We start from the raw sequence: 72,089 nt of genomic DNA, 5'->3' as shown, positions 1-72,089 counted from the left end.
ATCACAGTCCTTCTCTTTCCAACTGTTCTTTTACTCAGATGCTAAATTTTAAGCTAAAAAATAAGAGGACTTATTTGAAACTGTATCCAGGAATGCGGTATGTGTGACCTGAGGCTCTGAAGTCCTCTTCTGCCAGTTAATCTCTCTGGGGGCAGGTTGCTTTCTCAGCTTCAGTAGGGGGAGATGTATCTCAGATCTCCATGGAGACATGAATTACTGCCCCTCCTCCCCACTTCTTGTTTTCAGCTGTGTCTTGTTTTGCTGATTGGAGCTGGAGAGATGACTGTATCTCTGTGACCTGGAAGTACTTTTGTATTTTGCTTTGTGGAAGGATCAGCCCCTCCCCCAGTTATGGCCGCCTCCAGCACTGAATGAGTCAGCTTTTCATGTCATCACTTATATTCCTCTCCTTCTCACCATCCGTCTCTCTCTCTCTCCTTTCTTTTTGGAAGACAAGCGGGCCCTTTCAACACACCTCGTTCCCTGGTCGCCAGGCAAGTGGCTGTGAGCAGTATTTACTGCTCTTTTCCTTGGAGTGAGCGCCCAGCCTCACCTCTCCCCTCTGTTCCTGTAAGCAGGGGAGATTCAGGCGCTCCCTACCAGGTTTGTTGTGGCTTCTTCTTTGCTCCCTTGGTTTTTGAAAGCTGTTCTTGTAGTCCAGATTTGGTTTTTCACACTGATTGTTCATAAATCAGTTTATAATCCAGTTCGGTGGTGTGAGCTGGGAGTCTGTGCGTCTGCCTACTCCGCTGTCATCTTCAGGTCTCTGAGAATGTTTTATATTTTTAACTTTATTATTTTTATTTATTTATTTTTTTATTAAAGATTTGTCTGCGAGCCAGATGCAGCCATCAAAAGAGCCACATCTGGCTCACGAGCTACAGGTTCCCAACCCCTGCTCTTAGAGTGTGTGGGGAATAAACCGGCAGGTGAGCCTAATTCCCCCACAATAACGGAGTAAGGTGCCCAGGTGTAGGCCAGAATCTGCTGTTTTTGTCTCTGTCACTAACTCCCTTGCTGGGACAACTTGCCAGAATGGCCTCCCACTTTCTTTAGAAATAGACATGGGGATATGGCACCGGTGTGTGGACATTCTTTTCCTTCCCATACCTCCTCCTCTCTCTTTTCTTTGCTGGCATGGTGAAGTAAGGCCCCTTCTTCATGAGCTCTGTCAAATACTGGTTCAGTGATCTGACACTGGTCCCTTACATTTTTTTGTGCCTCTACTTGTTCATCTGTGAAATGGGATTTGCTAAGGATTAAATGGTATCCATGCAGCAGAAGAGTGCTTAGCACATTATAGGGGCTCAATAGAAATGAGCTATTATTGTAGCTGCCATGATTATTTTAAAGCTTAACCAGAGTGTGGGCTGGAAGGTTGATAAATGCGTGGCTTCAGTCCACAATTTGAACCAGAAGAATGTAGCCTGATTCTGAACGATTAGAATGCTGTTCAGCACACGATGCAACAGCGCGTTCGCAGGGAAATGCGATGAGGGGAGCGGATAAAGTGGCTTTTGATACAGACAAGAGGACAGGCGGTGGTCACGTCTTCGTGTGCGCCTAATAGCCCACGCTCGCAAGCGGGAGCCACACCGAATGTCTTCATAGAGCAGCTGGTTCCTGAGATTTGCCTATCCACTTTTAACCTCTTCTTTTCCAGCTAGATGTGTATTGAAGATTTTCTCTTCTAGGTTTTCTTGCCTGGTTTTAATGCCTGAACTAATAATGCATGTCAGCACTGTCCCCTTTTTATAATGGCTTTTATAATCAGCCGGAATAAATAATCTTTTCAACAGGAGATAAATAACATATACAAGCCCTTAAAAACTTAGGTCTCTCATATGTGTAAAAATGGCTCTGTAACACTCAACAGTAATACAGGTTGAGCCAATTCCCATCTTTGGGGGTTTTCTTTCATGTTAACCAGTAATTTCACTTGGAATTTGGTTTTCATTTAGTTACAAGATTTAAGAGCAAAGTTTTGTTTTATTTTTGTTTTTGTTTTTGTTTTTTGGTAGCTATGTGATGTCAGATTATAAATTATATCACATTTCTTTCTAGAAAATGTGTCTTTCCTAAATTAAGTCTTCAAACTTGTGGATGATACACCATCTCAAGTTCTTAATGTCTCTCCATCTTTGTCTTGGGGGCAAGCATCTTCGGGGGAGAGAGTGACAGACTTTGACAGCACGTGGACATGTTTAATATCAGTGTGATTCTGACTTTAGTATGAAATTTCTCTAATAAAAAACCCCCAAACCAAAACCCTTTCTTACTCAGTAGCTCATCAACTACTGCAGAAACTTCATTTCTTTGCTCCTTAACATATAGTTGCAAAATTATATATTTGAAAACCAAAAGCCAGCTATAACTGATATCGAAGGAAAGATGGTATATTGAAATAAATGCAAAACTCACCTTGGATGTTTTAAAGTAAAAAGGACTTAAAAAGCTTGTTGTTTAATACAGACAATGTTAAAAAGCTGTATTTTATTTATGTATTTATTTATTTTTGACTTAAAATCTTACTTCATTTTATTTTTCGATTGCAGTTGACATTCAGTGTCATTTTATCTTAGTGTCAGGTGTGTGGCATAGTGACCAGACAGGCCTATATTGATACTTTACAACATGTTCCCCTGAGTATCTCCAGTGCCCACCTGCTACCCTCCACAGATAGTACTACAGGATTAACTACATTCCTTAAGTAAAAAGCTGTATTTTAAATATAAATATATATATATATATTTAAAAAATTATACTCTACACACGAAGCATTCTCTAAATGATGTCAATTGTCCTTTAAGTGAAAAATGCATACATCTGGAGACAACATGGGAAAAAATCTGCATGGAGTATTTCCTTTGTTATTGCTGTTGCTGAGTGTTTGTTTAAAAATATCTATATGAAGAGAAACAAATGATTCCTGGTCCCAGGGTATTCCAGCTGCAGGGCTCTAATCATAGACTCAATATAAAAACACAGTTATAATGGTTTAAAAAGTACTTTACAAAATACACTGTGTGCTAAAAAAAAAAAAAAAAGAAATATTCTATCATGGGAATAAACTTGACTAAGCTTTTCTTTTCTATTTTTTTTTGTCTTTAAAAAATTTAATAGTTGCCAAAGTGTCCAGCTGTTTATTCTACAGTGATTACTAATCTGTTCCTCGGAGTTCAGTCTCCCTTCAGGGTTATGCATATACCACCAAACTGTCTGGGTTTTTGTTTCTTTTTCATGAGAATCAGTGAAAACATAGCCTCAGTCATGCAAAAACAACTCTAGAAGTTGTCTATTTCTTTGTGTCCAATGTCACAGAAATTTTAACTGCAATTTAAGTGTCCAAGGAAGGAAAAGAACACCCTATGCCTGAGGAAGTATTTAGGATACTTGAAGGTTTAGTGACCTGAGGGGGACATTTCTAGGGAAGTCGGTGCTGATAATTGCTGGGAGAGCCAGTGGAATGTCAGCAAGTGAAAGATGAAAAGGTGTTGATCTTTTATCCACCATACTCTTCCGCTACAGCTTTTAATGCTATAAAAAAATGTCTAAAACTAGTTAATGAAAAATAGATTATTTTAAATAGGTATAAGCCCTTTCTCTTGATCTGTCTACATAGTTAGTTGTTCTAGGTGAAAATGACAAATAGTATAATTTGCATATGACTGCATAACAGAGAAATATAAATAATTGTAGCAAAATATAATTTTTAACCATTAATCTCAGCTGAATGAGACTAATGAAGTTTAACAAAGGCTATTCTATTCCTACACAGAGAATGACAATTACCTCGACTCTGAAGAACAAAATCTGCAGACACGTTGACTTCAGCGAAATGAGTTGATTAAGCCTAGGGTAGAAACAAAAGACAATCCCCAAAGTGAATAAGTAGAAATACTCGGGGACATAATGTTCAGGGAACAATGAGTGACTCATATATTTAAGAAAAGGAAACAACTGACATTTCAGAAGGAAATTTCAGGATTAAATGTGGTTCTAAAGAGTAAAAATATAATGTATACAGACACACACACATAGAGAGTTGATGCTGCTGTATACTTTATGCAGCCCAGACACAAACAACTATCAATATTGAGTGAATCCTAGCTTCAAGACTAAGTTGTTTTTTTGTTTTGTTTTGTTTTGCTTTTTGAGAGAGAGAGAAATAGAGGGGCAGACAGGGACAGACAGAGAGGAAGGGAGAGAGATGAGAAGTATCAACTCGTAGTTGCAGCATCTTAGTTGTTCATTGATTGTTTTCTCAAGCCAATGACCTTCAGGCTCAAGCCAGCAACCATAGGGTCATGTCTATGATCTCATAGTCAAGCCAGCGACCCTGTACTCAAGCTGGTGAACCCGCACTCCAGACGGATGAGCCCGTGCTCAAGCTGGTGACCTCGGGGTTTTGAACCTGGGTCTTCAGAGTCCCAGGCCAATGCTCTATCCACTCTATCACTGCCTGTGCGGGCAAGACTAAGTCTTGTCATAAATAATTATTTTTTCTCTTACAGTGTTTTCAAAATTTACTACTTTTGTATTCTCATTTGGAGATTTCCATTGTATTCGTGTATCACTTGTACTAATATTTGCTTAATGTTTTACTTAAAATAATAACATTTTTTAAAAACATAAGTTTATCTAAAGAGAAATACAACTATTATTAGCATACAATCTGCTTCATTTGTCATAAATAAACAACAGAACCAGAATAATGGAACAGGTTCCACCAAATATTCTGAGCAGAAAGACTGATCTCCCCATTAAAACCTTGGGTGTTGGCCCTGGCCGTTTGGCTCAGTGGTAGAGCGTTGGCCTGGCGTGCAGAAGTCCCGGGTTCGATTCCCGGCCAGGGCACACAGGAGAGGCGCCCATCTGCTTCTCCACCCCTCCCCCTCTCCTTCCTCTCTGTCTCTCTCTTCCCCTCTCATAGCCGAGGCTCCATTGGAGCAAGGATGGCCCGGGCGCTGGGGATGGCTCCTTGGCCTCTGCCTCAGGCGCTAGAGTGGCTCTGGTCGCAACATGGCAACGCCCAGGATGGGCAGAGCATCGCCCCCTGGTGGGCAGAGCATCGCCCCCTGGTGGGCGTGCCGGGTGGATCCCGGTCGGGCGCATGCGGGAGTCTGTCTGACTGTCTCTCCCCGTTTCCAGCTTCAGAAAAGCACAAAACAAACAAACAAACAAACAAAAACCTTGGGTGTTAAAGTGTAGTCTCAAGGTAGGGCGTCTTTCTTTTTTTTCTGATGGAGTTAAAGGATTGAAGGAAAGTACAAACGGAAATAACTTTCTTATTACAATTTTTCCTATCATTATTTCCCTGGGCAAAGGACCACCTGGTAGCAACAGCTTTGCATTCCAACCAGAGTCCTCTCAGATGCCAAGCGCACTGTGTCCTGCGTTTTGGGAGGCAATGCTGGTCTTCAGTAGCTATTGCTCTTTCAGTCCCTGCTTCTCCAGTTTCAGACAGGACGAGGCGAAAGAGCGAGGTGTCTCGGTAATAGGTACTTTTCTACTTTCTTCAGTGGGCAGGAAAAGCAAACACCGGGAAGAGCGAGCCGGGTGGCTCATTTGGCGGAGACGAGAAGAGTTCATTAAACAGCCCGCACCGGCGGTGGAAGATTGACAACTCCCTGTACGACATGTCACCAGTCAGAGAGCGTCTCTGTTCTTTATTGCCCAATAATGACCCAGAACTGAAAGACAAACATGAACTTGGGATTGGAGGCTAATAAATGGGACACATTTTCTGGGAGGCGGAGGGTAAGAGGGTTAATGAGTTACAGATGAAGTTGTTTACAGTGAGTGAGCACTGTTTGCTCTCCTTGCCATCGGTTTTTATCCTTTCCAGCCAGAGTAAGTTCACTGACAAGAGAAAGGGGGGACGGAAACAATCATAGCTCTAACACAATGTTTAATTTAAAAAAATTATGTACTCTTAAAATAATGTTTCATTGCCTCTTTCCAATGCTACCGTTGACTCTTAATGCTTATAAGCTTCACTGCCTGCTAGGAAATGTTTCTTTCTTTCTTTTTCTATTAGATCTTATTTGTTCATTTTTTAAATTATTTTTATTTATTTATTCATTTTAGGGGGGGGAGAGAGAGAGAGAGAGAGAGAGAAGGAGGGGAGGAGCAGGAAGCTTCAACTCCCATATGTGCCTTGACTGGGCAAGCCCAGGGTTTTGAACCGGCGACCTCAGTATTCCAGGTCGATGCTTTTATCCACTGCACCACCACAGGTCAGGCTTATTTGTTCATTTTTAGAGAGAGAGAGAGAGAAGTGGGGGGAGCAAGAAGCATCAACTCCCATATGTGCCTTGACCAGGCAAGCCCAGGGTCTCGAACCAGCAACCTCAGTGTTCCAGGTGGACCCTTTATCCACTGAGCCCCCATGGGTCAGGCAGGAAATGTTTCTGAAACAAGAGGTTCTATATAGTTCAGGGACAAAGCTGGTCTGGGCTCATGCGTGAGGCACGTGGTGTGCTGTGTTTTTCACTTGTTATAAATCTGAGAGAACTTTTAGAAGTTCTCGTGGGACGTGGATAAATGCTGGGCAGCTATACATCAGGAGGACAGGGCTCCGCCTCCTTCCGCCTCTTCCTGTTAGAATTGGTGTGAGCCAGTCGGGGCGGCCGGAGTGGATGGCCGGTCCTCTCGGAGCTGGCCCTGGAAAACAAGGGCGGAAGGAGACCTCCGGAATGGTTGAACTCATCTCGTATTCTAGAAGGAAAGGAGGCCTGAGCACGGACTCACGGACTCTGGTTAACGGACTGACGGACGGGTCATGAGTTTGAAATGAGCTCCTCTGGAAGGCTGGTGACCAGAGGGGTCTAGGGGGCAGGTACGTAGATGCATCTCTCCTAACGGGCACTGAGTGAAGATGTATTTGTGATCCACGTTGGTGTCTATTAGAGGGCTCCACCTGTGAAGAAGAGGCTGTACATTCAAATGGCATGCTGAGCCATCAAGTGTCGGACAAGTGGGCGGAGGTGGTTGGATAAGTGGAAGCATGAGAGTCACGTGAGCTGTTGGGAATCTCCGTCCAGGTGCAGCCCCTTGTCCCTCAGCCTCAGCTGGCTGTCCCGAGGTGGGGGACGCAGAGCCTGGTGCTTCCGGTCAGTCGTGTGGGTATGGAGTACAGCTGAACATCTGGAGTGTTGTGTGAATTGTCTTACTTTAAATGGCAGTTCATTTTACTGTATTTTCCCCATGTATAAGATGCACCTTTTTCTGAAAAATTTGGGGTCTATAAAAACTGGGTGCGTCTTATACAGTGGTTATAGATTTTTTTAAACTTGCATTTCCCGCTTTTTCGCACTTGTTTTCACACTCATTGTTGAAGGCAGTGATTTGTCCTCAGACACAGATGAGGACAAGCTCATGTTTGGGAGTTTTGACTGTGATGAGGAGGAGTTGTATGAATGTTATGATGAATAAAACTTGAGTTCAATAACTTGATGTAATACATTTTTTTTTTCTTTCAAATTTTGGGCCTCCAAATTAAGGTGCGTCTTGTGTATGGGAGCATCTTATACATGGGGACATACGGTAACTTGAAATACTGAAAGAGCTAGCAAAACCAACACGATCTGTGGGCTGCATGAGCAGGTATAAGCTGCCGTTGAAGAATCTTACGGAGCAAGCAGGGATCTGGAAGGAGGGAGTGGGAGACAGCACCCTCAGAGCCCAGGGAACAGGGTTGGGCAGTGGCTTGGGCAGGTACTGACAGGGAGGGCACCTGGGTTTACCGAGATGCGATACACCAGGGAGACTAAAAGCCTGAGGAGTGTCAGAACTTGGGAAGCAGGGTGGGATCGTAGAGACTGCAAGAAGGAAACATTAGGTGCAGGTGGTCGGCAACCAGGAGATAGCTAAAACAGTTCTCAGGGTTGTGGTTGGGTAAAGATGCCATTCGCCCAAGTCGGATGAGCGTGAGGGCTCGAGAGCTGGCAGGGGCGGCTGGAAATACGAACTTGGATGTGTGTCGGAAGTTAGGTCATCTGGGAGCAGTAATTGGGATTTGAAATCCTGAGGGTCGTCAAGGTAAGAAGCAGAGAAAGCTAAGTGTGATACCCAGAGGGCGATAGCCTTCGAGGTGAAATTGATCAAGATTTTCAGTTCACAGAAAATGTTTATAATGATCGTACATCAGCAGAAGGTGCACGGAAGTCCGTCAGTTATAATACGTGCTCAGGAGAATGTGGAAAGCAATATATGATTTTTTTTTTCTGGTAAGTGAATGGCTGTAATATATGAAAAAAAACTGTTCATACGCACGTGTTCACTTTGTAACAAAAATGATCATAATAGAAACTTAGAGAAATTATTTTACGACAAGCAAATGTGTCAACATTTTTATAAACATAATATTTGGGACTCTTTGTTTACATTATTATAACAACCCCCTACGTGTGTTTTATTTTGTTTTGTTGCTTGTTTGGGTCACGTAGTCAGTTTTGACCAGGGACCATGTTGCTGAGGTGGACACTCATATTGAGTGCCTCTTTAACACGGATTCCACGGCCCTGGCCGGGTATAGCTCAGTTGGTTAAAGCATCGTCCGGATGCTCCAAGGTTGTGGGTTTGACCCCCAGGTGGGGCACATACAAGAATCAACCAGTGAATGCATAAATCAGTGGAACAACAAATTAACGTTTCTCTATCATTCCTCTCTCTCTCTCTTTCTCTCTCTCTCTCCTTTCCTCCCTCTGTCTCTAAAAATTAATTTTAAGAAATTAAAGGAAAAAGGCTAGTTGCACATTAGGCATTTAATGGCAGGGCAATGTGATCACGCCGTGTTGTGCTGTGTTCTGTGTGGGAAAGGTAAGAGCGTGTGCGTTTTTGAAAATCCAGCTCCTACGTAATTAGGCTGACTCAGAGTTTGCTCATTGTTTTTTTGGGGAAGCTCACTTTCCCAGTTATGTGTCCGGATAAAACAAGAGTTGTGATCATTTATTTTTATTTTATAGTTGTTCAGACACATTTTGAAAATAAGAGTTTTATTTAAATATTTTTTTAGCCACAAATCAAGGAGGCCTGCGTCTTTGCAATATAAACATGAATACATAGAAAATATTGTATGGTAACTATGAGTTTTGCCTAGTTATAGATATTTAATATAGGATAGAGGTGAATAGCATTTATGTATTCAGCCCATATTGAGTGCACGTCTAATTTGTACAAATTCCCTTCTAGGTATTTGCTATCTAGCCAGGAATAAACTAGGTAACAATCTCTACGCTTACAAGTTTTACACCGTGGTGGGGAGAGATGAAAGCGGATATGGGTGTGTGTGGACACGCGACATCTCTGAGAGTCTGAATTTCTGTTGTCTTTCCTGAGTGCTTGTGGATAAGCTTCGGTTTCCCCGAGTTGAGCTGTAAGTTCTGTTAGGAACAGGATAGAGGAGCCATGGCTCTAGGGTCACGGTGGTGCCACTGTAAGGCGTGGCCCCTCCGGGGGGTCTCCGTTAAATGCACTGGGTGTTAGAGCTCTCCCTGCTCTGACTGGTGACGCCTGGACGTCCCCTGTCCCTCTGCAGACCCTGGGGAGTGTTCACCTGGAAGTCCCCAGCCGCCCTTTGCCTGTCCTTGTGGAGACTCACGCTGTGCCTGCCGAGCTCACAGTTCAGACAAAGACTCAGGAAGCCTCATAGAGACGTCAGAGTGTTCTCTGCACAGCTGCCTGCTTGGGCAGATCCTGACTTCTCCCGGGGAGACCTCTGTGCTTTGTGGGGTCCCTTCTCTGAAGCACTGTTCCGGAAGTGCCTCTAGGCAGAAACCCGGACTGGCTGGAGGAGTTGTCTCATTGGTTTTCCTTCTCTGAGGAAACCCAGTCAGGACTGCCACTGTCAAATGTCATGTATTTTGTCTAGTTTTCCAGTTGTTTTTTTTTTACTTGGAAGGGAAAGTCTGGAGCCAATTACTGTGAGGGAAATGTTCAATTTGACCCTTGGAATATCCCTTTCTCCACTGTAGTATAATTGATTTGATTTAAAAAAAAAAAAGGAAGAAAAGAAAAAAAAACCCCTAAAATAAAAACACAAAAATAAAATCCCGAAACAACCTCAACAAATTTTCTCCGCCTCAGAAAGTACAGGGCAACACAAAATCCCATGAAGGCCACGTGGGCTCAGTTCAGAAGGGACGACGATGAGAACGGAGAGGTCCAGGCGGGGGCGCGCAGCAGGGATGTGCAGAACTCAGGGAGAGAAGCTTCAGCAAAAATGTTTAAAAGTAACAAAGACAGCATTGTGTGTGTGTGTGTGACCTTAGGTGTTTGTGTGTAAGAGTGAGTGTGTGTGTGCAGTGATCTTGCAGGAAAAACAGGTAGTGAAAAGTTCAAACACTAAGTAGCTGGGTCTGTAGACAGAGTGGAGGGGACACTCTGGTCATTAGCACAAGCCATCGGTCCGGTAGGCTTGGGGACCCAGCAAGCCCTTCTCATGGTCTGCTGGGGCCGGTGGACTCTGGGACGCAGGGAGAGTGTCCTGCCCTCTCTGACCACTCCCTTCGGCCGCGCCATCCGCATGCCCGAGTCTGCTTTGCGCTGGTGATGTCAAGCAGTACGGAACAGGTCTTAACATAACGTCATGCCTTTTCATACAGAGGTTCTTAACGGCGTACCCTTTGTTCCGAACTTAAGTCAATCCTGTCGCAGCCCTCGCTCCCTAACACACGTGCTGAAGGGCAGCGTGTCCGGGAAGGAGAGACCCGGTAACTGTTTGCAAACTCAAAGTGAGCAATGTGTGGGACCGGTACAACTTGGGACCCTTCTTAGTTGGGGGACTCCTCTTTTCCCACCAGTGCCCTTGTCTGCTCCTGTCTGCCTCTCTCTACGTCTCTCTCTGTCTCTCACTCTAGGTCTCTCTCTGTCTCGTACACACACGTGTATGTGCCTAACCCTTTCGTAAGCTGCAATGGTAGGGGATAACATAAACTTCTTTCGCCACCTCTCAACACACTCTCTTCAAATCTACCTCTGTTCAAGTACAGACTAGAATATAAGAGAAGCCACAATAAATTAGTTCAAAAACTCATCCTGTTCAGTATTTCTTCTCTGACAGAATCATTCCAGGTTGCTTCCTGGCACGTTATTATTAAAATGCATGAGGGAAATTTCCAAACATTTCAGAGTACTTGAATGACTGGCCATGGACTGTCAACGCTAAATTACCAAGCCTTTCTTACATTTATTTTGTAATTAAGTAACATATTAGTTATTGAATAGATGATCTATGATAAAAATCCTGAAGGGATCAGGTGATGTGCCTCAGTGCCATAGGCATTTACCTCTTCTCTCTGGAGGAAATCACTGTTAATTATTCTGTGTGTACTACGCCAGAGATTGTAAATACGAAGCTACACCCATATAAAAGCATTAACGAAAATGAAAATATATGTGTATGTACATACTTTTTTACACAATACTTTTTCTCAATACATATTACTATAACTTTTAACACATATATGCATAGCATCTGCAGAGTATTCTTCAGTATGGTTATATATCAATTAATTTAGCTATTTCATTATTTATAAACTTTATTTTATTTATTTATTTTTTTTTGTGAGAAAGAGGGTGGGAACAGACAGATAGGAAGGGAGAGAGATGACATCAATTCATAGTTGGGGCACCTTAGTTGTTCATTGATTGCTTTCTCATATGTGCCTTAACTGGGGGGCTACAGCCAAGCCAATGACCCCTTGTTCAAGACAGCAAACTTGAGCTCAAGCCAGTGACCTCTGGGCTCAAATTAGAGACCATGGAGTCATGTCTATGATCCCACGCTCAAGCCAGGGACTCCACACTCAAGCTGGTGAGCTCATACTCAAACTGGTGACCTCGGGGTATTGAACCTGGGTCCTCAGCCTCCCAGGCCAAGGCTCTATCCACTATGCTTGCTCAGGCAGTGCTTTGTAGATACCTTTTATGAAGTTGAGTTTCTATTCTTAATTTATTGACAGTTCTTATCAGGAATGGACATTGAATTTTGTTAAATTTTTTCTCTATATCTAACAAAATTCTCAAATATTTTTCCTTTTTTTGTCTTTTAAATTGTGAATTACACTGATTGACTTTTGAGTGTTAAGCTAATAGTACATTCTGAAGATAAAACCCAATTTATCATAATATATTGTCTTTTGTATATATTTCTGGATTCTAGTTGTTTCAACTTTTAAAAGAATTTCTGTGTTTATGTTTATGAGATATTTGTCCATAGTTTTATTTTCTTGTAGTGTCTGTCTGCATTTGGTAGCAAGGTAATGAATAAGATAATGTTTACTCCTCTTTTATTTTCTGGAAGATTTAGTGTAGATTTGGCATTACTTTTCTTTCTTTCTTTCTTTCTTTCTTTCTTTCTTTCTTTCTTTCTTTCTTTCTTTCTCTCTCTCTCTCTCTCTCTCTCTTTCTTTCTTTCTTTCTTTCTTTCTTTCTTTCTTTCTTTCTTTCTTCCTTCCTTTCTCTCTTTCTGTTCTTCCTTATTTCTTTTTTTATTCAGTGAGAGGAGGGAGGCAGAGACAGACTCCTGCATGCACCCCAACCGGGATCCATCTGACAAGCCCACTAGAGGCAATGCCCATCTGGAATGTTGCTCCATTGCTCTGCAACCAAGCTCTTCTTAGCACCTGAGGCAAAGGCCATGGAGCCATCCTTAGCACCCAGGGCCAACTTGTTCCAATCAGGCCATGGCTGCAAGAGGGGAAAAGAGAGAGAGAGAGAGAGAGAGAGAGAGAGAAGTGAGAGGGGGAGAGTAGAGAATCAGATTGGTGCTTCTCCTGTGTGCCCTGACTGGGAATCGAACCCGGGACATCTACACACTGGACTGATGCTCTACCATTGAGGCAAATGGCCAGGCTGGCATTACTTTTCTTTAATGTTTGGAAGAATTCATTAGTTAAACTATCTAGGTTTAGATTTGTCTTTGTGGAAAGTTTTAAAATTTAAAATTTAATTCTTAAAAATAGGTTATTTGGGTTATGTTGAATGAGATTTGACAGTTATTGTCTTTCAAGCCATTTCAAGTGGCCAGATTTATTAGCACTGGGGTTTTCTTAATGTTTGTTATTTTCATTTTGATGTTTGTGAAACCTCTGTTGTAATGTCTGTTTAATTTATGATGTTAAAAATTTTTTCTCCTCTCTTATCTTATTAGTTAGCCTAGAAGTTTATCATTTTTATTGATCTATTTAAGAATCCAGCTTGTGGTTTTATTGTTATTTCTTTTCTTTTTAAAAGCTTTATTTAGTTGTTTTCTTATTATTTCCTTCTTTCTACTTTCACTGGAAAAACTATTTCCAAGTTTTCATAATGTAGAAATGTAGGTCATTTACTTCAATCCTCTCCTCTTTTAAACATGTTCGATGACATAAATTTTCCTCAAGCTACTGCTTTAGCTTAACTCTATAAAATTTGACATATTATAGTTTAACTTTTATTCAGTGTCAAATCTTTTTTTTAAATTTCCTTGTGAATTCTTTTTGACTCTTGGCTTATTTAGAAGTATCTTGTTTAATTTCCTAGTGTTTAGGGTATTTTTCTAAATATTTTTCTGTTCATCATTTTAGTTTACTTTCATTGTGGTCAAATAATATATTTTGCATGCTTTTTATACCCTTAATTAACTAAGGCATTTAGTAAATATGTATTAATTGTTATTCTCACCAAGAATATTATTTTCATTTTTATTTATGAGTGTTTTGTAAGCACTGGGAAGTGACATGTATTCCATAGTTGTTGGGTTGAGTGTTCTTTGTGTTCATTCAGTCAAGGTGGTTGATGATAGTGTTTATGTCTTCTATTTCCCTGCAGTCTGATGACCTTACCCTATTAACTGAAGTGCTCATAACATTTACATTTAAAATCATTATCATTGTTATTCTATTTAAAATCTACCTTTGTGTTATGTCTAATTTATCTGACCTAATATACTTTATTTGATATTAATATGGTCACTCTCTCCTTCTTTTGATTAGTATTTCTATGTTATATTTGCTTCATCCTTTAAATTTTACCATGAACCTTTACAATTACAGTGATTTATTGTGGGCAGTATATATTGGTCTTAAAAAAAATATAACAACAATGTGAAAACCTGTGTCTTTTAATTAAAGACATTTTTAAGCCATCTACATTTTATGCATATTTTCTATTATTGGTTTTGAATCCATTTTGCTAATATTTTTATTTGCTCCATTGAATTTTCACTTAATTTTCCTTCCATTTCTCCCTCATTTGCTATTATTCTATGCATAAACAATTAAGTTTTATTTCTTTTTCAACATAATTTTATCACTATTACTTATACTTAAAATTTTTTTAGTGGTTGCACTGAGATTTAGAACATTTATCTTAGCACTGTTTACTTTAACTTATCACTGTTTGCTTTCAAATAATCTTATACCACTTCATATATAGTGTAGGAGCCTAAAACGATATGTCTCCATACCTCTCCTGGCCTTTGTGTTTCTGCTGTGGTGCATTTTTCCTCTCATATTCTATTAATCACAATGTGTTGATGTTTATTTTGATTGAAATAGTTATCTTTTAAAGAGATTTAAAAATGAGTAAAAAGCTTTCATATGTTACCACATGTCTGCCACATATTTGTGATTTCCAGTACCCTTCATGACACTTGGAGGATAAAACTTCCATCCAGTACTAGTCAACCGCCATGAATTTTGGTTTTACTTCTTTAAATATCTTTTATGTTCCCTTTCCTATTTTTGTTTTTCTCCTTCTAATCACACTGTTTAATATTTCTCCACAGGTTACTGGTTGTTTTCATTCTTTCTCTCTCTTTGCTTCAGTTTAAATAGTTTTATCCATGGGACTTCAAGTTTTTTTTATTTTTCTCCTGTCTTGTCTAATGTGCCACTTATTCTAATTTAGTCTATTTCATTTCAGATACTGCATTTTCATCTCTAGATATTGCACTTGGGTCTTTTTTTTTTTTTTAAGATTTGTATTTCTCACATAATATTTTTTTTATTGTGTTCTTAAAAATTTGGAGCATATCCCCTGGACAGATAGCTTGCTTGTTGAGAGCACCTAAAGTGCAGAGGTTGCTGGTTGGACCCTCCATTAGGGCGCAGAGGTTGCTGGTAGGACCCTCCGTCAGGGCGCAAAGGTTGCTGGTAGGACCCTCCGTCAGGGCGCACACAGGAACAGCTTGATGTTTCCGTCTCTCTCTCTCTTTTCCTCTCTAGCTAAAGAAAAAAATCAATTAAAAATTATGCACGCTGTGTTAACATTGGTATCTGCTAATATTCTTCTATCAGTCCTTGTTTAGCTTTTATTGATTAATTTTTTTAATCAATCAATTTATAAATGCGGCTTATTTTATATTTTTCAGCTTCTTTTCATGCTTGGTAATTTGGGATTGGGTGCTGAGTACTGTAAATGTTCTGTTTCTGAGTGTGGAATTTTCTCTTATTTCTTTAAACTGTATTAGACTTTGCTCAGCGGGACAGGTTATTTGTCACTAGTTGGATCTCTCCAAGGTTTACTTTTCAAGCTTTGACAGAGTGGTTACAAAGCAGCCTTAGTCTAGGACTAATGTACCCTACTTCTAGGTCTGTATTTTGCTTACTACTCCACCTAGGCCTCCTGTGTTAAGACGTCTTCTCGTTCTCGCTGGTGGAACATAACTTATTCCCAGCACCGTGTCATTCCAGCAATTTTTCTGCCTACTCTTTTCCGTTAGTTCTATCTTCAGTCCTAAAATGCTTTGTTTCCTGCATAAGCAGAGCAATACTGCGTCATCGACTTGGGAAAATCTTCTGTCATTCTTCTATGTTTTTTTTTTTTTTTCTGCAAGCTTCACTTCTTTAGTATTTTGCTTTTCCCTGGTCTTCTTGAGATATACTTAACATATCACTGTATATGCTTAAGGTCTATAGCATAATGCTTTGACTTAATATATTGTGAATTCTCACAAAATTATCTTCTTTGGGCAAGAATTTTTGATGAAATAGAGTTTTCCCAGTACCTTGTCAGATCAAAGGCAATGTGTTACCTATTTTTTTCTATTTTTGTACCTTTTATTTTTTTCTTTTATCTAATTGATAAACTCACATTCCTAGAATAATATTAAACAGTAGTAATAATAATGCATAATCCATGTCATTTCATGTGTTTGTATATCTAATTAGTGTCAAATATTTGGGGAATAAAATATTAATATATACAAAATACTAACTAAAATGGTACTTTCTTAAATTTTCTTAGAATTATCTTTAAGTTTCACGCTAACTTACTAAATATTTGATAATGATGCTCTGTACCTCATCCTTAGATCCCCATCCTCCAAAAAGGGCTCTATTTTTTCCATTTTATATATATTTTAAGGCTAGTCTTTGCAAAACCCTCCCCTTTCCCTGTTATTGTACCTTTCTCTTCGGGATAATTTTTTAAAATCTTATATTAATTAAAATTTGTTTCAGGACTCTTTAAATAATGCCTAGCTTATTGTTATTTTAAAAGCTATCTTCAGAGAACAGTTTATCATAACACCCAGATCCCTTTGGGGGATAAAATGGATAGTTTGGAGCCTGTGAAAGGATTTGAGAGAAACTTTATCATTTACTTCTTTTTGTTTGTTTCTTTTAAATCTGCTCATATAGAAATTCACCAGCCACTTCTTTGCCCACCTTCCTTTTATCTAACCACGTAACAGGATATAATAATATCTTTACATTTATGTAGTGCTTTTAACTCCCCACAGACCTTTTGTCTCTGTGGTTTTGTAACTCCTCGATCAGCTGGGTCAGAGCAACGCAACTTCCTGGCACGTACTGTGCCTTGAACCTCTTCTCCAGGGATTCCTGATGTCCTGGATAAACTTCAAATCTCTTGGAGCTAGAATAATTTAATTACTATTTCAATGCTGTAAATATTTACCCTGGTTTTAAATTCAATTTTAAATTCATACCCCATTTTATTTACTATAGAAACAATTTATTTCATATTGGAAAAAAATACAAAATCTGTTACAAAGGGTGAAAAACAAAATCTTAATACATGAAAAAATTAGCTTTGTGAAAAAAAATGCCAAATGTCATTTTACTATTAAGGAGATACAATCTTAATTGTGACAAACAATGGATTGCAACCTGCAGTCTTCAATCGCGCTGAGGAGGAGATAAAAACGATTCAACTGCTCATTTGTAAGTCAGTTCTACAAAAGTGATTCAAGTGTTTTGCCTTCTGAAGGAGGTTATAGTAATTCAGAAATTTTGTTTTTATGTTTCCTTTGTTATCAAAATGATATTTTTATAGAACAAAATTAAACTTCAAAATAATTATACTGTTGCCTGTGATCTGTTAGCTCAGTGGTCGAGTGTTGGCCCCGCATGTGGAAGTCCCGGGTTCAACTCCAGATCAAAGCACACAGGAGAATCAACCATCTGCTTCTCTACCAACTTTCTCTCTCTCTCTCTCTCTCTCTCTCTCTCTCCTCTTTCACCTTATTCCCCTTCTGCAGCCATGGCTCAAACGGTTTTAGCAAGTTGGTCCCTGGATGCTGAGGTTGGTGGCCTTACCTCAGGCACTAAAATTGGTCAGTTGCTGAGCAGTGGAGCAGTGGCCCCAGATGGGCAGAGACTCTTGCCCCCTGGTGGGTTAGCTGGGAGCATCCCAGTTGGGGTTTATGCAGGAGTCTGTCTCTGCCTCCCCACCTCTCACTTAACAATAATAATAAGACATAATAATAATTCTAATGTTATAACCTGTTATATATCTGACCTTACAAGTGGTTATAAAAAGAAAGAACAGGGCTTAAGGGCATGAGCCTACAACTATACAATCTTTCGTGCTGTGGTGACACAGTTATCTCCAGCATTTTGGTTGGTATATCAGTGAAGATGATAAAAGATATTTTAACCCTAACAAGTTCTCAAAATAGTGTTATCCTTCAGTAAATACCCGTTGTAGTTGAACATGGTATTGGCTCCAATTCTTTATTCTCTCTGAGTCCCTGGCCTTTGTCATGCAGCTTTTGGTTGTCCTCCCCTTGGTGGCTGGACTCAGCAACAGGGTTTTCTTTGGCCCGTGGATGTTAGAAGGTTTGACAAAGCAGAAGATTGAATGGAATGATCCCATTCCCACTCTTTGGCATTGCTGTAAGAAAATGTTGGGCTAGCCTAACGGAGGATCAGGATGTGTGGAACAAGCCCACCACAGGCAGGTAAGTAAGCTAGCCAAACTAGAGAGATATGAGTGAGTCTCGCTATAGCTAACCTACAATAGCTGGCGAATTTAGGCAGCAAATTCCAGATGAATTATGTGAGCTATTTTGATCACTAGAGCCACCTCAGATGAGCAGTAAGTACTTGCCTTATGTCACTGAGATTGTCTGAGATTGTCTTGTTGCTTGCTCTGTAGCAGTATTGCGGCAGTAGGTAACTAGGATGCTCATTAAATGAATAAATTATTTAATTTTTTTTCATTATTTCACACATACATCTATTGAGTTTCTAAATCGATAAAAGGGCCTTGAAGTCAAAAAGTTTGTTTTTTGCTATCATATATTTCATCCAGCCTTACTCATCCTACTCATGCTCTGGTGAACTCTTAATAAAATTATTACTTCCATCTATAAAACTTAAACTTACTTATCTCATATTTGTAGTATTAAGTAGTATTTTTTGAAATATTATTTCTGGAAGCTCTTGATTCTTAAGTTTCACTGTGTACCTTGAACAAGCTTTAACTAATTGAAAAACAAAATTATATTTTATTCAACATCTCAGTCTATTTCATCAGCAGAAATTGGTAGATTACTTTAAAATTACTCAGGTAAGCTTTTTATAACTGAAGTTAAATTGATATTGAAATAATATGCAAACACAAAACATATATATTTATATAACTAGACAATTAAAATGTTAAATTGCCTTTATACTTTTTATTTTTATAATTTTATTTATATATTTTAGAGAGAAGAGGGAGAGAGAGAAAGAGGGAGGAGCAGGAAGCATCAACTCCTATATGTGCCTTGACCAGGCAAGCCCAGGGTTTCAAACCAGTGATCTCAGTGTTTCAGGTTGATACTTTATTCACTGCACCATCACAGGTCAGCCTATACATTTTTTGCTTTAAAAAACTTGCCAGATTTTCCACTTTAATTATTTTATATGACTCCTTCAACTAATAAAGAAAATCGACCTTTGCTAAGAAAAATCTAACCTTGCATTTTCTGTTTTATCCCTTTTCATACCAAATATGCAATCTCAACATTACACTAATATAGATTTTTGCGTTTAATATGCAATAAAGTGAGTTGGTAAACATTAAATTGTAACGGTGATAAGCTTTTAATGTAGTTAAATATGGCAAAACAAATCAGTACTCAGTTCTTAATTGATTTTGATTGTACTGTGTAGACAATCTCATTGGATTATATGTTCATCACAGAAAGAAATCAAAATCGAAACAAACCATCCAGCCCTCCAGCATTGTCAGCTCCCTATCGGACCACGTGCACCCTCAAGTGTGAATATTAAAGGGAATTAATTTTGAGCCACAGACACTAATACAGGTCATTTCCTTAAGAATCTGGTCAGTTACGCTGAAATGTAGAAATAATTTGAAAACATTCTAATCCAGATGAACTAAGTAAACAGGAGATGCTGTCAGGCTATTAAGATTGTGATTCAAAGACGTGTAGATCAGTACACCGAGACAGGCAAAACGCATTCAGATAAGTGGTCAAATATCGAATAGTTTCATCTGTAGCCATCTGTGTACCTCCCCTTCTGTGTGTATTTGTGGTACCTAAAAATGTGTAAATGTTAAGCAAGAATGGAAATTCTAAGTTATCAGTTCAAAATAAGGTAGTAACTTTGTTGGCTCCAAAAGGATTTCAAAAAGCCATATTTTCATTATAAGTAAATTTTATTTTTCTGATGAACTGGGGATGGGAATGACATCATACTGTCTAATTTGTTATCAATAACTCTGAAATGTACACAAAGTAGAATTTCATTGGAGCAAAAGTAAAAGTGTGAAAATAATTTAGGAATTATCTGAGTCGTTTTACAAATCATAGTTTTTTTTATGCTAAAATATTAAGTTGGTTGATTGTTGTGAGGTTAGTTTCCCTAGATAAGAACCTAAGTTGGAGATGACTGTGCAAATGATTTTATCCTTTTTTCTTTTTCTCTTTCTTTTCTTTCTCTTTCTCTTTCTTTCTTTCCCTCCCTCCCTCCCTCCCTCCCTCCCTCCCTCCCTCCCTCCCTCCCTCCTTTCCTTCCTTCCTTCCTTCCTTTCTTCCTCTGTCTTTCTGTCCTTTTTATTTTATTTTTTGAGAGCATGCTCTCAGAACTCTTATGAATGAATGGAAGGTGATTGAGTTCATAAAGAAGCATAGAAGGAGAGACTATGCTTTCAAGAGAAGTCTAGGCTCAGCCTGATCCCAGGTGCAGCTCTGGAGAATGTGACTGTCCCTCCAGAGCTGTCACATGGAGATGAATTGGGTTTCATGCTCCTGTAGCAATGGCTGGCTGTGAGCTAAGCTCCTCCCCAAGGTGAATGGGAGCTTCCACACCACAAAAATAACCCTGGGAGAGGTGTCTCCCCTTGCTCCAGGACAATTATTATCTGAAGATCGAACCAGCTGTGAACCATTGTAGTTAAAATTTATAGCAGCTGAGACCTCACAGTGTCAGGTAAGGAGGTTTGAAGAGGACTCGGTGGCATCTTCTACAGTCAGACTGTGGTCTGAACACTTGGTCAAGTAAGTTATTTGTTCTTCCATTTCCAATGCCCTTTCAGCCCTTTCTCTTTCTCGTATTTCTTACTGCTTAAGGTATTTTTCCCTATTTGGTTATTATTGCTCCAACCTAGTTCTAATCTCTTTTAAAAGATGTCTGTATTTTGAGATGACCCTATCATGTTTTTGAATATTCAACTCAGCACAATATCTAGTTGTCAAATCACTAATCACCTACTATTGCTTAATGCAAAGTAAACTTAATCTTTGCCAATGGCATTTAGTAATTCAGCAGAGATGCATGTGCGAGAGTCCCGGGTTATTTCTAAGGAAACATTTCTCTTACTCCAGCTTTACCTGGGAGGGCAGAAGTTCCCTTACAAAAGGAATTTGGAACGAGTGCAGAGCTGACCTTCTCCCACAGAGGCCGCACAAGGGGCCCTCTCCGCCCGTTACAGGACACTTACCTTTTTAATCCCTTATATAGCAAGCCGACCTTTTAAAGACTGAACTGATGGTCACTTTGAATTTTTATGGAAACAACCATTCAGTATAGTGTTAAAACCTTTTTTTCTCTTTTTTTTTCTGTTGCAATTTATGTTGATTCTAGAAGATTTAGGGAAAGAATGTCTGTTATTTAATGTTCAGGGAGTATCAGCAAAAATGACCTTAATTTTGGCATCTTTCTTGCTTAATTTCCTTTCTCTGGAGATGTTTGGGAGCCCTGGAAAGAGCATAGTGCAATGAAACCCTTCACACTTCATTAAAGGGTTATGTGAAGTCGTACATTGACCTCAGGACTTCCTGAGTCACATCCTCAACGCTGAGAGTGAAGCCCACCGGACATCTTCCTGGTGAAAGTTCAGAATGCAATTATAAATGTTCCATCACCTTTAAGCATTCAAGATTTCTCTTTTTCTATTTATGTCTTTGTAAGAAACAGAAACTTTAGCCAAAAAAGGGGAAAAGATGGCACCTTAAGAGCATGTTATACCATTTCTTGATGAACTCATAAAGTAAGGATCATACATCTTATGAAGAAACAAGTGGTTACATCACCAAAGCCAGAATTTCCAGGCTGTTGTCTATTGGGGTAACTAACACAAATCCTTCACGGTCAGTTGTACGGTCAAGTATGGCCGTTATGGGCTGCTGAATGATCCAGCACTGCCCCCAGACCCCCTCTGAGACGTCAGCATCAGGTGCAGGACGGGCACAGTGCTTCCCGCCCTGCCTGGTTGATTGATGGAATGGGAGGAGGGGCCTCGCTGAGGCCGCTGGGAGCGGTTCTGGGCCCTTCACTGTGCTCTGTCCCATGGATAGGACTCTCCTTCCTCTTGATGGTAATACAGTGTCATTATTATTGCATACACATATTTGACTGCCAAGCAACCATTAGGAATCCAAAGCCCGTGTTCTGCTACATTTATTTCTCTCACTGGGCATTTACTCTCACCTCCGAGTCCTGTGAGGAGGCCTTATCTAATCATATTGCATTTACGGTGAACAATGTTTTGCATTCAAGTGACAAAGAAAGTAACTGGCACTGGCACAGAGAAATTTACCATGGGAAGCTTTTGTCACTGGGCAGTTACAGATGAACTTTGTTGGCATGTGACAACAAAATGTATGAAGTCTCTGAGATATAGTTCTTTTCCCCCTTTCTTTTGCCAAGTGAGAAGAGTGGTGATAGAGAGACAGACTGCTGCATCCACCCTGACGGGGATCCACCTGACAACCCCGTCTGGGGCGGATGCTCCGCCCATCTGGCACCATGCTTCCAACCAAGCAATTTTTAGTGGCTGAGGCAGAGGCTCCATGGAGCCATCCTCAGTGCCCGGGAGCAATGCGCTTGAACCAGTTGAGCTACGGCTGCAGGAGAGGAAGAAAGAAAAAGAGAGAGAGAGAAGGAAGAGGAGGCGGGGCCAAGAAGCAAATGGACGCCTCTCCTGTGTGCCCTGACCAGGAATCAAACCAGGGACAATCACACGCAGGATGAACACTATACCACAGAGCCAGCTGGCCAGGGCCAAATCTTGATTCAATTTTATAAACACTCATGAATGTTACTTTTAATTTTGGTAAAATAAAACCAAGTAATATTTTTTTTCCTGGTATTTATTGGCTATCTGGTCTCCTTTAAGGATAGCCATGACAATCAACCCGGAGTAAAAGTCAATTTAAGCCCTTTGGCAAAGCAGCAAACTATTTGTATCCCACTACTTAAGAGTTCCTTATTTCACACTGAAACTTCAAAAAGGTGTCAACTGTTCAAGATAAGGGTCTGGGCTTTGATTTCTTTGCCCCCGCTCCTGTATCTCATGTGTTGTTAGCTATGTTCACACTAGCTTTTGGTTGAACTGAATGGATTTTGAGGAAAATGTGCTTTATTGCTCTATCATAATGTTATATAGCATGTATTGTATTCAGAGTCGGAATGTAGAAGGTTCAAAGCTCCCAATGCTCTTGCTAAAGCTGATGGAAGAAATAGTGATGATTCCAAAGACACGTTCCACCCCTGTGGCCTCTGGTGGTGGACTGAGACCATGGCATCACCTAACAAGTGGCTTTTTATTAGTATATTAATCAATAGTCTTTTTTCAGGCTCAACAATTATATTTATGTCTGGAAGCTGGCATATTTTCTCTACCAGTGTGCTTGTGTATGAATGCAGAAATGCTTCCTGACATGGAAACATCCCCGCACTAACTCTGTACAGCGTTGCATCAAAACACTGCAAAGAAACTTTTTGTAAACCGATGTGGAGACGGGAGAAAGTTCTTTCTAAAGGAAAGCTTCATTAAAATTGCAGAAGAGACTGGCAGTTTTCACACCACTCCAAGACGAGGAAGACACAATGAATGAATTTAATCTCGTCCTCTTGAGGTTAACACCATCATTTTGTCGAACAGTTCCTGACATTCTGGCATGTCTACAATCCTTTGGTAGAGAGAAAAGGAAATAACTAATAGCTTAATTCCTGAATGTCAACTCTTTTAGACAAAACAGATCTTGAATGCATTTTATTTTCAAATGCACGTCCTAGCCCGTTACTCCCGGGGAGGGAGAGTGTATGCTACCTCTCTGAAAAGAAGGCTGAAATCGGTGGCTCACCAGCCAGAGAATCTAGGCTTTATATGAATGAAAACTGACCGGCCAGGCAATAGTTTCTAACAACAATATTTGTTTCTTTTAAATGTATCTAATGTGAGTTTTCAACATTTGATCCATTTTTATATAGTTAATTTTCAATTACTTTAGTTATCATTGCGGTGATCAATGAACTTGAAAGGAAACCAGACCTTTTTTTATTTAAAAGCATTTGTTGTTCTCATTATATTAAGGGGTGACATCAGAATTGGACCTGGATACCAAGAACGCATAATTGTGTGATCAGTGTAAAACTGGCCGAGGCTTCGTTGAAGATAGAGAAAATCGCCTCCAGCAGGCTGGGGTGAGAGTTGACAAAGGAACCGAACCAGGGAACCTGTCACATGCTCAAGGTCAAGTAGGAGTTTTCTCAAGTCCCACCGTGCACATGCTACATGTGTGGACTGTGTTCTCCTGGCCTTGCTCTGGGCTCTCTACCCAAGAGCTTGTGTGACAGTAGCGTGATCTATTTACTCAACTGCTCACGGACTTTGGGGTTTCATCCTTCAGATGTGTGTTTATCTGGTCTCTACTTTGAGGGCGTAGGTTGGGCTTAGTTATTTTTTCTTTTCTTTCTTTCTTTCTTTATTTTTTTCCTGAAGCTGGAAACGGGAGAGACAGTCAGACAGACTCCCGCATGCGCCCTACCGGGATCCACCCGGCACGCCCACCAGGGGCGACGCTCTGCCCACCAGGGGCGATGCTCTGCCCACCAGGGGGCGATGCTCTGCCCCTCCTGGGCATCGCTCTGCCGCGACCAGAGCCACTCTAGCGCCTGGGGCAGAGGCCAGGGAGCCATCCCCAGCACCCGGGCCATCTTTGCTCCAATGGAGCCTTGGCTGCGGGAGGGGAAGAGAGAGACAGAGAGGAAGGAGGGGGGGTGGAGAAGCAAATGGGCGCTTCTCCTATGTGCCCTGGCCAGGAATCGAACCCAGGTCCCCCGCACGCCAGGCCAACGCTCTACCGCTGAGCCAACCGGCCAGGGCTCTTTTTTTTAATTTTTAAAGATTTTATTCATTCATTTTTAGAGAGGAGAGAGAGAGAGAGAGAGAGAGAGAGAGAGAGAAAGAAGAGGGAGGAGCAGGACACCTTAACTCCCATATGTACCTTAACTGGAACTTTGAACCGGCGACCCCAGCATTCCAGGTTGAAGCTTTATCCACTGCTCCGTCACAGGTCAGGCTATTTTTTTTTCAACTTTCTATTTTGAAATAATTATAGATTCACATGACGTGGCAAAAATGTACAGAGAGGTTTCATGTATTTTTCACCTAATTTCCTCCAATGACAGCAGCTCGGAACACTGTAGGATCATATCAGAACCAGGGAATTCCCATCGGCGCAATCCACAGGGCTTATTCAGCTTTCATCAGTTTGGCACACACACGTTTGTTTTATCACTTGTGCAGATTTATGTAACCGCCCTGGCAACCCAGAGACAAAACCATTTCATCACCACGAGGCTGGCTGGTGCATGCTGCCATTTATGGGCACACCCCTACCCCTCCTCCCCACGCCTAACCTTTGGCAACCGCTAATCCATTCTCCATGTTGTTTCAAGAGGGATATAAATGGAATCATACAGAATGCAACGTTGTGTGGCTGGCTTTTTCATTCGGTGTAATTCCCTTGAGCTCAATCCAAGTTGCGAGTGTTTCAATGATTTTTTTTTTTTTTTCCTGCAAAAAGTTATTGAGTAGCAGTCCCTGGAATGAAGCTTGGGAGATAGCACAGTCTGTTTGGCCATTTACCCACCGAAGGGTGTCTGCGTTGTCCGCTACTTCTGGCTGTTCCGTAGAAGCTGCTTGCAGCATTCACGTACGGATTTTTATAGAAAGGTAATTTCCCATTGCTTTGGAATGAAGGAGCAGAATTGCTAGGTCGCAGGGTTAGTACATATTTGGTTTGAGAAAAAGCTTGGCTCTGGAAGAGTGGCCGGACCATCGTACATTCCCACCGGCAGCGTAGAAGTCACCCTCCCCAGCCTGTGGCGTGTCCCTGCATAGTCTTGATTCTAGCAGTTCTCACAGTCGTGCAGAGCTATTTCATCCTGGCTGCAGTCCGCGTTTCCCCAATGACTAACGGGGTTGTCTATCTTGTCATGGGCTTTTCTGCCACCAGTATATCCTCTTTGGTGAAATGTGTCTCCACATGCCTTGTCCATGAAAATTTTTCCAGTGGACCTTTTATTTTTTAAATTTACTATTGACTGTTGATAGTTTCTCACATATTCTTAATACAAGTGCGTTGTCAGATAAGTTTTCTCCCTGTTTATAGTTTCTCTATGTGCTTTCTGAATAACGTTTTGCAGAGTGCACTTTTTTTTTTTTTTTAAGTGAGAGGAGGAGGGAAAGAAAGACAGACTCCCAAATGCACCCTGACTGGGATCCACCCGGCAAACCCCATCTGGTGCTGGTGCTCAAATCAACTGAGCTATTTCTTAACCTGAGACTGACGGACTCTTACCAACTGAGCTGTTCTCGGTGTTCAGGGCCAACACTCAGACCAACCGAGACACTGGCTGTGGGAGGGGAAGAGGGACAGAAGGGAGTGAGGGAGGGGGAGAGAAACATGGTCCCTTCACTGAGCACACTTTTTAATTCTCAATTCTCTCTTTTAAGAGTGTGCTTTTGGTGTTGAATCAAAAAGATCTTGGCTGCCTCTAATTTCCAAAAATTTTTTTCCTTTGTTATTTTATAAAAGTTTTATATTTTACATCTAAGTCCATAATCCGTTTTTGTTGTTCTTATTATTTTTTAATCAAATGCGAGGTTCAGGCCAAGGTTCACTGTTTTCTTCCTGCCTGTGGTGTCTGATGGCTGCAGCACCATTTGCTGAAAAGGCTGTAATTCTCTCCTTGGTTTGTCTTCTTTGACAAAGTCACTTGGAAATATTTGTGTGGAACTATTTCTATTAATTGTGCCCCATGGATTCACCCTTCTACCAGTACAACATAGGTCTGAGCACGGGCGCTCTGCCCTCAGCCTTACCATTGGGCAGAGTGATTCCTCTTATTTTATTCTTCCTTTTAAAACTTGTTTTAGCAAGTTTTGTCTTTTCATGTATTTTAGCCTTTTCATATTTTTATGGAGGACAAGATTATTTCTGCGCACAAACATCTTGGCTAAGATTTTGAAAGGACTTGAACCTCTAGCTCAGCTTCAAGAGATTAACACCTTAGCTACTTTTGCGTCTTCAAATCCATGAGCACGAATTCCTGTCTCTACTTGCGTGGGTCTCTGGTTTCTTTCATTAGCCTTTTGTACTAAACACACAGATCCTGTACACGTTTTGTTAATTTTACACCAAAATATTGCATTTTCTGGGGAATGAATATAAATATTGTGTTTTAAATTTTGGTTTCTATGTTGGTTGTTATTATATAGAAATGTGAGTAGTTATTGTGTTGGTCTTGTTTCTTGCAACCTTGTTGAATTAACTTCAGAGGTCTAGTGATTTTTGTAGATTCCTTGGAATTTTCTATGTAGAGAATTGTCACCTGCAAGTAGGGTAGTCTTATTTTTGGAGCTTATATTCTGGTGCTTTTATATTCATGGAAAAAATTTGTTCTTTTTGAATTTTTTGTTCATTATATATTGTTCTCTATAACTTCAAGTGGATCAATGATTTTCTAAACTAACGCTTAGGTTAATAGTTCTTAAAGTGCGGTTGGCCACTCCCGGGAAGCTGTTGAAACACTTTCAGTGGGTTCACGGGATCAGAACTTTGTTCAAAATTATGCTACGATGTTATTTTCCATTTGCATTATTTTTTCATGAGCACACAATGGAATTTCCCAGTGGCTATGTGACTTGATATTGCAGTGGATTTAGACATCCAAGTCTCCTATTATATTACACATTGAAGAGATTTGCAAAGTGCAAAATAATGACACTCATTATGTTGTTCTGAAACTTTTATTTTCCATACAAATGGTTTATATATGTTTAACATGCAATGCATTTATTCTTTTCAAAATGAATTATTACATATTTTAAATTTCCTCAGAAATGAATATAACGTCTTATGTAAAAAAATATCGATAGACACAACCTTCATAAGGAAAAGCTCTTTGGTCTGACTAGGCAGTGGCCCAGTGGATAGAGCATAAGACTGGGATGCAGAGGACCCAAATTCAAACCCCTGAGGCAGGCGTCCCCAAACTATGGCCCGCAGGCCACATGCAGCCCCCTGAGGCCATTTATCCAGCCCCTGCTGCACTTCTGGAAGGGGCACCTCTTTCATTGGTGGTTAGTGAGAGGAGCACTGTATGTGGCAGCCCTCCAATGGTCTGAAGGACAATGAACTGGCCCCCTGTGTAAAAAGTTTGGGGACCCCTGCTGAGGTCACTGGCTTGAGCGCAGGCTCATCTGGTTTGAGCAAGGCTTACTGGCTTGAGCCCAAGGTCACTGGCTTGAGCAAGGGGTCACTTGGTCTGCTGTAGCCCCCGGGTCAAGGCACATATGAGAAAGCAATCAATGAATAACTAAGGAGACTAAGGAGCCGCAACAGAGAATTGATGCTTCTCATCTCTCTCCCTTCCTGTCTGTCTGTCCATCTCTCTGTTTCTCTCTTCTCTGACTCTGTCACAAAATAACAACAACAAACAAACAAGAAAACATAGATAAAAGTGAAGTGGTTACCAGGGGGAGGGAAATGATGGGGAGGGAAAAGGGGGAGAGGAGGAGAAGGAGGGAGAGGGGGAGGAGAGATGAGGGAAGGGGATGGAGGAGGGATGGGGGAAAGGTGTAAAGAGAAACAAATATATAAGGGGACAGAAAATGATTTGACTGTGGGTGATGGGTATACAAAATAATCAACAACTCAAATGCTATAGAAATGTTTACCTGAAACCTCTGTACTTTTAGTGATCAATGTCACCCTGTTAAAGTTAATTTTCTAAATAAAATTTAAAAATTAAAAAAAAAGGAAAAGCTCTTTGAGGTCTTTAAGAATTTTTAAATGTTTCAAGTGGTTCTGAAGTGAAAAAAGTTTTGAGAATCTTTATTTTAGGTCAATTTTATTTAAATTAATTCTTTGGCTTACCAGTTTATTGTCTAACATGTTGCCTGGTAGTAAATAAATATAGGTTGATATTAGGAAAGTATCTTTTTATCTTTGCTAGTTTGTTTATGGCAGAGGAGAATGTTTCTGTCAGCGTTACAACTCTCTCTTTAAATAAGATCTTACATGAAAGTCCAATATTTAAAAAGCAGGAACAACACTGACAGGATTCCTTATGCTGTACTTTGTATCTCCGTGATGACCAGGTGGGGACTGGAAATATTGGGGGGAACATGTAAAGTGTATGATTGTCTAGTCACTATGTTATATACCTGAAGCCAATGCAAAATAATACTGGAGAAAGAAATGAGAACAACAGTGGTATCTTGGAGGTTTTTTGTGTTGTGTGGGTTTTTTTGTTTTTGTTTTTGTTTGTTTGTTGTTTTTTTGGTGACAGACAAAGAGAGACAGAGAGAGGGACAGATAGGGACAGACAGACAGGAAGGGAGAGAGAAGCATCAATTTTTTCTTGAGGCTCCTTAGTTTCCTTAGTTGTTCACTGATTGCTTTCTCATATGTGCCTTGATTGTGGGGCTACAGCAGACCGAGTGACCCCTTGCTTGAGCCAGCGACCTTGGGTTCAAGCTGGTAAGCTTTTGCTCAAACCAAAACCCTACGCTCAAACTGGCAACCTTGGGATTTTGAACCTGGGTCCTTCATGTCCCAGTCCAATGCTCTATCCACTGTGCCACTGCCTGATCAGGCGAGTTTTTCTTTTCTTTTCTTTTTTTTTTTTTAGAAAGAGAAAGCAACAGACACAGAGAGAGATGAGAAGCATCAACTCATAGTTGCACCATTTTAGATGTTCACTGATTGCTTCTCATATTTTCCTTGATGGGGGTGGGGGGAGGGCTTCAGATGAGCCAGTGACCTCTTGCTCAAACTGGCGACCATAGGATCATGTTGATGATCTCATACTCAAGCCCATGACGCTGTACTCAAGATACTGAGTCTATGCTCACTCCATGAGGTTTCAAACTTGGGTCCTCAGCATCCCAGGTTGACCTGCTATCCACTGTGCCACCGCCGGTCAGGCAGGGATAGCTTGGAGTTTATGCTCTTTGAGTGCTGGTTCGCATACCACAGGGGCCACTGTTGAATGAATCCTGGGGATCTTTCGAGTGTCATATGACAGTGATGACTATAAATAATTAATTGCATAACTGTGTAAAGAAGTACAGAATCTTGCTTAGTGGCTGACACAGAACAGGATTCAATAAGTGTGTCACAGGAATGACTGACAGCCTGGACGTGGATGCAACTTCAGATCATTTTTAAAATAGTAGTTATTAAAGTTAAATTTAATCAACAGGATGGAAAACCAAGCTTTATTACCATGGGGCCATGTCCTTCTGGGGAAGCAGAGACTATAGGAAAGGTATGAGAAACGCTGCTTTGGTTTTAGAAGGTAACGACAATGACCAGTTAAGAACAATTTTTAACAACGTCCTTCTTATGGCATGAATGATGCCAAATTATTTTCACTTTAAATTTTCTTACTTATAAAAGCATATCCAAATGCTGGGTGATGTTTGCAGATGATGTTTGCATAAGACTCATCTACCAAGCTAGAACATTGGTAGAAGACATAGTGTGTTTTTCCTGAGGCTCCAGAAATGAAAAAGAAAGGATGATTATATTAATGGATGCATACACACACACACACACACACACACACACACACACACACACACTTGATGGGATATTTTCAGGCAGTTGCATATTAAACCAGGAAGCCTTCCACATTCTGGATTGCCATATTGCTTATTGTCCCGGGGTTCCGAGGGCTGTGACATTGGCCCTGGGTGGCCGCAGTGGGAGTGTTCTCCTGCATCTTCCCATATCTTGAGACAGGGCTCAGTGCAAACACAGGGAACCCAGCATGCCACCTAACACACTGTTTCTCACAGGCAGCAGGAAACACATTCTTCCTAAGATTGCTATTTTTATTTATAAGAAAAAATGCAGGACTGTTTGTTGTATCATCATTAAAACAGTCATCGGATAAGGAAAAGTTGATGGATAGCTTCCTGATATAAATGACTGTCTTTTTTTTTTTTTTTTTAACTCCCTGAAGAGTAGAGTTCAGTCACAGGCTCTAGCGCAGTAATGCAGATTTCATTGCTCATGAGGAGAAACCTCAGAAATAATGTCCCGAGCTTGGTAAGAGCTCCTTCTCTGCAAGGGAAAGCAAAGGAAAGAGGGTGGAAGAAAAGCATCGTCGTAAAGTCCTTTCATCAGTGATGACCTGAGTGGTCTCATTCATATCAAGGCAAGTGTCCTTCACCATTGGCTATACGTCTAGAAGACGCTTTCCTGTGCTAAGACTTTTTAGTCCTGGAGCAAGAGAAGCCCCACCTGGCTCCAGATTTCCATGCCCCCTTGCCCTACAGTGCCCATGGCGTATTATTATCTGCTTACCTCCCTTTCATGCAACCAGGAAGCGAGGTCCAGGAAAGCAAAGATTTCTGTCTGTCTTGCTTGCCACTCTCCATCCAGTGCACAAAACAAACATTTACTATCAGTTGAATGTATATATTTATATAACTATGTAAAGTTTCCAAAAGGAAACCTTTGTTTTGGGTTGTATTGCCTTTTATTAACTGAGAGACAATATTCATAGTCAACAACACAAACATTTAGAAAATGTTAACAAAAAGCACGTAAGAAAAAGTTCTTGTGACTGTGATTTCTACACATATTTACAGAAAGCATGTTTCTAATAACATTCCTATTGTGCAGGACAAACACCAGATTAAATTGAACACCAACTCTAGTAAAAAGTAAATATTTCTGTCAGCCTACAGCAACTGTTCTTTAATTTGTTAGTGTTAGAACCACTTTACACTTTTAAAATCGACAAATCCAAAGAGTTTTGTGTTTTTGTGGGTTCTATCTATAGATAATTTATATTATCAGAAATTAAAACTCCTAACATTTAAAACATGTATTTATTTACTCATTGAAAAATAGCATAGCTTGTTTTTTTTATCTATAATTACTAAAATTTTCAATGCAAAAAGTGAAAAAGTAGCTTTTATTTTAATTTTCCAAACCTTTGTATCATCTCTTTAATGTCTAGCTTCATAGAAGGCAGCGAAATTCTCCTACCTGCTCTCATATTCAATCTGCTGTAATCTCTCATATTATGAGATGGAAAAATGTCTTCTGTTTAGATAGGAAGATCCACAAAATGCCTACAGCTAACATTATACTTAATGACTAAGGATGGAATGCCTGCCCCCTAAGGTCGGGAACAAGGCAAATCTGTCCAATTACAGCTCTCCTAGAGAGATAAAAGGCATTCAGATTGGAAAACAAAAAATATTTTATTTGCACATGACATAATTTTATGTACATAGAAAACGCAAAAAAATCTATAAAACCAAACCAAAAGCAAACCAACCAACCAACAAAAAAACACTAAAAATTGCTAAAATTGAAAAGTGAGTGAGTCTACTACGATCATCTTTAATTTCTATATGTTAGCAATAAAAATGTGGACATAAAAATTCAAAAACATACTATAATTTACAATCAGTCAAAAAATGAGATACTTGGGTATAAATCAAACAAAACATACAATACTGGACTTGTAGGCTTAAAACTATAATATAATAAAAGAAATAAAAATGACTGAAATAAATATTTATGGGCTGGAAGATTCAACATAATAAAGATATCAATTCTTCCCAAATAAAGATATATACAGGTATAACACAATTGCCATCAAAATACTAGCAAGATTTTTTTCTAAATACAAGCAAAATTATATAATATTTATATGGAATTTATAAAGTCTTGGCTAAAATTTTTGAAACAAAGAAAAAAACTGGGAAGAATCTTACTGCCTAGGTTCAATAATCAAGATTGTATAGTACTGGCAGTTTGAGAGATTGTTGGAATCGAATGGAAAATCTAGAAATAGACCCACACAAATGTGACCAAGTGATATTTGACAAAGATGCAAAAGGAATTCAATGAAGAAAGGACAACTTTTTCAACCAATGGTGCTGAAGTAATTAGACAACCAGAGAGAAGAAAATTGAACATCGACCTACACTTTAGACCATATAAATAAATTAAGTTAAAATAAATTGTGAACTTAAGTGTAAAATTGTAACATTTTTAGAAAAAAAGTTATAAGAGGTAAATTTTGAATTTTGAGGCTAGGCCAATATTTCTTAAACTTGACATTGAAAATACAGTCTTTTATAAAAGAAAAACTTGATAAATTCAACCTCATCAAAATTTAAGACTTTGACCATGCAAAACCCTGGTAAGAGGATAAAAACAAGCTACCAAGTTGGAAAAAATATTTTCAAATGGCACATCCAAAAGACTCTGTCTAGAATCTATAACAAACTCTCCAAGCTCAACACTAAGAAAAAAACAATTCAATTAGAAATGAGAAAAAGAAATGAAGAGATGCTTCATTGAAAAGAATATCCAGATAGAAAATAAGTACATGAAATGTTATTGAATATCCATAACCCTTTGGGAAATGCAAATGTAAGCCATGCCAAGATATCACTATACAGTTGTCAGGTTGGCTAACATAAAAAATAGTGACAACACCGAAGGGTGGTAAGGGTGTGGAGAAACTTTTCAGTCAACTTGTATGTGGTTGGTGGGAATACAAAATGGTGTGGTGCCTCTGGTAGACAGGGTTATCATTTCTTTACAACTAAACATGCAGCTACCATATGACCTAGCAATGGCCCTGCTAAAGACGTATTCACACAAAAGCCTGTACACAGACATTTAGAGCAACTTTATTTATCACAGCCCCCAATTGGACTCAGTTCAGATCTCCTTCAATGAATGAATAGCTAACATGCTATGGTGCATCTATACCAGGGCATAACAGGAAGGACCAACAATGTAGACAGACATCCGAATACAAGAAGCTGACCTATTGTACGATTCCATCCGTATAGCATCCTTTAAATGTCAAAATTGTATAAGTAAAGAACTGATTGTCGGTTGCCGGCTGTGAGGACATCAGGCAGGGTGGATAGGGGCGGTCACTGTTGCTGTAAAAGGGTAACAGGAATAATCCTTGTTGTCATGGAATTTTTCTGTGTCTTGATTGTATCAGTGTCAATATCCTTGTGATATTGTGCTACAATTTGAAAGACGTTATTACTGGTGGAGGAAAGTGGGGAAAGGGTCTATGGCAGGGGTTAAGAACCCTTTTGGCTGAGAGAGCCATGAATGCCACATATTTTAAAATGTAATTCTGTGAGAGCTATACAACAACTCATGTATGTTATGCATTATCCAATAAAAATTTGGTGTTGTCCCGGAGGACAGCTGTGATTGGCTCCAGCCACCGGCAACCATGAACATGAGCGGTAGGAAATGAATGAATTGTAAAATATAAGAATGTTTTATATTTTTAATGTTATTATTATTTTTATTAAAGATTTGTCTGCGAGCCAGATGCAGCCATCAAAAGAGCCACAATCTGGCTCATGAGCCATAGGTTCCCAACCTCTGGTCTAGGGGATCTCTCTGTATTATTTCTTCAACTGCATTTGCAGCTACAATGATCTCTCAGAATAAAAAGCACATGTATATACTTTATATATACCAAACTTACTTTTCAAACTGGAGATAATTTCTCTGGCTTTGGAGGGGTGATAGAATGGCATAGAGTTAGTTAAAAATTGGCTTACTGTTTGATTTTTTAAAATTGGAAAACATCATGACCAGGGCTGTTCTAAGAATTTAAGTAAATACTTTTCATAGTAATGGGAGGAAGAGTGTTAAAAATATTCCTCTAAACATGGTTTTACTGGGATAATTTAACCAGTGTATTCTTACCATTCTGAAGATATACCAGCGAGCTTGTTAAGACTTTGCATATCCCATGAGCACTAAAAACGTTTTGCCAAGGGCCGCTGCCCACTTTCCATTGTTTTCATTGCCTTGAAGGACTGACTCAGGAGTTCTGCTTTGCAATGAAAGTGAGAAGGAATAAAAAATAATAGATATTCTAAATGAATGTACTGAGAAATGGTATTTTTTAGATTTATAACACTATTTATGTTCAAATGATCAGAGTTTTGTACTTTAAATGGGGTCAAGATCAAAGTTTTGGTGCGTTGGTTTTTAAAAAACATATTAAAGACATCAATCAATTTGTTTATAATGATGTAATCTCTTTATATGATGTTGGCATACAAGCTTTTATACCATGTCAGTAGAAAAAGCAGAATAGAGGTTGTTAAGGACTAAATGTGTCTCCCCCTTCCCCAAATTCTTATGTTGAAATCTTTTTTTTTTTTTTCATTTTTCTGAAGCTGGAAACAGGGAGAGACAGTCAGACAGACTCCCGCATGCGCCCGACCAGGATCCACCCGGCACGCCCACCAGGGGCGACGCTCTGCCCACCAGGGGGCGATGCTCTGCCCATCCTGGGCGTCGCCATGTTGCCACCAGAGCCACTCCAGCGCCTGAGGCAGAGGCCACAGAGCCATGCCCAGCGCCCGGGCCATCTTTGCTCCAGTGGAGCCTCGGCTGCGGGAGGGGAAGAGAGAGACAGAGAGGAAAGTGCGGCGGAGGGGTGGAGAAGCAAATGGGCGCTTCTCCTATGTGCCCTGGCTGGGAATCGAACCCGGGTCCTCCGCACGCTAGGCCGACGCTCTACCGCTGAGCCAACCGGCCAGGGCTTATGTTGAAATCTTAACCCCCAAATGATAGTGATATATAGTGAAGTCCTTGAGGGTGCTTGGGTCATAGGGTGCAGCCCTTGGGAATGAGATTAGTGCCCTTAGAAGAAGAGACATGGGAGGGATAAACTCCGCTCTGTGTCATGTGAGGACGCAGTAAGAATACGGCTGTCTGCCAACCAAGAAGAGCGTTTTCACTCAACACCAGATATCCTGGCATCTTGTTTGATGGCTCAGCCTTCAGAACTGCAGGGAAGAAATGTGTGTTGTTCAAACCACCCATTTTATGATATTTTGTTCTAGCAGCCCCCGCTGAATGAAATAGATATTATATATAATACTTTCAGGACTCTTAAGGATGACTCTATGGAAGGGTGAAATAGTGGAGTTACCATGGAAACTCATCTTGCAGGGCCTAGGCCTGTTGGCATGAGCAAGGACACACCTGGCTGAGAGGACCTGCCCACTGCCTCGCCTTCCCAGGACCTGCCTCACCTTCCCAGGACCTGCCCACTGCCTCGCCTTCCCAGGACCTGCCCACTGCCTCGCCTTCCCAGGACCTGCCCACTGCCTCGCCTTCCCAAACGCCAGGGCATTCAGTAGAAGTGAGTCCCTTCAGCATCTTCTATCTGCTGTGGGAGTTAGTTGCAAAGGGGAAGAGACTGATGGTTAATTTTAAAGGGCCTTGGAGAGATAGGGAAGGAAAAAATATATATAATAGAGTTTTCAAGGGGTCATTTTAGTTAAACTGTTGAGTCTCGAGCCCTTTGAGCACGGGAAAATACGCAATTTGTTCTTATCTGCTTCTGTAGACCGGCCCGGTTAGAATTCATTGAAATGACATTGTTTTCATAAAAAGACTAAGGGTCTGTATATGACTTTTAATCAAATATAAAATGTTATTCATGCCAAGAACAAAAGTGTAGACATTGGCAAATGCTAAGTCTAATATCATTTTTTTTTAATGCAGGAAAGTAAGGTTCTGTAAAGGGAATAGATTTACCCAAGTTCAAAAACTAATTACTGGCAGAGGAAGCCAGACTATTGATCTTTGACTTCAAGTTCACAGTTGTTAATTGTACTACTTTATTAAGAAAGAGATTCTAGGCCCTGGCCGGTTGGCTCAGTGGTAGAGCGTCGGCCTGGCGTGCAGAAGTCCCGGGTTCGATTCCCAGCCAGGGCACACAGGAGAAGCGCCCATCTGCTTCTCTACCCCTCCCCCTCTCCTTCCTCTCTATCTCTCTCTTCCCCTCCCGCAGCCGAGGCTCCATTGGAGCAAAGATGGACCGGGCGCTGGGGATGGCTCCTTGGCCTCTGCCCCAGGCGCTAGAGTGGCTCTGGTCGCAACAGAGCGACGCCCAGGATGGGCAGAGCATCGCCCCCTGGTGGGCAGAGTGTCGCCCCCTGGTGGGCGTGCCGGGTGGATCCCGGTCGGGTGCATGCGGGAGTCTGTTTGTCTCTCCCCGTTTCCAGCTTCAGAAAAATACAAAAAAAAAAAAAAGAAAGAAAGAAAGAAAGAGATTCTATTCTAGTAGCAATTTCTTTCTTTTACTCCTCCTCTACAATAACAGTAGAAAAATATCATCTGTATAGTTAAATACTCTATTGTGTTTGTGGCAGACAGTTAGAACGGTCTAATTTACATATATTCCACATCTTGTCTGGTGTTCTTCATATTTTGTGGAGTCTGGAAAGCAAGAATTGCATTTTCAAGATTCCTTGTGGGTCGATTTTAGGATATGTTTAGGTTCTGCCAATCACACCGTTGCGGCAAGACTGGGATTCGGGTCTGAGCCGTGAGAGGAGAATGCAGAGGCCAGGCGCCCATTTCGTGGCGTGGTTGTGGTAGAGGCAGCCACTTTTTTCCGGCTGTTTGGGGGCCTCTGTCCCATTCACAGAAGACTCAGTGCGATGGGAAGGGCTGGGAGCTGCCGGAGGGTTATTTATCTTGGGGCCCATTCCCACATCCCCACCTCCTCCCACCACCACCCCGGGACCTGGTGAGAAGTCCCTTTCAGCTTATCCCAATAAGATCGATTTTTGTTACGTTCAGCTGAACCCTAACCCACACAGTGTCACCAGATGGAAAGAAAAAAGACAAGATTGTAAAGGACACCAAAACGCAGACACAGACGCCTGAAGGGTGTGAGCTCGGAAAGGTAGCAGCAGGGTTTGGGTCTGAGATGAGGAGATGGGGCTTGCTCCAGGAAAGGGCACATGAAGTCAAGTCCTAGAAGAAATCAGCGACAATAGAGTCACTCTGATGATTCCATTCTGGAAAGTCGCCTGTGGCGGGCCCCTGAGGCCCCTGCGAGTGTCTCGACTACCGTTTAGCCTCCTGGTAACCGCGTTAGAGGAGATAGGGTCTGACTTTTTTTTTTTTTTTTTTTGTATTTTTCTGAAGCTGGAAACGGGGAGATACAGTCAGACAGACTCCCTCATGCGCCCAACCGGGATCCACCCAGCACGCCCACCAGGGGCGATGCTCTGCCCACCAGGGGGCGATGCTCTGCCCCTCTGGGGGCGTCGCTCTGCCGCAACCAGAGCCACTCTAGCGCCTGGGGCAGAGGCCAAGGAGCCATCCCCAGCGCCCGGGCCATCTTTGCTCCAATGGAGCCTTGGCTGCGGGAGGGGAAGAGAGAGACAGAGAGGAAGGGGGGGGTGGAGAAGCAAATGGGCGCTTCTATGTGCCCTGGCCGGGAATCGATCCCAGGTCCCCCGCATGCCAGGCCGACGCTCTACCGCTGAGCCAACCGGCCAGGGCCCAGGGTCTGACGTCTGAAGAGGCTTTCTAGTAGGACTGCTGTGTCCGCAAAGACCTCCCAATCTCCCGGCTGATGCCTGAAATTCCTTTGCCAGGGAGCAAGTCGGACACAGGCAGAGGGAAAAGTGTCAAAACGAGAATGCTGATTGAGTGGGTGGGCAGTACTCCTTAGGAAAGAGTAATTGGTTCGTGAAATGAAAGCGAATGATAATTTCGGGACCCTTGTTGTCTTGGTGATGGAATGGGTTAGCCTTGCTGGAGGACCCACTGGGAACCTGGCGCAGGGCCTCTTGTTTTATCACCTGCCACGTCCCTGTCCCTCGGCATCTCCACAACTCTGTTGTTCTGTACGATGTTTTTATTCCCTCTCTCCAGGTATAGAAACTGAGAGTTGGAAAGATGGAAAAAAAAAAAAAACCCACCAGAAACAACTTCCCTCAGTCATGAAGGCAAGGCCTGGGACAGAGGCTTATTCAATTTCATAATTTTGAATTGGGTCAAGCCTATTTGCCTTTACATGGTTAGGGATAAATTGACATTAGGCTCAGATGCAGTTTTCTCATGGGAAGGCAGGCAGGAAGTCCTGTTCTACATGATTTATGTCATTTTTTCCTTTTAAGCTAGCTTCCTTTTTATATATATATAAAGGGTTTATTTGGCCCAGAGGATTTATAAGTAACAAACATAACGAGTAACATTCGTATATCAGTTTACTTGTCTATCTTCTTGTAATGCATTTTTTTTTTCATACATCGTCTCTTTTTATCTTCACAACAACCCAGGAAAGATGAGTACTATTCCCTTCTAATTTTTAGATGTAAATTGAGCCTTGAAAGTTGAGGTCATTGCCTCAAAGTGCTCTGTAAGTGTGTTCTGGCTCCTAAATGTAAGGATTCCGTCTCCTGTCTTCTGTAGAATCTATTATTGCTCTACAAGAGTTAAGTATTGACCTAGAGACCCTCAAAAACATCCTGAACCATATGAAAGACCAAGTCTATATAAAAAAAATGGTCTGTTTGATTCTTTCTCCATTTCATTCCCAGATGCCACCTATTCCACTGATCATACACATTATGTGTTAACTGTTTATGTCTGTCTTCTCGGTGTTCTGTACAGGACAGGCTAGGAGGGCTGCCATTTTACCTCGTTCATTTCAATAGTTCTAGCTCCTAACATAATGACTTGCACCGAGTAGACATTAAATACATTAATCAATGAATACCCCCCAAATGTTCACTTTCAAAGCAGAATAAAAAGAATAACATTTTCACTCCAACATTTGAGCAGAATTTTTTTTTCCTTTGTCACCATGAAGGTTTTAGTATATGGTGAGTAGCATGATGCATAGGACATATTGGTGTTCAAGTAATTTGTGTATTTTGGAAAACACCCCTTTCTCCTCCTCTTCCTCCTCCTTCTTCTTCTTATACTTCTTCTTCTTCTTCTTTTTCTTCTTTAGTGAGACAGAGAGAGAGGGAGGGAGGGACAGATAGGGACAGACAGACAGGAAGGGAGAGAGATGAGAAGGATCAATTCTTTGTTGCAGTTCCTTAGTTGTTCATTGATTGCTTTCTTATATATGCCTTGACCGTGGGCCTCCAGATGACCGAGTGACCCCTTGCTCAAGCCAGCGACCATAGGCTTCCAGGCAATGACTTTGGGGTCATGTCTCTGATCCTACGCTCAAGCCAGTGACCCCAGCTCAAGCTGGTGAGCCTGTGCTCAAGCTGGATGAGTCCACACTCAAGCCGGCAACCTTGGGGCTCGAACCTGGGTCCTCTGTGTCTCAGCCCGATGCTCTATCCACTGTGCCACCACCTGGTCAGGCGAAACATCTTTTTTTTTTTTACTGCCAACTATACTTGTTCAAATATTTAACCAAATGTTTTACTACTGATTTAAAAAACCTTGATTAGAAGCACCATTTTTAGAAGAGTCCATTGTTGTTATTCCCTTCCTCCTCCAGACAGTGGACTACTACTGTTTTCTGTTGTCAATACGGAACGGCAGTGGTACCTGTCTTTGCAATCATGATAAATGAAGTTGCCCCAAACTGAAATTCAATTTGGGCTTTAAGTCATCTCGCCAAGTGCTGGCCAGTGAAAACAACCATTAAGGGGAAGAATCCTGATTTATTTCTTCAATTTTCTCATGCAGACAGAGCAGTTGTGGTCAAATGGCACCTAAATTAAATAAAAACACCCCACTTTTAAGTCTTTATTTTTTGACCTGGGTATATGATGGACAACTATTGCTCATCTGCTCTGGACATCTCTCAGGTTCGAATGGATGTTTGCATTACAGAATGTCCTAGGTTTTGTTGTGTGCCCTTAAGGTGGTGGTTACTGTGTAAAGCTTTTTTTTTTTTTTCTTCTTCTTCTTTTTAAATTGCAGGAAACATCTAGCTCTGTTGAAAATGTCCATATAGTTCTCAGGATCATTTTGCAGCCCCGGATACATAAATGCTGCAAAAGAGTTGTTGACTCAGATATTACAGGTGTGGTCTACAGGATTTACGATGTTTGAAAGGCAGAAGGAAATAGAGCGGAAGCCTGATGACCCCAAATTGTTCTAAATCCCCTGCTGCTAGGAAATGCGCTTTTCTTGTCGGTTGCTGTCTATTGCAACAAAGAATGACAGTTTCTGTTTGGAGATGCTTATTTGAAAGAATTCTGAAATCATTTGCATACACCGGATTTATTTAGGCACCAGTAAGTAATAGTTACAGAGATTATAGCCTTTGAAGGGTCAGAAAGAATTATTTACATGGGATACGAAGGTGACATGAAAATAGGTTCAGAATTGCATCAAACGAGTGAACTTTACATTTCATATATTGATTTTAGCACTATTCTGATTATATTAGAGTTAGTTCCCCCCTCTCCCCCCATTTTTGGTCTGATTTATCTCCTGATTTATCCATTTATTATCATTCCAAAAAGTTTATGAAATTGTATGACTAAGGAGATACATCTCACCCTTCAAAGCCCTTTCTGGTTGCGCTCATAAGTAAGATTAATGTGGTGGGGAAATAATCTTTTATTGGATCACGTATTATGACAATTTCAGTATAAATAGCAATTTATTTTCTTACTCAGTGTTTGCACTTTGGCCTCTCTCTGGAAGTTGTAAGTAAAAAATTGCAAAAAACCCCAGAAGTCTTTTAAGTGTAATATGTTTGACATTACTTGGTTTCCATTCTTGGATACTGGTCAGAGAAGCATAAATTTATGTCTTCGACTCAGGGGACCATGCTTAATAATGGATGAATATTTTAAGAAAACAAAGACAAGAACAGCATTGCATGTAAAGTTCTTCTGGCTAAACAGGAGCCCATGTTGAGAAAAGATAGGAAGCAACCTTTCCTACGGACTAGGCGTTTCCAATAAAGACTTAGAGAATGTCACATGATCTGATATTCAGTGATCTCTCTATTTTTTGTCATTTTACTCCAATGTCTTTCTTATATATCTAAAATACTAATCACATATACAGGAGTGAGCAAAAGGAGGGTGACAGTTACGAGTATGCGCCACACAGAGTTCATTCTTGTATCGCTATTTATGAATTATTCTATTTTTTATTTGTGTTACAACTGTAAACCTACTTTTGCCAAGCCCTGTGTTTATGACCCCAGAAGTGTTTATTAGGAAGGAATGACAATCACCAATTAAGGTTCACATTATTAATTAAATTTGGAAACATTCATGGCAGGGAGGACGCTCATATTATGTACAGAAGGCCCTCCCCATGTGGTCGTGATACTTGGAACAGTTCTATCAACAGTTATTTCTACTCAGCTCTTTTTTTAAAAATTTATTTATTCATTTTAGAGAGGAAAGGGAGAGACAGAGAGGAGAGACAGAGAGAGAGAAGGGGGAGGAGCAGGAAGCATCAACTCCCATATGTGCCTTGACCAGGCAAGCCCAGGGTATCGAACCGGCGTCCTCAGCATTTCCAGGTCGACGCTTTATCCACTGTGCCACCACAGGTCAGGCAGCTCTTTAAGTTTTTTCAACATTCCTAAGAGATCGACTGGTCTTGTTCAATGGCCCTTCCCCTCAACACAATGCAAATATGCTCCTTCTCGAGGATTCTGATGTCATGCCAATCTGTGGAGGACAGAGTGTCCGGCAACTCAGAGGCTGGGCCCGGGAGGCTCTCCTAGACGGCAGGTCAGTGGTCTCACCACAGCTCTGGGAATTGATGTGAGGCTGAAATACAAAGTTTGCCAGTCACAAGTGAGGACAGAAGGAAGGAAGAACGCTCTCTTTCAGAGATCATGCCCTTCCCAGTCCAGATGGTCTAGGGCCATTCCGTTTGAAAATTATGGAGGTGGTAGGAGGCAGGTTCTTATTTTAAGGTGACTATTTAGCAAAATAAGAGTTTCCCTCAGCTTATCTAGCCTCCCAGTTAAGAAAGAAACAAGCTGATTTGTGAAATCATGGCATCAAGAAACCACCAAGTTAAGCTGAGTTAAGAGGTTCACCCCACACATTAGCCTCCCTGAGTGGGTGATTAAATTTATGGCTCAGCAGAGCAGAGCAGAGCAAAGCAAAAGCAAACAAAGAAAGAAAAACCACTTGTCATAATCCATACAGATCACCTGCAACAAAGAGTTAACCAGAAATGTCCGAACCTAAATTATCTACCATCTTTCTGTAAAAAGTTTCTTTAGCTGTTTTTTTGTTTGTTTTTTTAAAGGTTTGTTTATTATAGTGTTATCATGTTTTGGCTTTTGTTGTTGTTGTTCTTTTTTTTTTGAACGCAGTGTTTAGTTGATATGTAAGGCGTAAAAAAGCCACTGCTGAGATAAAGCTGACCTGCTTTTGTAGGAAAACCACAGTGGAAGGGGGAAATAAACACAATGAAAGATATATGGAGGATGCAGAGACTCAGATGTCAAGACACTCAGATGTTTTCTTGCCAAGACGTTTCCAATGGTCAGGCACAGCTATGCGTGCCGCCATGTTGGATGAGATGGCTGGGAGTCAACAGCGGGAAAGCAGCCAGAAGGCAGCAGAACAGTGCCTTTCAGGGGCCTATCAGGAAAGTCAGGAAAGCTTCTCCACAGCCCCTTTCTTGTGGAAAAGACTCCCCAGTTATAACTGACCCAAGAGCAGATGCAGAACTCACCACTCTTGGTTATCACCAGAAAAAAATTGGCATGGAGACCTGGGTAAGAGCAGACCAATGGCCTGGGAAAATCTTTTGGTTAACAAGAGACATCGTGATGCTTAGACAGTGTTTTTTTTTTTTAAATTAAAATCATGCTTTAAACTAGATTTCAATTTTTAATTGAATTTCTGAATGCTATAGGGTCCACAGATGTGCTTTAGGGGCATCTGAAAATCATTGAAACTTCACAAAAGTTTTATTTTCAGGCATGTTTTTCTTGAGATAATGTCCACAATTTCATTTTAGTTACTGAGTATTTCTGTTCGGTGTTTTAAAATATTTGTTCTTTTTGATTTCCTGTGCTACCATTTTTGTTCTTCAACAAGTGATTGTTCTCACTTTTCGTTGATGTATTGACCTTGGTAGGATGTGTGAGGGTACTAGAAAAATCTCTCCTGTGCTGCGATAGTCTCCCTGAATGTGTTTGTTTCTATTGTTGTTGTTTTTGTTAAAGGTGTCATCTGTTTCCCCAGTCACTACTTCGGGATGTTCTTCTTGGTTGTTTTCTGGTTCCTGATTCTCCTAATGATACTTTTTCCTTGTCTACTCATGACTTTTTTTTTTTTATCTCCATGAGTCAGGTCAATGTTTTGGTTTTTCAGCTGCGGAAAGAATAAGAGATCTCTACACCCACAGTACAGCGCTAGGAGATTGTCGTCTTTCTCCTGAGAGTATTATGTGCTTCTGCTTCTTCCCAGCAGCGGGTGTGTCCACAGCATCAAGGGAAGGAAGGAATTCTGCCTTTGTGCAGTTACTTCCCGGTTCCTCCAGGGCCAAAGCAGGGCTTTCTAGAATATTACCCCATAAAAGCACACGCGTGCGCACACACACCTCTTTTTTAGGAGGAACAAAGGACTTTTTAGTCCAACCTCTCTGGAAAAGAGAGTCCCAGACTCTCTCCCAAGCTATTTCTCTGAGTGGTTCCCACCTGGCTCAGAGGTAACAACGCACTGAGCTTGTTTTCTCGTCTAGAAATTCCAGCTCGTTTCTCTGCCTGGAAGAGGTAGTTAAATGGTGCTATAAGGGGAAAATGCGTTTTTAAACTGCCACAACTCCCCATCATCTTCCCAAAGACATCTTAAAATCTATTACCTTCTAGTTATAGTATATGTGTGTGTGTGTGTCTGCCTTGTATATGTATGTATATATGCATGTACATTTATATACACACACATATTGGTTATGTATTTACAGTGCTGGACAAAGTAGTTTTACAGTTGGTAGTATGCAAAACACAGAGTTTATTCTTGTATTATTTTAGCTATTGTAGAATTTATTTGTATTACAATGATAACCTACTTTTACCTACCCCTGTCTATAAATGTATATATTATATATATATACATATGTGTGTGTGTATATATATACACATTATATGTATGTATATATAATTGTATATATTCTCACTGAAGGCAAGGATGTGTTTATAACCTTGTTTTATCTCAAGTGCCTGGGAAGTCCTAGGGGAATATTTAAGATGAGGCAGTAAATAATTGCTAAATTTGTATGTGTCCTCTTCAAAGTGAGGTATGCTGTTTTAAAATAACTGATTTGAAAAGCAATTGTATAAAACAATATGTATAAAATTGTAGAGTTGAGACTATATTATACAAAAATGTAATGTATTTGCTAATATATTCACAAAGAAAGTGGTTAGAAACAAAGGTGTATTAGAGTAAGGAAATGACATCAAATGGTATCATACTATCACTATACAAGGAGAAATAAAAAGAAAAGGTAATGGTAAATAAGAAAGTTAACATAAGAAACTCTATAGCTATATACTTTTTTTCATAACTTCTTTAAAAGATATAAAATTATATAATGATATTTTTGCATTATAGAATAACAGCATAGAAAGAAAAAAGAAATTGAACTATAAAAGCCTAACATTTGAATATTTCACTGCACCGAAGACCGTGTAAATGTAAGTAAATTCTGATAAGTTAAGATATCTGTGGTTAGCCAGAGAACAACTACTAAGAAAATAACTTAAAATACTTAGTGGAAAAACTTTATTAGGAGAAATAAAATGTTACTCTAAAAAGTACTGACTTAATGCAAAAGAAGACAGTAAAGGAGAAATGGGGAAAAGACACTTGTAAACTGTCAGATATAGATTCAATATTCAATCACAACACTAAAGATACGACTAGATTAAACAGGTCAGTCTAAAGGCAGAGATTGTGAGGCAACATAAAAATCCAATAACCCAGGAACTCATAACTTATAAAAGCCATAATCCTGAAACTATGTGCTATCTACAGGAGACACACTTTACATTCAAAGACAGAAATGCACAATACAGTATAGATGGTGTATTATAGAATTGTACACCTGAAACCTATATAATTTTATTGACCAATATCACCCAAGAAATTCAGTAAAAAATATAAAACTTAAAAAATAATGAATAAAAGATGTATCATGTAAACTGTAACCATAAAAATTCTGGAATGATTGTATTAATATTTGATGAATTATATTTTAAATATTGCTGGAAAAAAAGAATATTTTTAATGTTAAAAGGGTTAATTTATCAGCCCTATGTAGCATTTATAACATATATGTACCTAACAACAGAACTCCAAAATATTTGAAGCAAAACTACTGAATTGAAGCGAGAGATAAATGATTCAACAAGAAGAGATTTCATCCTTTTTTAAAAAAGGTTTTATTTACTGATTTTAGAGAGAGGAAAGAGAGAGAAAGTGAAGCATCAACTCTTAGTTGCTTCATAGTTGCTGTAGTTACTTCTCATATGTGCTTTGACTGGGCAAGCCTGGGTTTTCGAACCAGTGACCTCAGCCTTCCAGGCCAGTGTTTTTGCCACTGTACCACCACAGGTCAGGCGAAAAGAAAAGGTTGCAATATTTTACTTTCTATATTGTACCACACAACAAGGCAGAAGATAAAAAAATACATAATTTGGACAATACTCTGTCTAACCTGACTAGATCTAACAGATACTGGACAAACATCTCACCCCAAATTAGCAGAATATACATTTTTCCTAGGCACACATGAAGAATTCATAAAATAAGCTTCAATAAGTATTAAAAGATTGAAATTATATCATACTGAGTATGTTTGACCATCACAATGGAATAAAGTTAGAAATAAATAACAGAGGAATATTTGGGAAATTAATAAGTATGTGGAGCCTGAGTGGTTGTAACACAGTAGATAAGGCATCAACCCAGGATGTTGAGGGTCCTGGTTTGAAACCCTGAGGTCACCAGCTAAATCACAGGCTTGTCATCTTGAGCACGGAGTCACCAGTGTGCGTGTGGAATCATTGACATAATCTCAGGGTCACTGGCTTGAGCCCAAGGTTGCTGACTTGAAGCCCAAGGTCGCTGGCTTAAACTCAAGGTCACTAGCTTTGAGCAAAGGGTCACTGGCTCAGCTTTAGTTTCACGGTCAAGGCACGTATGAGAAGCAATCAATAAACAACTAAAGTGGAGCAATTATGAATTGCTGTTTCTCATCTCTCTCCTCCCCGCCAACTCTCTCCATTTCTGTCTCTCTCCAAAAAACAACCAACCAAATGTATATATCTGTGTGTGTGAAAATTAAACAACACACTGCTAAATAACAAGCGGGTCAAGAATAAATCACAAAAGAATAAGAAATACTTTTTACATGTATAAAAGGAAGACAGAAAATATGGAACTTAGAAGGATGCAATGGAAGTAGTTATTGGAGGGAAATTTATAGCTGTAAATAAAACTGGAAAAGTGACCCACAGCTCCAGCTGCCTGTTGCTATGAAAGCCAATTACATGACACAGGTGCTGGGAAGAAGGGAAAAGGTTTATTAAAGTGCAGCCACCTGAGAAGATGGGAAGATTCTAGTCCTCAAAAATCATTTCCCTCTCTTGGTGCAGGCAGGGGTTTTTATAAAGGAGGAGAAGGAGGGGGAATAAGCAAAACTAGAGCAAAAGAATCAAAAGGACGGGTTTGAGAGTTCTTTGCTGAGGGGACTCAGCACTATTTGTTCGGATAAAAAGGAGATGGTCCCTCTCATATCTCTTAATGCTGGAGCATGTGAAGTTCATTTTGTTGTCACCAGAACAGAAGCTAGCAAGTAACTTTCAAACTTAGGATTTTTGTTTCATGCAACAAGTGTCCACAGATTCCCACAGTTGTGTTGTCCTCTTGGCCTTGAGCGAGAATCAGAACCACAAGCCTCATCGTGGTGGGAATGAGAAGAAGAGTGGGAGTTATTGTTCTTGCTCGGATGTTCACCTTTGATGTGCATCAGCCAGAGGGGACACAGGTCTTTTAACTGTAATGAGAACTAACCCAGAGGTGACAGCTCAGGATGGAAGATATACTTTTCATTTGTTACAGAATATATAACTTTGATCACTAAACTGTTGATATTGAATCATGGTTATAAGAGCAACAAACTGGATTTTACATTTTACAGAAATTCATAAGCTCATTTTGTTAGTGGATTCTTATTTAGCTCCATTTTATGGCTAGTCAGACTAATATCAGTAATTCAGTAATATAGGATATTTATTTCTGGTTACATAAACGCTTTAATTTAAAAAGAAGAAAGATCTCACATTGAAAACAAATCTTCCACCTTAAGACACTTAGAAGAGAAAATTATACTGAATGAAGGAGAATGAAAAAAAAAATCAAGATTAGAGTGGAAAATAATAACATAGAGAACAGAAAAATAGCAGAGACAATAAAAGCAAAGGTTGATTCTCTGGAAAAATCAACAAAATTGACAAATCTTCATGACACTGGGCTAAGCAAAGCTTTTGTTGATATGAAACCAGAAGCACAAGCAGGAAAAGACAAAATAGATACATTGGACTCAATCAAAATAAAAAAATTCATGCTCCAAAGGACACCAGCAAGTAAAATGACAACTCATAGAATTTGAGAAAATATTTTCAGATCATATCTCTGATAAGAGACTTGAATATGGAAGAACTTTTAAAGTTAAGTCATATAAACATAAATAATAAGCAAAGGACATTTCTCCAAAGAATGGCTGGTAAGCACATAAAAAGATGCTTGACATCATTTGTCACCAAGGAAATGCAAATAAAAACTCCAATTCAGCCCTGGCCGGTTGGCTCAGTGGTAGAGCGTCGGCCTGGCATACAGGGGTCCCGGGTTCGATTCCCGGCCAGGGCACACAGGAGAAGCGCCCATCTGCTTCTCTACCCCCACCCTCTCCTTCCTCTCTGTCTCTCTCTTCCCCTCCCGCAGCGAGGCTCCATTGGAGCAAAGATGGCCCGGGCGCTGGGGATGGCTCCTTGGCCTCTGCCCCAGGTGCTAGAGTGGCTCTGGTCGCAACAGAGCGATTCCCCGGAGGGGCAGAGCATCGCCCCTGGTGGGCAGAGCTTAGCCCCCTGGTGGGCGTGCCAGGTGGATCCTGATCGGGTGCATGCGGGAGTCTGTCTGACTGTCTCTCCCCGTTTTCAGCTTCGGGAGAAAAAAACAAAAAACAAAAACAAACAAACAAAAAAACACTCCAATTCATTATAGCTTTGCAACCACTCAGGTGACAATGAAAAAGAAGATCGAGCCATTCTGCTCCAAGGTATTCACCCAGGAGAAATGAAAACGTATGACTACGCAGAAACGTGCCCATAAGTTTTCATAGCAGCATTATTCATAACAATCAACTTTGCAACAACTCAGAATGTTCCTAAACTGATAAATGGATAAATGATTGTATTGTAGCCATATAATGGAAGTAAAAACTCCAAAAAAAAAAAAAAAAAATCCAGTTACACAACAAGCAAAAAGCTTACAGGAATGTTTCACTGAAGAGGATATGCTGATAGCAAATGAGCCCTCGAAAAGGGAAAAGATCTTCAAATCATTAGCCATTAGGGAAATGTAAATTTAGATCACAGTGAGATATCATTGCCCGGCTTTCAGAATGGTTAACATAAAAATAATAGTGTCAACAGAAAATGCTGGAGAGGATGTAGAAAAACTGGATTGTTCATTCATTGCCAGTGGGAACGGAAAATAGTACAAGTCCTTCTGGATAACAGTTTGGCAGTTTCTTGTAAAGCAAAATATGCAGCTACCATGTGACTCACCAAGTGCACTCCGGGATATATATCTCACAAAGCTATAAATTTATGTTTACACAGAGACCTGCGCACAAAGGTTCATATCCGTTATGTATAATATTCCCAAACTGGAAACAAGAATTGCCTGGATGAATCTCCAGAGAATTACTCTCAGTAGAAAAAAAGCCAACCCCAAGGATTACATACTGAAGGAAGACCAGTTAGTGGTTTCCGGGTGTTGGGTATGGGTGGATGGGGTGGATAATATGGCCACAAAGAGACACATGAGGGTCCCTTATTGTGATGAGATGGATCTGATTTTTGGCCGACTTGTTTGCAAGATGGTACTAGTGAGGGGGACTGGTGAGGAAGACTGGTGAAGGAAGGGTATGTGACATCTCTAAATTGTCGTTTACAACCACGTACGGACGTACGGTTGAACCATGAATGGCACAGTTTTGAGCTGCAAGTGTCCACTTAATGAGGATCTTTTTCAATTAAGTACATTGGAAACTTTTTCCTGACCTTTTCTTACTACCGGGAAGCAATTATATTGGTTCCATTAGGTTGTATTGGTTACACATAAAACAATCATATCGCTGCTTCTTCATTGTCACTACATGAATCATTATCATTGTAAAGAATTTTTAATGTCTTTTTTCACATTATTTTTACATTTTTGATCCATAGTGTTTAATATCATATAAGACATTGTTGATGTAGGTAGTTATAGATGCTTTATCTTATAAACAGATGATATAAACTTAATAAACACAGTAGAGTACTATAAATGTATCCTTTTCTTTTTCATGATTCCCTTAACATTTTCTTTTCTTTAGTTTACTTTATTGTAAGAATACAGTATATAATACATATAACATACAAAATGCGTGTTCATCCGCTGTCTATGTCATAGGTAAGACTCTGGGTCAACAATGGGCTATTAGTAGTTAATCTGGGAGGAGCCCAAAGTTATATGTAGATTTTTGACTGTGTATGGGTAGCACCCCTAGCCCCTGCAATTGTCCAAGGGCCAACTATTTCAGAACAAAAAGTTTAATTAAAAATATATATAAGGAACTCCACTGACAACTTGAAAAGCTGATGCAACTTAGCCAAATGACACCCTTTGACACTGGCCGCCTTTGATGTCAGAGACATGGTTGTGAAGCAGAGCTTCCCAGGCTGTATCAAGCTGTGGCTCAGTGGAGAATGGAGACCTGGAGATGACGGAGCTCCGGCACCACCTGGCTTACCCCAAGGCTGGGGATGGGACAGTGTTGGCACACCCTGAGCCCACACTTGGTGCACCAGCTGAGAAGCCCCAGCCTGGGAAGCCGGAACGTGGCTCTGAGAGGGTCCCTCCCCGATGCCCCTGTCGGAGCCGAGCGCACGTCAGTCACAGAAGTCACTACAGAAGAGCAAGTCCGGACATGCATCACGCTTTGTTTCCACCAACATTTCTTGGCTGACTACGTGGCTGTGTGTTGGAGGGGAAAGAGCATGAAGGATGGAATATCATGATAAGCATCTGTTTATGAACCATTGTGAGCCCACGAATACCTCCTTCCCTAAGACCAGTAATTGCGGAAAGGAATCCTTTCTAGTCACCGTCACAAATAGTTGAAAATTGTGCATGATGAAAAAGTTATCTGTCTTGTTCAAACTACCCAATATTTTCTTTAGAACAGCTGTCACCCTTCGAATCCTAACCACACTGAACTCTCCTTAGACTGCAGCCTAGGAGGTGCCCGGCTCTTTGACCTATCTCCTAGCTGCCCCAAGCACGGCTTGCCATTCCGTGATGTCACCGTGGGGGTCAACTCGCATACTCTGATAGTCCAACGGTGATCTAGTGGACAGATGTTTAAAATTGTGTTCACATAAGACAATGAGCAAATGATTCCTCACAAAGAATATTAGGTTTGAACAACTAATAGCTGTGGTATATAAATATGAATCCAATGTATTAAATGTTCCCCAAAAAAGACAATAAAAGTGCTCTTTTCATATAGCAAAAAATAAATATTACCTTTTCCTGTAGATGGGAAAATGATCTACTTATTTCTTTAAACTTATATACTGGTTCCCTCAATATGATATTTTATCAGTAATTTATCTTTGTAATATATTAGATATTAATATTTAATTTTTCTAGTTCAAATATTATCATACTCAGGGATCAGAAAAATATACATGCATATATATTTTTGTGGAACTTATTGAAATCTTCAGAAGTCTACTCAAGTTTTAGGGAGATATTTCTTACATAATGTGAAGGTTATTTGCCATCTCACCATTTGCTTCTGATTTTTTTTTAAATTTTTTATTTTATTTATTGATTTTTAGAGAGGAGAGAGAGAGGGAGAGACAGAGAGAGAGAGAGCGAGGAGAGAGAGAGAGAAGGGGGAGGAGTTGGAAGCATCAACTCCCATATGTGCCTTGACCAGGCAAGCGCAGGGTTTTGAACTGGCGACCTCAGCATTTCCAGGTCGACGCTTTATCCACTGCGCCACCACAGGTCAGGCAGCTTCTGATTTTTATTGTTCCCGGTATTAGATTTATGGATTCAATTTCACTTATTGTGAAAAAGATATGCCTACAAATATTATCTTTAATCCATAGATTGCGGATTCTAAATTTCTCAAATACATAATCCCCAAACACTCAAATATCAAGCCATTTCTTCGGGAGATGGAAAAATAACTATTTAATTGTAAGACACTTGATAAACTACTTTTTACAAAGTAATAAGAAATGAATAAACCTATCTTCTATATCCCAAATATAATGATATTAAACTCCAAAAATAATGTATATGTTTGAAATGAAACTTTATTTCCTTCCAAATTAAACCATTTTGAATAAGTTTATTATAAAGATTAACCTACTTTGCAGGCCCAAATAACATAATTATAACAACAGAATCACTCCTTGAATTATCCCCTAAGAGCAATGAAAACAACAAGAGCAATGAAAACAACATTATCCTTCTTCATGATATTCAAAGTTTAATGGGGGTGGTCCTCCTTGAAGGCTAATTTCATTGGGAGAGTTTATAGGCACAAAAATGTTAAAATGTGGCTGATTTCTAGAAAGACACTTCATAGTGGATAAGAAACAACAAAAATCTTGAAGCTTGTTTCTCTTTCGTAAATGTGTAAGTTACGTTAGGGATTAAGTATCTCACAGAACATAGATTACCTCTTAGATTTCTGTTGAGCTGTTGACTGTATTCCCCACCCCCTCCACCCCGTCTTGAAACTAAGATAAAGGGGGGTCCGGTTTCCTTTGTAGCTGATGCGAATCCTTGCAGTATCTTCCTCATAAAGTTCAAGATGGTTTGGAAGCGCAGTTTTCCAGCTGTCCAGTTTTCTGACTCATTAGTCTGAAAGGCACTTGGTTGGAGACTTCAGCGACCTTCTCATTTCTCCTTACATATAGATAATAACAGTGCTTCTCTGATGCTGTCGCTCTGCGGTTAAATAAGTTAATTCATTTAAAGTACCTGGAACAGTACCTGGAACATGGTGAAAACTTAAAAAAAAAAAAAAGTGAATTGATCTTACCATTACTACCTCTGTTAAATTTGAAAATTAAAGAATATGCAGGCAATTAAGCATTAACTATTTGCCTAAACACATTTAATACAAAATATTACCAAGGCACCAATGGATCCAGTGGCCTCGATCTCATCTTGATTCTAATCCCAAAATAGATGACTATTTATATATTATTTGTTTTCATTTTGGTTTCCAGGAAATAATTGGAATCAGAACAATCTGTCTTACATCTTGTCCCTTCTGTTTACTAGTTACATGACCCTAATCAAGTTAATCTTTCTAACCTTCCCTTTATTCAGCTGTAAAGTAAGGATAAACCTCTTGGGATTTGGTAGAAATCAAAGAAAATAATGTGTGTGAATATCTAACACACAGCTTGGCCCATAATAATACTCGGTAACTAATTACTGCTTTTCCATTCCTATTTCATTGTTTTCAAAGTGCTGATCTGAAAATAATGATGACTTTGATAAGAATAAAGCAATTTTAGCTCAATGCAACAGGCTAATTTTAATCTATTCTCTATTGCTTAAATAAAGCTTATAGTTAACTAGGATCAATTACTCTGATTTTTTTTATTAGCTCTGAGAGGATTAGGTAGGTGTGAAATGAGAATTAGAAAGCTTTACTTTTTTACTAAATGTATTCTTTATACGATACACGCACAACAAACTCATGCTAATTCTTTTCAGGGAATTTTATAAGAAAAACCTTTGTTTTATCATTTCTCTATGAAACCTTTATTTATCATTTTTACCTAGGTCAGAAAAGTATCATTTATATCATAACTACAGATATTTAGATTTGTCCAGGAAATTATTTTTAAGTTTTTTAACTTCTTTTTTTTATGTTATAAAATAAACTAATACTTATGTGAGTATGCTGGAGAAACTTAGAGTAATGAAACGTATCAGGAAATAGATCACCCCTAATCCCACACTCAGAAAAAAACACTGTTTAACTTTTTTTTTTTTTTTGCAGAAACTCCAGTTAATTATTAAATATTTCATAAACTTATCTCACATTGGAAAGACCATGGAAAACTCCACAAAAGTCAAGAATTTTGGACTGAGCTGGCACACACAGGACGGGTGTTTTGGTGAAGGGACTGGCACAGGCTCCCCAGGGCCATCTCAGCTGGACGGAGAGGACGTGAAGTCACACAGAGGAGCTCTGTCCCTTCCTTGCAGTGGAGAGGCAGGTAGGAGTTCTGAGCTCCCCAAAGTTAAATCATTCTCTCACCCTGCTTCCTTCTCCCTGTTTTCTGCATAGACCACAGAGGTGAAATCTGAGAAGTTAAATGTTTCTGCGAAATAACATTATTACTTTGCATTTACTCTTTTTATAGCTTGAAATATACCCAGTGGTAAGTGTCAGGGGGCTTACATTTAGAATGAAGGCAAACTCTATGGTTATATTATTAGATATTTGATTACATGTGACTATACGCCAATCCTAGAAACTCCTTCTCCAACCTTCCATTGGAAGGCCATTTAGAAAAATCTTCTTGGGGTTCAGCTACATGTCGGGTGTCTGCTTACGTTGGGGCTTCCAGAGTTACTGTGAGTTTAGATGCGGCTGGGTAATCAGAGCGATGGGCTTTTCACTACCTTAGAACAGACAGGAATCCAGTCAGTGAGGTATAAGACGTAGTGGGAATTAAAAAGCCACAACTTAAAAAAGAAAAGAAACCTTACAAATTCTCTAGTACTAATATGGGTCCAGAAAGAGCTGCAGGTCCTCCTTTGGGTATGGCGGGACGACTGGAAATTCCCACAAGTCCTTTTTCCCACTTTCCTAGTAAACTGCAAGACGCCCACCGGGCCAGAGAGAAGTGTGGCCTGGCTGGTTCAGAAGGAAACACCTTCTTTACACAGGGAAGCACTTGGTAAGAAAAAGTAGGATAGGAAAAGAGCATACCACATCCCGGCTTTCATTGCACGTGGAATAAGCTCCATCCAGGTAGTTAGTTATAGAAACGTTCAACGTTAAGACTAAAGATGCTCTTTGGAAGAAATCCATTCCCTTGGTGCCCAGTCGTGTTCAATTTCTGACACTTGACAAGAAAGTCAGCTGTGGTCTGCAGTAAACGCACATCACCAGCATTATATTTCTCCTCTCCTCTCCCCGGACCCGGGGCTCGCTCTTCTGCGGCTGGGGGCGGGGGCAGAGAGCCCGCAGGTGGGAGTGTGTGTCCAGGAGCCGCTTCCACAAGGCAGATGGATGCTCTTGTCCCGTGGGAAAGGGCGGTGCCTCAGGAAGAAAGGCTGGGGAGGGCTGTGGGAGGACATTTGGGGGTGGGGGTGGGGGGGGGAGAAGTTAAGGAAACAGGAGGAATGTGGGATAATCCATCAGACCTTGATCCCTCTGGGACTCAAAGAAGTTTATTGTCTAAAAAGCGTCCTGGTCTTCCTTCCATCCAAGTCTACAGGTTTACAGTTCTTGCTAACATATTTTAGTTAAGGATGGCTGACCTCTCCCTTGGGTCCCAGGGTGTTATAGACAAGGAGTGGAAAAGCAGAATTTGGGACAGAGAAGGGGACCGTATCCTGATTTATGGGGCCACCGAGACAGGAGGGGAAAGAAGGAGGGAAGTTTTGTCCCCTGCTGGACGGGGGAAGGAGCAGAGGCCAGCTACAAACCTGGGTTTGGCCTTGTGACGTCAGACCTCTCTCTCTGCGTTGGTTTCCTCTTGACCCGGGAGAGACAACAAGATGAACCGTCAACTGTCATTATTTTTTCAGCTTTACTGGGCTATTTTTGACAAATAACATTACCTAAAGTGTATAACGTGATGATTTCATGTATGTAGACATTGTGAAAGGATTCCCACAATCAAGGTAACACGTCCATCTCCTTACATATTTACTTGTTATTTTTACTTATTTATTTATTTTTTTGCTGAGAACACTTAAGATGGACTCTCTTAGTAAATTTTCATTATACAGTACAGTATAATCAACAACAGCCACCATGCTGTACATTGATACATTAGACCCTCGGGCGTTATTCACCTTATAATTGACAGTTTGCACCCCCTCCGCATTTTCCCCAACTCCCACCCCAACATCTATTAATGACTGAGCAGATGGCCAGGTGATGGGAAACTTAACTTTGAGAGACAGGAACGAGAAGAGGGAGTTGAGCTCTGTTTATCAACAACAGCAACAGTGCCTGCGTTATGAATGTGCTGGACACGTGGCAAGGACGAAGCTTCAGGAGCCCCAGACCCAAGGGCCAGAGACTGAGATGTCAGTACACGGTGCAGGCGGAGCGTTGGGTAGATGGCTTCAAGGGGAGGCAGACAGGGAGGGGCTGGGAGGGGTGGCCTCCCGGGTTACATACAACACCTGGGGGAGAAGACCCCAGGGCACGCTGACCTCCCTGGAAAGGTTTTCATTGCAGGCATAGGAAATAAAAGATTGTATTCCAGCTGGCTCAAGCTCACGTGGCAATTTTATGTGGATTTGCGGATAAGGAATCGTACAGCATAAACACGAGGCGGAGAGGTTTTGCACGGGAGGAAGCGCTGTGCAGCGGACCACCCCCGAGGTCCTTGTTTGGAGCCGAAGCAGAGTTTGGTTTGTGAGCGTCTGTGCGCAGACTCCTTGGAGAACAGCCCGGCTCACTCCCTTTGAGCAGCACTCAGCTCTTTCAGGTGAACCTGAGGCCATTCCGCCGCAAGCCTGAGATTCGGAGCGCTTCCCGTTCCAGGAGGTGATGGTTTCGAACCGCCCTGGGGCTCTCTGAGGGGCGCCAGCAAGGCTCATTTTGAGTTCTGGTCAAGGGTTTTGGTTTTTCACGTTTGAACCAATAGAATCACCAAGGCCCGCTGCCTCCACAGGAACTGGGATGGGCTAGAGGAGCACGTGTTCATTGATCCATTACAGGGAGCGTGTCGAGGCCCCACCTTCAGGATTTAAAGGTCTATGAAATATGTCGCCTTGGCCTAGGAGGGTTAAGCTCACCATGAAGACTCCACTTATCTTTCGAGAGTCTAGCTGGGTCTTTGCTTACATTTGTTTCAGAGTGTTGAGGAAACAAATTCCAAGACGGATGTCACGTGTTCACGCCTAAGAGAACAGGCGGATGCATTTCTAAGAACCGACACCTAGAATCGGAGAAGGCCCACATGACGGAATGGAAAGTCAGCGTTGATAACAGCTCAGGAGCCTGAGTGTCATACAGCCCAAACCTGGTACTAAATGTCTGTGCGTTTTTTATGCTCTGCCGCTCGCTGGCTATTCAGACTGCACAGTGGAAGCCACCGGGTAGGAACAGGGGACGTAATCGTATTTATAGTGGTGCTTGCTTTTTTGTTTTTAATAGCTACCACGAGGGCCTCCGCTACCACATATAATGCTTTTGTCAAAATTAGAAAAGACATTCTCCTAAGGTAGACAAATCACAAACGAAACAAAACCGCAGCCTCTTCCTCGCTTTCCTGGGGAGGTGTCTGTCGTACCCCACTGCCCTGGGTCTCTGCTGGCCCTTGGATGCTGGCCCTGCAGATGGGCTCGCGTCTGCTCCTCTGAGAGAGCAGCACTGTCTCCATTTTGCTGATGAAGGCATGGAAGCTCGGGCACCACCTTGCTCCAGGGCACACTGCTGTAGATGGGCTACCAGGACTGACCCGTGAGCATGCCCTCCTACCGCCGGGGTCTGTGCCCAGCCATCCTGCCTTTTCAGGAAGCTGAGCCCCAGCGAAATGAGATTGTATGCCTGCGACAGAGGTAACCGAACATTACTATTCACTATCATTTCCACAGTGGCACACAAAGTATCATTTCTGTGGCAGCCACTGAGAGTGTTCCTGAGAGCTCACGGGAAAGACTAATGGGATGAATCCAAGTTTGAGCTCAGTGAACATTTGCTGCAATTTACATGTGGCAAGTAGTGATTGATAGGAGCGACAGAAAGGCCACCCAGCCAGGCGCGGCCCCTTTGTCAAGCCAGTTCCACCCACGTGGAGACAGACACAACGGACTGGGTCCTTCGAGAGCTCATCTCCCCACATGGACACCCTGTCTCTTCCGTTTAAAGCACAGGCTCGTCCATAAAGCGGGCTTGCCACGCCTGCAGCGAAAAGCAGGGTCCTCCTTTGTCCCCACGGACCTGGGTGGGCTTGAGTGTCCTGGAACCGACAGTGCGGCACCAGGGACGCTCAGAGACTCCTGAGGCTGCGCGGGAGAAATGCCTTTGTTCACCAGCTCATTATCTCTCGGGGTCATGAGTGACCCACTCGAAGAGAGAGTCAGCAGGCTTTAAGCACGGGGCCATGTGCTGTGGAGGCACTCTGGGTGACATCAGGATCAGCGAGTCACCCCAGGTCCGGCGCCAGCCGCGGGGGGCCAGGGCGGGGAACTAAGAGCCCTCAGAGGATTTCCATCTTCAGCCAGCCCAGCCATGGAGGCTTCGGAGTCCAGACGTGGAGCAGAGAGATAAGCCGTTTCCCGGGTGCCCTGCCCCCTTCTTCCGGGATCCACGAGCCTCAGAAGAGTGGCGGTTCCATAAGGCCTTCAGGGTGGGGGCTGATTTGCTTGTAGCAACAGTAACAGAAACATCATCTGCAGCACTTTTTCTAAAGGGGGAACGAAAAGACTTTGGAAAATCTGTAGACCAATCAAAGTCACGTGTCAGGTTGGGGGCTGATTTGCTTGTAGCAGCAGTAACAGAAACATCTCCCAAGGGAGGGCTGCAGTGGAGTGGGTCCATTGGGGGGGGGCTGCAGGAGACAGACGTACATCCCCCCCCCCCCTCAAGCTTTACCTAGCACTTTTTCTAAAGGGGGAACGAAAAGACTTTGGAAAATCTGTAGACCAATCAAGATCACATGTCCCAAGTGGTTTCTAATTTAGAAAAGACGACACCCGTCTTCTCTCAAATTGAACAAAAATATACATGAAATATTTTAAAGGAAAGAGGACAAGATGATTCAAAACAAATGAACATTAAAAAAAAAAATTCCCTGGAGACACTGTCTCCTTGATGTTGCGTTTTGAACACTATCAGATGAGAAGAAAGCGCTGTTGTTATATTTATTATATATTATTTGGAGCCCAAGTTCTATTTTATGTGTAATAGGAAAAAAAAAACATCTCCATTTCTGCCCTCAGGGTGTAAAATTGAAAGGAGAGAGAAACAGGCTAAGTGTCTCTGACAGAACAGAGTGTTCTGGGTTTTTTTATAATGCTGATTTAGAAGTTTTCAAACAACCTAATCACCACAAAGGAAAGCTATCAAGTGAAATGGAAAGTGAGGACAAAACTCGCTCTCTCCCGAGTTTCAACAGGGTAACTCCCTATTTTCAATTCTTCATAAAAGAAGCCAATTGCCTACTCCACAGTAGTTATGAGAGTTACAAGATGCTGAGTTCAGTGATGTGCAGAGAGAATAGTTTAAATGAATGTTAAAAAACAGAGACATCTTTGAAACTTGGCGATGCATATGTTTAAAAACACGTAATAGAATCTACTAATTGAAAGCAAGCGTAATCTGCATTAGTAGGAAGTCCAAATCACATTATGATAATGAAATGTGATTTTATTCCTTTACAATGAAATAAAATAACTTCCACAGCTGGAAAGCTGTTTCTAAGTACAAGTTTTGCATGACTACTTTTTCACTAACTGCATTATTTATAACTTGCAGTATCGATCAACTGACACCCTGCGCCACATTTGTTAAGAATGTAAGTTTGCTAAGAACTTAACAGACGTGCCGCAGCCTGTGTCCACCTTGTGCCCAGTCACTAGTCTAGGGGGTGAGAATTCGAGCGAAAACAAAGACACCATCCTCACTCTCCAGGAGTTTAAATTCTGACTGAGAAGTCCTGAGAAACAGTTAGCTAAGACTACAAAGTAGTGTATAGTTCTCCTTTGTGCTCTGGGAATTCTGAGAGGGGTCAAGTCCAAGGAATTTCACAGAGCTTCTCGGACAACACTTCCTCGACGACATACAGTAGAAGAGCTGAAGTTATTTAAATTTTTAAGGACATGGAACTCTATTCAGACAGTAAAACATGAAAATCATGTTTCATTTACCTTTTACATTATAATAGTTTAAGAAAAGCTTTAGTTCCAGGTATAATGAAGGTCTAGATTAACATCTAGATACTAGATCTAACGGGGGCCATGTGAATGAGAGATTTTTTTACATTTTAACTGTTAAAATAATCACACACACACGCTTCCTATCAAATATGGTTGAAGTATCAGTGTGAAGTGTCATCAACTATTGATTACGGGGGTGACTTGAATTTTTGGTGAATTTGGTGGCGTTCTCTGAGACACGAGACCGTAGAATATTAACAGGCTTAGACTCAAAAGATATGATTTCCATCTCCGCAAGATCCTCGCTCCTAGTTTCGTGGTTGAGAAAACTGTCTTAAACCTTTCTAAATCAGTCTGAGATAACAATGAGTTTCAACCACCTATTAAGATAGATAAATGCTGTTTTTAAACTTTATTGTACAATAAAGTAACTTCAGCCATTGGAAAATGATTTTCAAGTACAAGTTGGAAGACCTCTAAATCAAAGTTTTCTTATCTGCAAAACAGACACTCTAATACCCACCTCAGGGAGAGTTTGAAAAGACCAAATGAAATAAGGTCAGTGAAGGAAGTTCAAAGGGAAATCTGATACCCAAACTAAAGGGCATTATGATGGCTTTATAATTGTATTTTCCAGAGGCATTAGGAGAAAAGAAGCCACCGGATTCTGGAAAGAAGGATTCCATTCTGGAAACGGTATTAAATCAATGGAGATCTATTGACCGTCTGCAATGCTGCTCTCCTTTTCTGGGCTGTTAAGTTTTATGAGGATAATAGCTTGATGCATGACGTTAAAAACTAATTCAATAATGTTGAACAGTTGACTGAAAACGGGCTGTAAGTTGAGATAAAAACGTGGAGTGATTGTCGGATCGTCTACCGTGACTCCGAACCATCTAACCCAGCAGTCTTTTTCTCAAAGGGCTCCTAAAGAGTTAAGTTTCCATACGGTTGTATGGGAAGAAAAGAAAGCAAGAAACAAAAGTTAACACTCAAGGAAAAAAGTCAGTCCATGCCTCGGGGAGCGTTTGCGAAAGTGAAGAGACTGAGTTTCCATCCAAGCACCCAGACCCTCTGGGGTCACATAGCTGACTTTGACCTCGGTCATCGTAATGGGCTTGTGACTCCCTCTGCACTTCCCTTTCCTTCCCTTGGTGTTCCCTGAGAGGGCACACAATGCACTCGGGGCTGCTCTGTTTGTCTAAGTTGCCTTGAAGCCAACTCCACGCAAAGCCTCCGGGACTCCCAGCGGCGGCTCCGGGCTTCCTGGCTGACATTCCCATCAGGGTTGTACCCGGGATGCTCCAAACAGCGCAGTTCTCGGGTGCTTCCTGGCTGGGGCCTCCCACCGGCCCTCTACCACTGCGCAGAGCCAGCGATGGTCCTGTTGAGCTAGCTTCCCGATGTGCACAGGGGCAAGCTCTAGCTTCTGCACGACCTGCGGCCAGTCTACCCTCGTGTGCTCTCTCTGGTCGCTCTCTGACGCCCGCGCCCCCGTGTCCCTGCACAGAGCTGTCCGCTTAACCCGCTCACAGGCTCTCTTTCACACTGGACTCAGGCTCCGCTCTCCACCAGCTTTTTTCTCTCTCTTCTCTGCAGAACACAGGTCTGTTCGCCCTCTCCCTGTTCGGAAGCTTCCCCCCCGCCCCTCGACCAAGTCTTCACAGGGTTGGTGAGAAGTCATCTGCCACAGAAATCATCCAAGCTTCCGTTCTGTCATGATATCTTTTAACGTAGGGGCAATTTTTCTTCTTTTTCACCTAATAGCGTGTAAGCATCTTGCAGACAGAGCTCTGCTTCATAAACTTGTATCTCTTTTCTGTTGGGGGCTAGCATGGCACCCATTCTGTACTTGGTATTTCCTAAATATTAGATGGAGATGTTTTATAATCTAGACTGAATTTGTCAAAAAGAGAAGACGCACTCCTCTCTTCACTAGTAAGATAACAAAGGCGCTACACTCTCCCTGTAGAGCATAGGGGATCGCACATACCAACAGGTTTTGAAAACCGTAAGGCAGGGGTCCCCAAACTACGGCCCCGCGGGCCGTATGTGGCCCCCTGAGGCCATTTATCCGGCCCTCGCTGCACTTCCAGAAGGGACATCTCTATCATTGGTGGTCAGTGAGAGGAGCATAGTTCCCATTGAAATACTGGTCAGTTTGTTGATTTAAATTTACTTGTTCTTGATTTTAAATATTGTATTTGTTCCCATTTTGTTTCTTTTACTTTAAAATAAGGTATGTGCAGTGTGCATAGGGATTTGTTCATAGTTTTTTTTTTATAGTCCGGCCCTCCAACAGTCTGAGGGACAGTGAACTAGCCCCCTGTGTAAAAAGTTTGGAGACCCCTGCCGTAAGGCATCACACGATGTCAGGGGTTTTGGAGTGATGGACTGAGTCGTTCTTTCATGGAGGCGTGGTGGGGGTTAGTGGTTAAGAGCATGGAACTCGGCTGACTGCCCAGATTGGGATCCTGGCTGTGCCACTGACTAGCTATACATATTTACTCTGGGGCATGATAGTGAAAAATCTCTATGCCTCGGTTTTCTTGACTCTAAAATGGGCTCTGTTCCTTTGCTAGTTGCTAGTGTGGAGGTAGAAAAAGAAAAAAAGATGACAAAACTTAATAGTTAAATTACAGCTCTACCTCATCGGGTTGTTATGAGGACCTAAATGGGTGAATATATACAAGACGTTCTTACACAGCCCTGGCGTGGAACAAGTAACATATAAGGGCAGACGGCTGCTTATTCGTTGATGATGGGGAGTCCTCATTAACAAAAATATTTATCGAGTGTCCACTCTGCAGCAGGCACTGTTCTATGTCAAGCAGAGCACTAAACAAATACAAAATGACATGCGTGATGGAGAAAATCGGAGCAGAGGAGAAGAAGAGGAAGGGAGGGGCTGGTACTTGAACAGGGTGGTCAGGGAAAGCCTCTGTTGAAAACCTAAAGTATAGCTGAGGGAAGATTGTTCTAGCTGGGGGAAGAGCAAGGGCGGGTGGCGTATCTGAGGAAGCGCCACGCTAGTGTGACCGGGAGGGAGACAACCAGCAGGTCACAGCGGGCCAGGGTTGCACCCTGCATGGCACACCGACCTTGCCTGGGTGCTGGCCGCAAGCTGCTGAGTAGACGAATGAGGCGATGGCTTAAGTTGAAAAGGCTTGCCACAGATTCGAGGACAGCAAGCTACTGGAGCAGGAAGACCAGATACGATGCTACCGTAATCATGCAAACTCGGGTGCTAATAATGACTTTCGGCTGATTTAAAACAGAAACGTCTAACGAACAAACACTGTACATGCATTGTTAGTGGTTGCCAGCCCTTTTCCCACTGTTTCCTCGCTTGAGACTCTAGACCGGAATCTAATTTAGTTATTCAACTCCTCATTCATTTTGTTTCCGGTCCTCATGATTAAGACTGGCTTGGGGTCTTACTTTCACATTTCCCAATATCATACTACAATATTCTGCATGAAATGGACATAAGAAACCAGGTGCTGTGAAGAGCTATCATTGTTCCACTTCCTTCTCTTTGTACTTACCTCTGACTTCCGTCATTAGCCAGTAAAGTTCCGAAGAGCTTAGTGTGATGTCAGGCTTTATGATGAGTTTAGGTTGGAATAGAAATACGTTTTTATATCATTCATATTGTTTTGATCTTTCCCATTTTTTTTCTTTGATAAGGTAACTTATTTCTTCTACAATAAAGCTTGACCGGGATCCACCCTGCAACCTGCTCATCAACAGGCCCATCCTCACAACTGAGCTATTTTTAGCACCTGAGTCTGACACTTGGACCAGCTGAGCTGTCCTCAGTGTCCAGGGCAATGCTCAAACCAATCAAGCCACTGGCTGCAGGAGGGGAAGAGGGCAAGGAGGGGGAGGGAGTGGGAGAAGCAGATGGTCGCTTCTCCTGTGTGTCCTGGCCGAGAATCCACCCCGGGACTTCCACACAGCCGGGCTGATGCTCTAGCTACTGAGCCACCGGCCAGGCCGCTACCACGTGTTAATAGTCCTTGTTCACCATTTTCTTTTCTTTGCACTCTCTCTCTCTCTCTTGCCACCTGCTTCACTCTTTTTTCTCTTTTTTTTTCCTCCCTCTCTCACCTTGACCGCCCCTCACTGCTGAGTGTAACAATTGGTAATGATTATTATTTCAATTGTTTCCATGTATTTTCATGTTTTCCACGTTGTTGTGTTATCATTCTCTAAATTTATATTTCATTTTTTTAATTTCCTGGAAGTAGCTTAGCTGTCCAGTACCAAGATCACTTCTTGATAAAGGTCTACGTAAATGTTCACAAGGAGGGTTTTGTGTCCTGGGAGCATACCGTTCAGTAACAATCTATATTAAATGAGAGCTCCTCGGCTGGCGTGTTGACCTTCCGAAAGATTAGCGACAAATAACCCTCAATAAACTTTGTCCGTCACTGTTTATTCAGACTTCTAGTTCAGTCATGAGAAATGTTTATTTTCCCACCCATTTGTGTCTAGAGTTATGCTAAAATATTTCATTACTATTTAAAAAAAGAAAACCAACCAAGTTGAGCTGTTGAATAAATAGAAAGGGGGAAAGAAAAGAGAAAAGAGGTGTATGCTCACTGTTCCAAAGCCGGTGGAAAAAGGAACATGAAGATCAAGGTTAAAAAGAAAGAACGACCCTGGCCAGTTGGCTCAGTGGTAGAGCGTCGGCCTGGCATGCAGGAGTCCTGGGTTCGATTCCCGGCCAGGGCACACAGGAGAGGTGCCCATCTGCCTCTCCACCCCTCCCCCTCTCCTTCCTCTCTGTCTCTCTCTTCCCCTCCCGCAGCCGAGGCTCCATTGGAGCAAAGATGGCCCGGGCGCTGGGGATGGCTCCTTGGCCTCTGCCCCAGGCGCTAGAGTGGCTCTGGTCGCGACAGAGTGACGCCCCGGATGGGCAAAGCGTCGCCCCCTGGTGGGCATACCGGGTGGATCCCGGTCGGGCTCATGCAGGAATCTGTCTGACTGACTGCCTCCCCGTTTCCAGCTTCAGAAAAAATACAAAAAAAAAAAAAAGAAAAAAGAACATCACCGTGAGCTGACTCAGTTTTATGAACTGAGATGGAGAGTTCACCAGAGACAGATTCTGGGACAGACTTTTTCAAAAGCCAGCTGGGGTGGGGCTAAACATCTAAGCAGAATGACAAAGGGACGCCCAAAACATCTTGCTGACCTTCCTCCCCTCATACCCGGACAGCAGCGTGTCCGGGTAGCTGCAGTCCAGGGCTGGTTTCAGATGCCGACCGTCTTGAGTGGCAATGACAGCGACCAAGGTAAAGCAAGGTGCCATCGTAGAATGGGGTCCTTGGTTACCTGGAGAATCCTGCAACAACCCGGTTAGGGACCCGAGGCTCGATGAGGGAGATGAAGGTCAGAAACGGAAGAACGAGCAGGCTGACCCAGAACCACTTGCTCCGCGTGCTAGGATGTGCTCCGCGCATCTTCGCTTCCAGGGAGAAACACCCGTTTGCTTGCTGTGGCCCCAGCGTTCCTCGAAATACCTCCTTTCCGATGCAGCACACCTTCTTCCAGCTGAGGGAAGCTGATGCTCACTCTCCATTGAATGTGTTGGGCTGCAGGTTCTGCTGTGAAGCTCAATAAAACACCACCTGCACACTGCGTCCTGTGCCCACTGCCCCAGGCAAAGTCGCTTTCATCCGCATTTTACCCCCTTTGCTCACCTGCACCCCCCCCCACTTTCTCTCTGTCTACATAGTGTGTGTGTGTGTGTGTGTGTGTGGTGTGTGTGTGTGTGTGTGTGTGTGTGTGTGTGTGTTTGCTTAATCTTCACCTTCTATCCGTCAGCCCACCAGCCGGCCCCGACAGCTGTCAGCTGATCCTCATTTTTGATTTTCCAGTTCAGAACAGCTGTTCTCAAGCAAAGGCTGGGACAGAGGGGCTTCAGTGACAGACGGTTTTGTGGGTTCCGGGATCTCTGAGGTGAAGTTGGGTGGCGACGTTGCGAACCGGTTGGGTTGACGTTGGTTGTATTTTTCTCAGCGCAGACACCACAGGCCCGTGGCTCAGTGACTCTCCGGTACACTTTCTGGTTCCCACCCCGTCAGAGAAAGCAGCTGTAAAATCTCAATCGGGTTGCTGAGTGACGTCAGGCGAGCATCTTTCCCTCAGACGGTCTCTGTCCGTGTATATGCGTGTGTGTGTTCGAGGGGGGTGGGGTAAGTTCGAGGGGGATAAGTGAGTGGGTCTTTTGTCCAAGTCTTGCTAAAACCTAAACCAAGTAAATAAAGAAACAAACCCCGTCAAAGCAATAAAGCCGCAAAGTACTGACAATTCCCTGTGAGCAATGTGGAACGTTCTCCCTGAGCGGGAGAGGCAGACATTTTTACTTTACGCCAGAGGGCTTCATCTTCTCTCACATCTAGAATTACTGATCTGGGGCCTTGAAACAATCGCTGAACATTTACAAGTATATCTCGTTAGCCCAGACTTCTCCTCTCTGCAGGCTTCTTTCCGGCTTCCCTGGGAGCCCTTCCTCCTGGGTAGTCCCGGAGGACCCCAAACTCAGCCTGTCAAAACGGAACCCCTCTTTCACTCCTCCAGTCGGATTCACCTACGTACTTTCTCTCCCAAGTACGGTACTCTGGTCACCCAAGCCAGAACACGGGGCATCTCTGCTTCATACATTGATATCACTCTCCACATCCAATAACCCACCAAGTCCTATAGGCTTAATTTTACGGTTACTAAAAACCATCCATTCTACTGCCCTGTCTTTATCTTCCTGCTCACGATGTTCAATGATTGACATTATTTTTAGTACCTTCTATGTGTCAGGCGTAAGAGAGGGCCCTGGGGAGACAGACTGAAGAAGACAAAGGTAGGATTTATCCACCTGAGCAAAAAAAAAAACAATGAATCTTTTTCTCTTCCACACGGCCCTCCTCATTGTTACCATGGAGATTACTCTAAACTACGAATACAATATGCTGGCTTGTAACGAGCTCTTTGTTATCTACGAGGTAAAAGCCCGTCTTTGCACAGAGCTCTATCAGACCAGGTTTCTGCCCGCGTTTCTAGTCTCTCCCCTCCCCTCCTTGGACTTTCTTCCCCTCTCACTGTTTATGTGCCAACCACACAGAAATGGCTTCCTACCTCTCACACTCCTTGCCTTTTTACAACGCTGCCCGTCTCTGCAAAGTCCCTCCTCTATATTTCCATTTCACACTCCAGCTATGCTGCCATCGGTCTGCTGTACGATGGGAAACAGAGAGGACTGACCAGGGAACGGTCTTATCCTTTCCCTTACTTTAAGGAGGATCTTCCATAGTGGCGGCAGGAATTGGTGTTCCCGCCCAGAGTGTAGGAGGGTTCCCATTTCTCCACATCCTCTGCAACATTTGTTTCTTGGTTTGTTTGATGAAGGCCATTCCCACAGGTGTGAGGTGGTATCTCATTATAGTTTTGATTTGCATTTCCCTAATAACTAGTGATATTGATCATCTTTTCGTGTCTGCCTTGGAAAAGTGTCTATCCAGGTCATCTGGCCATTTTGTAATCGGATTTCTGCTGTCGTTGACTTGTATGAGTTCTTTATATGTTTTGGATGTTAACCTCTTATTGGAAGGATCATTTGCAAAATACTTCCTCCCACTTGGTTGGTTGCTTCTTTGTTTTACTGCTGATTTCTGTTACTGTGCATTAGCTTTTTTGGGTTGATGTAGTTCCATTCATGTATTTTGTTTTTGTTTTCCTTGCCTTCAGAGTCAAGTTCATAAAAAACACTTCTGAGATCAGGGTCCATCAGTTTAGGGCCTATGCTTTCATTTTCTTCTATGCATTTTATCGTTTCAGGTCTCTGTTCAAGATTTTTGAATTAGTTTTTGTTTTTGGAATAAGAGAGTAGTCTAGTTTTATTCTTCTGCATATGTCTGTAATTTTCCCAGCACCATTCATTGAAAAGACTTTTCTTTCTGCAAAGTGTAGTCTAAATGCTCATTGACAGATTATTGATAAATATATATATGTATATTATATATGTAAATGTAAATATAAATGTTAAATTTATATATATAGCCTGACCAGGTGGTGGCACAGTGGATAAAGTATTGGCCTGGGATGCTGAAGGCCCAGGTTTGAAACACCTAGGTCACAGGCTTGAGCGTGGGATCATAGACATGACCACACTGTAGCTGGCTTGAGCCCAAAGGTTGCTGGCTTGAAGCCCAAGGTCTCTGGCTTGAGCTCAAGGGTGGCTGGTTAAACCAAGCAAGGGGTCACTGGCTTGGCTGGAAACTCCCCAGTCAAGGCAAGTATAAGAAAGCAATCAATGAACAACTAAAATGCTACAACTATGAGTTGATGCTTCTCCTCTTTCTCCCTTCCTATTTGTCTCTGTCTGTCTGTCTGTGTGTGTCTCTCTCTCCCTCCTTTGCTAAAAATATATATAATAGCCCTGGCCGGTTGGCTCAGTGGTAGAGCGTCGGCCTGGCGTGCAGAAGTCCCGGGTTCGATTCCCGGCCGGGGCACACAGGAGAAGCGCCCATCTGCTTCTCCACCCCTCCCCCTCTCCTTCCTCTCTGTCTCTCTCTTCCCCTCCCGCAGCAGAGGCTCCATTGGAGCAAAGATGGCCCGGGCACTGGGGATGGCTCCTTGGCCTCTGCCCCAGGCGCTAAAGTGGCTCTGGTCGCGGCAGAGCGACGCCCCGGAGGGGCAGAGCATCGCCCCCTGGTGGGCAGAGCGTTGCCCCCTGGTGGGCGTGCCAGGTGGATCCCGGTCAGGCGCATGCGGGAGTCTGTCTGACTGTCTCTCCCCGTTTCCAGCTTCAGCAAAATACACACACATACACAAATATATATATATATATATATATATATATATAATAGAACAACCATAAAAAGATAAAATATCAACATTTTTGACACCATAGATAGATCTTGAGAGTATTATCCTAAATGAAATAAATTTCTGGAAAGAACAAAACCCACATGGTTTCACTTACATGTGGTATATAAAGCAGAAGTAACAAATGAACTAACCAAATGAGAACAAATGCACAGATACGTACAACAGAATGGTGATTAGCAGAGAGAGAAAGGGCTGGGGCATGGCTGAAGTGGGTAGAGAGGGTCAAATTCATGGTAAGAGAAGAAGACTAGACTGCAGGTGGTAAGCATGCAGTAAAGTATACAGTTGTTGAATTATAACCTTGTCCACCTGAAAATTATGTAGTGGTATTAACCGACATCACCTCAAAATTTAATTAAAAAAATTTAAAAAAGTAAAAGATAATGCCCCAGTAAAATTATCATCAAGCATGAATTTGTCATAGGTTTTTGGGTGGTTACTTTTTTAATCCTTGCTTGCTAATTATTAAACATGATGTATAGATGCCGAATTTTATTAATTTTTTTTTTTGTATTTTTCTGAAGTGAGAAGCAGGGAGGCAGGAGGACAAACTCCTGCATGCACCCAACTGGTATCCACCCAGCATGCCCACTAGGGGGCAATGCTCTGCCCATCTGGGATGTTGCTCTGTTGCAATCGGAGCCATTCTAGCACCTGAGGCTCAGGCCATAGAGCCATCCTCAGCATCCGGGCCAACTTTGCTCCAATGGAGCCTTGGCTGAGGGAGGGGAAGAGAGAGATAGAGAGAAAGAAAGCAGATGGGCGCTTCTCCTCTGTGCCCTGACCAGGAATCGAACCTGGGACTTCCACATGCCAGGCCAATGCTCTACCACTGAGCTAGCCAGCCAGGGCTATTAAATGTTTTTTTGAAATCTGTTGAAATATCTTTTTTATTTTAAAATGTATTAATGTAATGATTTATTAATTATTTTTAAATGATAAAACTTTTTTTTTTTCCTATTCCTGGGCTGAAACTAATTAAGATAGGGTATATTACTTTTTATATCTATGGCTGGATTTAGTTTGCTACCATTAGGTTTAGGATACTGAATTCCCTGTCAGTTAATGAGACTGGTCTATTCCTTTTCATCCTAAAGCTATTTAGTTTGGTATCAAGAATCTTAACAACTTTATAAAAATGATTGAGGGAAATTTCTATATATTTCAATTAACTGAAATCAGAAGATAGAATTAGACTTCTCTATTTCTTCAGTGTTTGGCAGAAAGTCACCTTTTAATCTCTCTAAACATAGGGCTTTCTTTTGGGAAGAGGTTTTTAATGAATAAATTAGTTTTTTTTTTTCTTTTCCCTTTTGTATTTTTCTGAAGTTGGAAACGGGGAGGCAGTCAGACAGACTGCCGCATGCGCCCGACTGGGATCCACCCGGCATGCCCACCAGGGGGCGACGCTCTGCTCATTTGGGGCATTGCTCTGTTGCAACCAGAGCCATTCTAGCACCTGAGGCAGAGGTCATAAAGCCATCTCAGTGCCCTGGCCAACTTTGCTCCAATGGAGCCTTGGCTGCGGGAGGAGAAGAGAGAGACAGAGAGGAAGGAGAGGGGGAGGGGTGGAGAAGCTGATGGGCGCCTCTCCTGTGTGCCCTGGCCAGGAATCAAACCCAGGACTCCTGCATGCCAGGCCGACGCTCCACCACTGAGCCAACCGGCCAGGGCCCGAATGAATTACTTTTTAAACTGCTTCATCCAGTGTATAAGTCCTAAATTGCATTTTCCAAGCAAACTGTCCTTTCAGCTAAGTTTTTATTGAGTGAGAATTGACGTAACATTATATTAGTTTCAGGCGTACAACATAAAGATTCAATATGCAGAATTACAACATCCTCACCACACAGACACACATTTTCGTCCTTGTCACTAGGACTTCTACGACCTCTCCCTTAGCAAATTTCAAATATACCATACAGTGTCACTAAGTACCGTCACCGAGCTGTGCATTATGTCCGCCGGTCTTCCTTATTTCATAGCAGAAAGTCTGTCCTTTTTTGATTCCTTCACACATTTCATACCCTGCTCTCACCTCTGCCTCGGGCAACCGCCAGTCTCTTCTATCTGAGAGTTTCGTTTTCATTCACCTAAGCTTCCAGGTGTCTCTGCTTTTTTTTCTTTCTCCCACTTATTATACATTGTCTCCTTGTGTCTGTTATCCATGTCTCAGATATATCTATCTGTTATCAGGCTACGATTTTCCATCTACGTGTGTATTTTCTTTTTAGTTTTCAACCGGGGTGTTGGGCCATGCCATATAACCCGAGACAGAACTCTCTTTATTGTTATGTTGCTATTATTCTTCTGCTCGCCCTTTCTTTCCCTCAGTGAGTTATCTTTTCTAACTCTTGAAGGTGAAACCTTTCAAGCTTTTCATCTTTTTATCATGTAAATGCTAAATCTATAAATCCTTCGCTATGTACCACTGTAATAGTATGTTTACAATTCGATGCTTTCGTTACTGAGCTCACTTATATTTTTTTCTCATTTGTTATGCTTTGTTCTTGACCTTCTGTGAGCTGCAAGTACATTTTAAAATTCCCAAATACACTTCTATCCAGGACTGCTGTGGCTGTGTCCCATAGATTTGGGGTGGGTGGCGGTCGGCACAGGGGGAGAGACCGGGGAAAAAAGGGGGCTTTGCTTGGGGTGGCTGGCACACGATGAGTGTGCGGATGGTGTTTGGTTGAGTGGTCCACCTGAAACCTGTATGCCAGTAAATTAAAAAAAAATACAAAATGAATTTTTTATATTTCTGTTACATATTTCTGTTTTAATTAAATTTGTTCAGAGAATGTGGTCTGTAACCTGTTTTTTGTGTGTGACAGAGAGTCAGAGAGAGGGACAGATAGGGACAGACATACAGGAAGGGAGAGAGATGAGAAGATCAATTCTTCATTGTGGCACCATAGTTATTCATTGATTACTTTTTCATACCTGCCTTCACTGTGGAGCTACAGCAGAGTGAGTGACCC

General features: G+C 41.6%; 1 long non-coding RNA gene across 1 annotated transcript; it reads left to right on the top strand.

The window, feature by feature from the left end:
- Window positions 1-18,972: 18,972 nt before the first annotated feature.
- On the top strand, window positions 18,973-54,451 carry LOC136380102 (uncharacterized). The gene is made up of 3 exons (XR_010746842.1): window positions 18,973-19,075; window positions 45,391-45,473; window positions 54,146-54,451. It is a non-coding gene; the product is annotated as an uncharacterized lncRNA (long non-coding RNA).
- Window positions 54,452-72,089: the final 17,638 nt, after the last annotated feature.

The sequence above is a fragment of the Saccopteryx leptura genome, chromosome 8, assembly GCF_036850995.1.
Source record: "Saccopteryx leptura isolate mSacLep1 chromosome 8, mSacLep1_pri_phased_curated, whole genome shotgun sequence".
NCBI lineage: Eukaryota > Metazoa > Chordata > Mammalia > Chiroptera > Emballonuridae > Saccopteryx > Saccopteryx leptura.
This window is presented reverse-complemented; position numbering and strand designations above follow the sequence as displayed.